Source organism: Solanum stenotomum, chromosome 4 (assembly GCF_019186545.1).
Source record: "Solanum stenotomum isolate F172 chromosome 4, ASM1918654v1, whole genome shotgun sequence".
NCBI classification, from domain to species: domain Eukaryota; kingdom Viridiplantae; phylum Streptophyta; class Magnoliopsida; order Solanales; family Solanaceae; genus Solanum; species Solanum stenotomum.
In genome coordinates this window covers 25,956,938-26,029,026 of record NC_064285.1, presented here as the reverse complement: position 1 = coordinate 26,029,026, position 72,089 = coordinate 25,956,938, and the positions used below count along the sequence as shown (strand labels likewise).

Below are 72,089 nucleotides of genomic sequence, written 5' to 3'. Positions count from 1 at the left end.
ATTGAAAATAGTACAACATTAATCACTTGTAGCCTACCAGCATAGGAGAGTTGCTTTGAGTAAGTTACAATGATTCTTTGAGTAAGCTTGTCAATTAGAGAATAATATGCCAGTTTTTGTCCATTTCTTTGGTGAAAGAGGTAGGCCAAGGTACTTGATTTTATACATTGTAACAACTCACAATCATGATCTATCATCCCAAGGGTGATTCTAAGTCTATTTTAGCATGCAATTTCATCAAATATCAACCCAAGGTCAAGACCCGATTCCTGACTTTCTATAATCAACAGTGAATTGGAATTCAAAGTGAAGGGAAAGTTAATTACCTTACAAGCAACGGAAATGGGGTGATAATGTGACGACTCTACGCTTCCACTACTACTAACTTGCCTTTTTGCATTGAACCCGGACACTGGACCTCTTGGGGAAATTGGGAATGAGTGGGTTTGGGAGAGAAAAAGTGATTGGGAATATGGGGGGAAGAATGTGGAGTGAGTTATGGGGAAGTTATGGTAAAATGGAGGGATTTTAGTGATTGAGGGTGTTTAGAAACGGTTAGGAGGGAAATGGGGGAAGTGGGAAGTGATTTGAACAAGAGGGCATTTATTTTAAATGAAGTCCGGGTCGGGTCGGGCAAGCTAGGGTTTGGACCCACGAGACAACATCCACGGTCTGTGGGTCGATCTATGATCCGTAGATGGGGACCGTAGATCACATTCAGACTTAGAAAGTTCAGAATCCTTACCTGGGATCTACAGACACCATTCACGGTATGTGGAATGAACCATGGACAATTGATGGGATCCATAGACCTTTGCACCAAACCTTTTTCTACAGATTTTGCCTTGCGCTCTTGCACATGTAGCAACCATTAGGCCTTTCTTTTTACATTTTCTGGACACTTTTTAGACACAGACCCTATGCTATATCTAGCCAACACTAAAACAAAAATAAAACACCTATCTAAATGAGTACAGAGAGGCAAATAAACAAAGAAAACTACTACATGGAAAACAAGAACCTTTTGTTGGCTAGATTGTACATCTTGGGTTGCCTCCCAAGCAGCGCTTGATTTAACGTCGCGGCACGATGCAGGCCTCTTGATTACTCAGACTTCATCAAGATAGTAGGCCTCAACAACTTCTTGCACACTTTCTGCGTTTCCCAGATAGATCTTGATCATTTGCCCGTTTACCATGAACATGTTCCTTCACTGTGTTCAAGCTCAACCGCTCCTTGGGGGAGTACTTTTGTGAGCAAAAATGGCCTGGTCCATTTGGACTTGAGTTTGCCTGGAAACAAGCACAACCTAAAGTTGAATAGGAGCACAAGATCACCCACAACAAATTCTTGCATTTCAATTCTTTGATCATGATACCTCTTCATCTTCTCTTTATACAAGGCTGAACTTTCATAAGCTTTTAGGCGAAACTCATCAAGCATATTCAAGTCATTCATTCTCTGATTAGATGTGGCGCCCCAATCCAAATTTAGCTTCTTCATCGCCCACATAGCCTTATGCTCTAACTCTACCGGTAAATGGCAAGACTTCCCATATACAAGTTGGTTAGGAGAAATACCTATGGGAGTCTTGTATGCAGTGCGATAGGCCCATAGAGCATCATCAAGCTTCCTTGACCAATCCGTTCTATTAGCATTCACAGTTCTCGCCAAAATCTGTTTGATCTCTCTGTTGGACACTTCAACTTGCCCACTAGTCTACGGATGGTAAGGAGTGGCTACATTATGGCAGTCACCATATTTCTCAAGTAGCGCCTTGAACAACTTATTACAAAGTGGAAACATCCTTCACTGATAATCTCCCTCGGTGTACCAAATCTAGAGAAGATATTCTTTTTCAAGAATGCGGTGACACTTTTACCTTCATTGTTGGGGAGTGCAACTGCTTCCACCCACTTTGACACATAATCAACCGCAACAAGAATATACTTCATCCCATGTGAACTCACAAATGGACTCATAAAATTAATGCCCCATACATCAAACAACTCTATCACCAATATAGGATTCATAGGAAGCTCTTGCCTTTCTGAAATCCCTCCTTCTCTTTGGCTACGGTCACAAGACTTGGCGAAATCATGAGCATTTTGGTGGATGGTAGGCCAGTAGTACCCACACTGCAAGATCTTATGCGTAGTCTGAATACCACTATGATGCCCACCAACAGGCGATGAATGGAACGCCTCGAGTACACTCAACATCTCAACCTCGGGCACACATCGACGAATAATCCCATCAGCACAACTCTGATACAAGTAAGGCTCATCCCAAAAGAATTTCTTCACATCATGCATAAGAATTTTCCTTTGGTGAAAAGACAAATCCGGGGGCACCAAATTGCTTGCCAAATAATTAGCAAAGTCTGTGAACCAAGGAATCAGATCATGAGAAGCAGCCAATACATGTTCATCTGGAAAAGCATCATTAATTTCAGCCCTATCACCAAGCTTTAGCATAGCCTCTTCCTCTAATCTGGACAAGTGATCGGCAACTTGATTTTCAGTCCCCTTTCTATCTTTCACCACAAAATCAAGCTCTTGCAGCAACAATACCTATCTAATCAACCTCGGTTTTGCATCCTTCTTCGCCATCAAATACCTCAATGCAGAATGGTTAGTATGCACTATGACCTTAGTACCAAGCAAGTAGGATCGAAATTTCTCGAATGTGAAAACCACCGCAAGAAGCTCTTGTTTAGTCACAGTATAATTTTTTTGGGCCACATTTAGAGCTTTGCTAGCATAGTAAATAGGATGGAGAATCTTCTCCCGCCTCTGTCCTAATACCACACCAAGCACCACTCTACTTGCATCACACATTACCTCAAACGGATGTCCCCAATCTGGTGAAATAATGATAGGTGCAGTAAATAACTTCTCCTTCAACTCTCCAAATTCTCTCAGCCAAGCATCATCAAAATCAAATTTATACTCTTTTTTGAGCAATTTGCACAATGGATGTGCAATTTTAGAGAAGTCTTTGATGAACCTCCTATAGAAACCTACATGCCCAAGAAAACTTCTAACACCTTTTATAGAGATAAGTGGTGGAAGATTTTCTATTACCTCAACTTTAGCTCTATCAACTTCAATTCCCTTCTCATAAATCCTATGAACCAGAACTATCCCTTATTTCACCATAAAGTGGTACTTCTCCCAATTTAGCACCAGATTGCAGTCTTCACACCTTTTAAGCGCCTCTGCCAAATGATCCAGACATCGATCAAAAGAGTCACCTACCACAGAAAAATCATCCATAAATACCTCAATAGTGTCCTCCACCATATCAGAGAATATCGACATCATACAATGCTGGAAGGTTGTTGGAGCATTGCACAACCCAAATGGCATCCGTTTAAAGGCGAAAGTCCCATAAGGGCAAGTGAAGGTGGTCTTCTGTTGATCTTTCAAAGCTATAGAAATCTGATTGTAGCCCGAATAACCATCAAGAAAACAAACCAACCCTTACCTTCAAGTCTATCCAACATCTGATCCATGAATGGTATAGGAAAATGGTCATTTTATGTCCAAGCATTTAACTTCTGGTAGTCCATGCAGACTCTCCATCCATTCACGGGCCGCATCGGAACAAGCTCGTTTCTATCATTAGGAACCACAATAATCCCACCTTTCTTGGGCACACACTAAACAGGACACACCCAACTTCTATCTACAATGGGATAAATAACTTTGGCATCCAACCACTTGATGATCTCATTTTTAACTACCTTTTTCATAGGTGGATTTAATCTTCTCTGGTGCTCAATACTAGGCTTATGATCTGGCATGAGTTGGATTTTATGAGAACAGATACTAGGAGGGATCCCAACAATGTCTGCAATAGTCCACCTAATAGCTCGCTTGAACCTCTTCAACACAGAAACCAAAGCCTCAACTTGTCGCCCATTCCTGCCGCAATGATCACCGTTAAAGTATCCTCTCTTCCCAAGAATACATACCTCAAATGTGATGGTAGAGCTTTAAACTCCAATTTTGGTGCCTCCTCAACAAACAGTTTTGCGGGTGGGGACTCACGATTTTTCATGTCTAACTCCAACTTCTTTAGTTTCGAAAGATATTCACACCTATCAAGTGTGGCGACCAACTCATCATAGTCTTCAATACCATCACTATCAAAGTTCATCATAACCGCTGCTAGTGTTTCAACACCCAATCTCTCTTCAATCTGCACCTCAGACCCACTCTCAACTCTATATGTTATCGTCGATACCATTTGGAGCTCACTACTATGCTTCATGGACCTACAGTTATTGAAAGTTGCCTCTTCATTATTCAGTCTGAACTTTATCTTCCCATTTTCCATATCAACCAAGGCACGCCCAATGGCAAGAAATGGTCTCCCAAGAATAATGGGAACCTCAAAATCAACCTCACAGTCAAGAATCACAAAATCCACCGGAAAGATGAACGACTCCACTTTCACTAATACATCATGGAGCACACCAATGGGCCTCTTCACAGTTATATCGGCAATAAGCAACCGCATCGCAGTCGGTTTTGGATCTCCTAGACCCAACATCTTATAAATAGACAATGGCATCAGATTAATGCTAGCACCAAGATCACACAACGCCTTAGCAAAATGCAACAACCCGGTGGTACATGAAATAGTGAAGGCACCAGGATCCTCTTTTTTTCTGCACAAGGGACCTTATAACAATAGCACTACAATATTGCAATCTATCATCATCTTCGAAGCTCACTAGCCTCTTCTTTGTCACCATGTCCTTCATAAGTTTTACATACCTAGGCATTTGCTCCAAAGCTTCTATCAACAGAACATTGATTGAAAGTTGTTTCAACATGCTAATAAACCTACGGTATTTGCCTTCTTCAGTCTTCTTCACTAACCTCTGTGGGAAGGGAGGTGGAGGTCTAGGTATGGGGACAACTTTCTGAGTTACCTCCGCTTCTTTCTCTATTGCATTCTCGAACTCTCCACTTACCTCGACCACATCATCATCTTTACTAGTCTCAATTTCCACCCTAGACGACATAGGTGGATCAATGGTTTGCTTACCCCCTCAAGTAGTGACTGACATACAATGTCCATCATTCTTTGGATATTAGATGGTATTGCTAGGAAGAGTGTCAAGTTGACGTGGGTTTACGGTAGTAGACAACTGAGTCATCTACTGCTCAAGATGCTTAATTGACACTGCATGGGCATCAACTTTTTGACTAATACCAGACAAGTCATTTCGCATCTTCTTCACATTCTCATCAGTTGCACCAAACCTCATCATCATCTTATGCATCATATCCTCAATATGTGACATATTACCTCCAGCTTCCCTAGTACCAGATTCTCGATTTTGAGGAAGAACATAAGGTCTAACCTGATTGTTTTTGTTGCCATAGTTGTTCCGATTGTAGTTGTTATTGCGATTGTAGTTCCCATCCCGAACATATTGACCCTCTCGATTGTAGTTGGCATAGTTCCGACCTTGGTTTCCTTGACCTTGGTGCCAATTATCCGTATTGGAACCTTGGGCGTTTAGTTGGAAACCCCATGTCTGATCATTCACCGCATAAGTATCTTCTTCATAGTAACACTCCTCAATCGGTGGTGGATCTTTAGTCAAATAATTCACAATATTTACCTTTTCCGCACCTTCGCTCACATGCTTCGATATCAACCCTAGTTCGGTCCTCATTTGAGCCATCTCCTCACAAATTTCATCTATCGGCTGGTTATTTGTAGCTTGAACGACAAACGTGTTCCTCCCAGTATCCGACTTTCTAGTGCTCCAAGCTTTATTGTTATGAGAGATCTTCTCTAGTTTCTCCACAATCTGCTCAAAAGTGTACTCACCATATGAACCTCCAGCGATAGTATCAAGCACTGCCTTACTATTGTCATCTTAACCTCGGTAGAAATACTCCTTTAGTAATTCATCATCAATACAGTGATTCGGAACACCTCTTATGAAAGCAGTGAACTTGTCCCAGGAACTACTCACAGACTCTCCAGGTAGTGCTACAAAATTATTGAGTTTATCTTTGTGGTTCAACTTCTTTGGCACTGGAAAGAATCTTGCTAGGAACACCTCAGTCAATTGGTCCCATGTATAGATTGAGTTATAAGGAAACTTAGTAAACCACACAGCAGCATCGCTGGTCAATAATAGAGGGAATACTCGCAATCCAATGACATGCATGTCCAAGTCCGGTCGACCCACAGAAATTTTGCAAACACTCCTTAGCTTGGCTACGTGAGAATGTGGATCCTCTGATACCAAACCCGCAAACAAACCCCTTGATGTAAGCATCTGCATAAAACTGTTAGTCACCACAAATGTATGACCCTGAGGTAGAGGAGGTAGGACAAGAGGTCCATCAGATTCAGCAGCATTAAAGTTGACCCTATAATTATCACGCAGTCTTGGCCCTGGTGGATTTGGTACCCTCACTGCATCTCTCATAGATTCTCAGCTTGAATCTGATTATTCTAGTTACCAACCCTCGGAGGTTGCAACCCAACACCAACACCATCACCTAACTCTCCTCCGATAGGATTAACTGGAACTCCTTGATTATTCATTCTCCGCAAAGTTCTGTTCAGTTCTGGATCGTAGGGAGTAAGGGGTTCTCCTTGACTCCGTATACTTGGCATACACTAGAGTGGAACCTAAGAGAGACAAAAACAAAAGAAAAAAGTAAAATTAGGAAATAATTGACTAAAGTTCAATAATGTAGTTAAACTTAATCTAAAAGCCTTATTCCCCGGCAGCAGCGCCAAAATTTGATACGCTCAAATTACACCTCCCTAAAGAAGCATAAGCGATTGTTATCAAGTAAAGAACCCAACTTGGAGGTTGGGGTCGATCCCACGAGGAATATGGCTTAGACTGAAACTTAACTGACGATTATATTCGTTTAGTCAATGTATTTCCAAAAACAAGTAATTAAAGGGGGGGAATTTATGAAACAATTTCAGAAAGTTATGTAAGTATTCAGTGAGAAAGATTCAAACTTTAGTTGTTATCAAGATGAGAAAGTAACTAGGGTGTACGTGTTCCCCATAAGCTCATAACACGGTAATCCTAGTAATAGCAATCCTTTCCTAGTGTATTACATGCAAAGTGATAAGTTAGGTATCTCTAATTCCTTGGTATGGCAACTAGAGAATTTCACCCCACACCTTGGTCCGGCTACGTGTGTATAATTTACTAACCCTTACCTTTACCTCATATTAGACATTACATCGATGTATGGCTTAGTTTTCACCCTCGCAACAATCAACATTAGACTATTAGATAGTATCACACTAAATCTATGCTGATAATTCTTTTCTTATTAACTACCTCCTTGGTCTGGCAAATAGCAACAAGGCGAGTTCTAATGTGTGCACTCGTTAAAAAGACTTCTAAACGAAAGAATTATCAATGCATGCAACAACACTATTCAAGAAATGCTTAGTTACTATTCATACTTTGTTAATCGATCATGGTTCCCACAACCCTAGTTGTGGATTTAGTTACCCATATTAGAAAGAACACAATTCATATTTTTAGAAGAAGAAATCATGAACTTACGTAATGAGAATGATAAACCCAAAATTTCAACTTGAACTTCCAAACCAAAAACTTCGAAAACAAACTTAGGAAATTAAGAATTGCTAAAGTTGCAAGTTAATCTCCCAAGTCAAGAACTAGAATAAAAGTAATTATGTCTAACCCCCAAAAATGAGGTTTACATGCCCTATATATAGAAAAACAAGTCCTAACTAAAAAGGAAACGAAATAAGGAAATAATGTTTCAGGACGCGGTTTCGTTCTACGACACTGACCTATGGACCGTGGATTGATCTACGGTCCGTAGGTCCCATCCGTGGCTCAGGACTTAGGCAATTTTCCAATCTTCAAAATCTCCACTTCTCTGAATCAATCGACGGATCCACAGTACGGACCATGGATTGATCTATGGTACGTATCCTCCTCCGTAGATCCATACTTAGAATCTTCAAAATTAGGTACTAGAACCCCTCTCTGAATGATTTGACGGAACAGCAGTATGGCCAGTAGGTCGATCTACGGTCCGTGGTTCCACACTTGGTCAAGAATTCCTTGATTTTCCTTCAACCCCTGCCTGCCCATCTACGGTCACCATCTACGGAGCGTGAATGGAACTACGGTCCATAGATCACCTCCATAGATGCCCTTTTTTTGTACATCCTTCAGTTGTGTCTCTCAGTTTCCACGTCTGAACATATTTCCCGCAAACATGATAAAAATGCATTAAAACCAATAAAAATAGCCCTAGACACACACAACTCTTTAAGTGAAATGTATTAAAAATATCGTAAACCTCACGGTATATCAAAGATCCGACATCTATAATTACCTTTGAAGGCTTGGGAGTTAAGGAGAATCTTTCTTATGAAGAAGTGCGGTTGGGATTTTTGACCGACAAGCCAAGAAGTTAAGAAACAAGGAAGTTACTTCCGTGAAAGTGTTGTGGAGGAATCAATTAGTTGAGGGTGCTACTTGGGAGGCCGAGCCCGATATGATGTCCCGACATCCTCATCTCTTTCCTTCTACTCCTACTCTAGCTTGAGGTAATGAGTTCCTCATGGTTTATTCCTTGTTTTGGAGTCATGTGTTTTAAATGTTTCCATGATTTCCTTATTTATGCATGTTCATGAAAAACTTAAGTTTTGAAAGAAAATGAGTTTACATGATTTATTTTTGTCATGTTGATGTGTGTTGAGTATAAGTTGCCTATGGACTTCATGAGATGATATGTTGAACATGTTTAGCTTGGAGTTGATGTTTCCTCCTCAAATATATGCATTTGAGTATGAGTTGCATATAGACTTTGTGATATGATTATGAGAGCACGCTTTAGCTTGGAGTCGAAATTTTCCTCCTCGGATATGTGCATTATGATATTTTCATTCATGTTGGGCTGTTAGTTCCTATCTTCCTTCTGATGTTTTAAATATGTCCTAGCTTGGAGTCGATATTCCTCCTTGGTTGTGTGCATTTTGATGAGGTTGCATGCATGATGGGTTGCTAGTTTAGAGTCAGTTTTCCTCTAAGTGATATCTAGAATCTCATTTGAGGACGAATGATCCCAAGGGGGAGATAATGTAACACCATGGATTCGAGAAGGGGCAAGATAACTATTTTCAGAAGTTATAGGTGCTAACCCACAGAGGCCACCCATTGCCCGTGGATGAGACCACGGACCGTAGGTATGGCCCGTGGTTGGTCACCACCAACCTTGACTAGAGGTCCAGAACCACGACCAGACCAATTGACCATTGATGGGACCACGATCCATGGTTGAGGGCCCGTGGTCCAGACCCCCAAGTTCAAGTTTCTGACCACAGTCAACGGTCGTGCAGGACGGGCCGTAGGTCAGTCCACAATCCGTCGATTGAGGGTCGTGGTCGACAGGTCGACAGTTAGTTCAAGGGTAGGTTGGTATTTTTATAATTATTTTATCCCTATACTACATCATTTTACCCTTCACTAAGACCCCAATATAAATGTTTTAAAACCCAAATTCCCCAATTGAAATTCTCAAATTTCTAAAAGAGGAATAAGTCTTCGTCCCAAAATATTTCTCTCTATAGAAAGCTTGAAGATGAAGGGTCCAAGCTAGGGTTTGGAAGTCAAGTCTTCTAATCCTCCATTAAAGTTAAGTGATTGGCATTGAGGTATGATAGTTTTTATCCATGGATTCCTTCCATTCATGGAGTTCTCAAATTCTCATATTTTCAAAGTTAGAAATTCCCAATTGAGTTAGGGTTTTCTTCAATTGTCATGGGTTCTCTTGATTATTGATTTAAATGGTTGAATTATGATCTCTTATGCATGAAATGATGAAATACTTTGATTTTATGATGATTCCCTTACGAACCCATAAAATCCCCATGTTTTTTCGAATTATGATCATATGATGTGGGATTTTGATTATGAAAGAAGAGTCTTATGAAAACAAGCATGTATTGGTAGAATTACATGAATTTATGATGAAATCCATCTCTAACCCATATTTTCTAAATGTTGATGGTTGAAAGTGGGTTGTGAACCTTGAAAGGTAAATTATGGAATTATGCATGTTCTTATGAAATCTATGTAAATGTTTTAAGGATGCTTTGAGAGTGAAGTATCAATGATTATTTTGTTGTTGTGTTGTTGGAAGGATTTTTCTCATAAACACATGAAAGCATGATTGTGAAAGGTTTTCTCACATAGTAAGTATTCTAAGGTTGAAAGGTCTTCTCACCTAATTGAACCAAAGATAAAGAACTATCCTAATAAAACCTAGCTTGGATTGGTTATTAAATGATACCTTTCCATGGATTGACTTATGACTTAGCTTGGATTGGCAAGATGGCGTCCCCTTCCATGGATAATAAGAAAAAGTGAGAAATGACTATTTCGTAGGATTTATGCTTTACACTAAGAGGATATTGAGGTGGAGGCTTTTCCGTTAGTAGAGGTCGGGTTTCTAGTAGCAATCTCCTTATCCCTTACCTTTGTGCCCCCATAGGATAATTGTCTAGATAGACATTAGCTAGTGGATCCACCTAATCTAGAATTTCATGGTCCTTACCTCCGCAAGTAGGACAAACCGGGGGATCATGTTAAAGCACACATGGTCTCTATGTCGGTTAAGGCTACATTCCACAATAATAATGAACTAAGGTTACTTCAAGAAGTATCTCATATGTGTTCAAAGGTTTTAAAGATGTTAGCTTGCATTGACCATGTTTTAGGACTCATGTTTTCTAACCTTCATATATCATGTTTTAGCTTGGTCAATTGCATGTCATGAAACATCCCATTTTAGCATGATTTAAATGTTTTATGCATGGTTATCATACTTGGTACATTGTTTGGTACTAACACATACTCTTTCCTACATTTCCCCAAATGTAGGGTCCGACAGTTAGGGTCCTCAGTTTCGTGGCTAGTGGTTGATTGCGAGATTTTCCAGCTTGGTGAGTCCTCATGCTTCGAGGATGGATTTTCATTGTTTTAGTTTCTTTCTTATATGCAGTTTTGAACATGATGAATGGGCTAGGCCCAATTTAATTTGATTTTACTAGATGGCTAATGAGAAAAGTGTTTTAGACTTCTGCTTGCTTTTATAAAACTTTTGGACTTGAAATGTTATTTTCACCTATTATGGTTTATTTCTTATTTTATGAATGCTAAGTGGCTTGTATGGACTCTCTGGAGGTCCTATACGCCATGTTACATCTAGGGTGTACCCTTGGGTCGTGACAATTTAAGGCTTTATATAGTAGGGGGTGTAGATCTCCTATAGGTTGGTTTGAGGTGGGTGAAGTTGCTTTGATAGGTCATGAGTTGGTGAATGAGGCTATGGAAAAAGTTTGGCCTATTAGGGAAAGGTTGTAAATGGCTCAAAGTCGGCAAAAGTCCTATGCCGAAGTTAGAAGAAGAGATCTTGGGTTTGAGGTAAATGATTGAGTCTACTTGAAAATTTCACCCATAAATGGTGTAATCAAATTTGGTAAGAAAGGGAAGCTTAGTCCCCATTATGTGGGCTCATATTATATTTTAAGGTGAATTGGTAAGGTCGCATATGAGCTTGAATTTTCCAATGAGTTGCCATTCGTTCATCCTCGTTTCCATGTCTCCTTGTTGAAGAAATGTGTTGCCGATCTGACATCTATAGTTCCTAAAGAAGGTTTGGGAGTTAAAGAGAATCTCTCTTATGAGGAGGTTCCGGTTGAGATTTTAGAACGAAAAGTTATGAAGTTGAGGAACAAAGAGATTGCTACTTATGAGGCCGAGGTTGATATGATGTCACGTTATCCTCATCTCTTTCCTTTTATCCCTACTCAATCTTGAGGTATTTAGTTCCTCATAGATTTCTCTTTGGTGTCATGTGTCTTAGATATTCCCATGATTTCCTCAATATGCATGATTCATGAAAAGCTTAGTTTTTGTGAAAATAAGTTAACTTGATTGATTTCCACATATTTATGTGCATTTGAGTATGAGTTGCATGTTGACTTAATGATATGATGTTTTGAGCAAAGCTTGGAGTTGAGGTTTTCTCCTCGGATATGTGCATTTATGTAATTGCATGTTGTTGGGCTGTTAGATTAAGTTCCTACCCTTTGTATGATGTCTTGAATCTCATTCGAGGATGAATGATCCCAAGGGGGAAATAATGTAACACCTCGAATTCAAAAAGAATAGAATAGCAGCATTCTCCATGATTAGGTGCCAATTTCGACGGAGCCACCTACGGCTCGTGGACTGACACACGAACCATAGGTCAGCACCATGGTTGGCCATCCCAAGATCGCAAAATGTCAAGTTTCAATACTTTTTTTATGGTTCACCAAGACGGTATGTTGTTTAGTGTAAGAGTCATAGGTAGGTTTAGTAGGCCAGTCCCAGACTTACAAAGATTTTTATATCAAAAGTCGTGACCCATGGCCGAGACCCACGGCTCATCAAGGGAACCACAGTCTATAAGTGGGTCCCGCTAGTCAAGGACCAAGGATCATGGTCTCTGACCCCAAATGACGGTCAACTCGTATGGTTTGTGGTTCGACCAACGAACCATAGGTCGTGCTATCTATGGGTATCAGCAGTTATTTCCTTAGGAGCTTTTGGGTCTTTTTCTAATTATTCTGGCCTAATACTATGTCATTTTACCCTCCATCTAATAAAGACTTATATAAGTATTTTTTTACCCCAAATTTCTTCAATTGAAATCATTTTCTCAAAATCCTAAAAGAAGAATAAGTCTTCCTCTCTAAAATATGTCTCTCTCTAGAAAGCTTGAAGAAGAAGGAGTCAAACTAGGGTTTCAAGGCAAGTCTCTTAATCCTCCATTGAAGGCAAGCTTTTTCCAATGAGGTATGATAGTTTTGATCTATCAAACCCTTTTCCTCCATAGAGTTCCTAAATTTTTCAACGTACATAGTTAGCAGTCTTAAATTGAGTTGGGGTTTCCTCCATGTGATGGGTTCCTTTCAATGTTGAATTGTTTGATTTTTTTTTTATGATCTATTATGCATGAATTGAGATAATTCTATGTTTTTAAGACTAATCCCCATGACCCCATGCATCCCCCATGTTTTTTAAGTCACGATGATATAGTGTGGGTTTTGAACTATGAAAGGAGAATTATAGAATTATGCATGTTCTTATGAAATTGAAGAATTATGATGTAAGTTACTTTGAGAATAAACCATATATGATGTTTTTGTTGTTGTGTTATGAAAGGATTTCTCATATACACAAAAAATCATGAATGTGAAAGGTTTTCTCTCATAAAGGATTCTAAGGTTGAAAAGTCTTCTCACCTAAAATGAATCAAAGTTAAAGGAGTTATTCTAATGAAACCTAGTGTGGATTGGTAGTCTTAATTGTACCTTTCCATGGATGACATATGACTTAGCTTGGATTCGCAATATGACGTGCCCTTCCATGGATGATAAAGGCAAGTTAAGAAAATGACTATTCTATGGGATTTACGCTTAGCACTGAGAGGATATTGAGATAGAAGATCTTCCATTAGTAGAGGTCGGGTTTCTAGTAACAATCTCCTTATCACATACATATGTTCCCCTATAGGATAATTGTCTTAGCTATTCATTAGCTAGTGGACCCAAAATAGCTAGTAGTTTATGGTCTTACCTTGACAAGTGAGACACCCTTTTTGGTGTGGGGTAGACACTAGATTCGTGTTGATAGCTCACTTGGTATTATATGTCGTTTAAAGGTAAATCTCTCACATTAATGGACTAGGGTTACTTCTAGAAGTATCTCACAAAGGTTTGAAGGATATTAGCTTGCAATGACCATGTTTTATGACTTATGCTTTCTAACTCTTTTACTCATGTTTTAGCTTGGTCATATCATGTCACGAAAATCTCTTTCAAGCATGATTTATTATTTTTTATGCATGGCTATAATACTTAGTGCATTTTTGTACTACCGCATACTCTTTCCTACATTTCTTATAAAAATGGAGGTTCTGACACTCCAGATTCACACTTCTGTGGCTAGGGATCTACTAGTAGAAGCTTGAATATTGGTGAGTCCTCATGTTCCGAGGACCAAGCCCTTTCTTTATTATGTCTTTTCATTTCAGTTTTGAAATCGATGTACAGGTTACATCCCGATTACTTCTCATGTACTAGATGTCTTTGAGATATTGTTAGATTTCTGCTTCACTTTATAAACTCCATGTTTGAAATTGTCTTTGAAATCTCTTGATTTCCATTAATCTTGTATGATGTATGCTAATGGTTGGTAGGAGGCCTCTCGGGATCTTATACACCATGTTACGCCTAGGGTCAACCTTGGGTCGTGATAAGTCAGGTATTTTAAATTGGCAGAAGGTTATTTGTTGTTAATCTTGTCACTTGTCTCTCTGTTAAAATTAAGGATAATTTTTTATCAAAGTATAATAAGAGAGGTATATTTCAATCGAAAGTATAATAAGAGGAGTATATTTAGATAAAAAGTATAACGAAGGTATATGTTAACTATATATATATTAGCACATGCATATATTTGGCATTTTCCCATTTTGAAAATTAACACTAAAATATATGCTAAAAGTAGAATATAATTTAAAAATTAAGGAGTCCTAAAGTATAACGACGGGTAAATATAAATCATTTTACTAGTACATAGGTATATTTGAATTTTCCATTAAATAAAGTTTAAGCCAACATATATTGTGTTTTAACCAAGGTGGTTTTGCTGGAGTGTGGAGGGTACATTACTCATTCAACTGCCAAATATTGTGGAGTTGTAAATACAGTGTCTCCCGAAATTCACCCTCTCTATTATTCTCCTCTGTTTACATTACGCCACCAACGATTCAACTCCAACGAACTGAATTTGCATTTTTTTACATCACCTTGATGAATCATGTACTTCAATTTGATGATTCCCTCTGTTCCTTTGTATATCTTTTAGGATTCAAATCATAATTTATTTTCTTATAAAGTTATATGTGGAGAAATTGATGTTGTGTTTTTATGCTGAACTTCTACTTTTGATATGTTTTTATTTTGTAATTTTATTCACTATTAGATGAGTTTAATTGATTTGATATGCTTTACTTAAGCTATAAGTGTGTCTTGGAACATGCTCTTCTACCTACACAATTTAGAGGTAAGGTTTATGTACACATTGGGTATGTTGTTATTGCTAGACGAGTTAAATTCTACTAATTGAACATTTTTCTATTACAATTCTAGTGCATAAGCATTTTTATGAGCCAAGGGTGTATCGGAAACAATCTAGTTAGGGGTTAAGGACGCAAATAACTTTTCATCATTTAGGTTATGGGTTCATCTGAATTATATCATTTTGCTCGATTCATCCGCTAAAATAACATAAATAATAAATTTTCAATTCGGTACATTGACTGTGTTCTGATATATTATCAAATTTAAATATCTCATTCAAATTTTGAATCAGCCTCTCCATTTTTTGATACACTAAAATAAATTTTATGTTTCAACTCTTCCCAGCATACTTTTTTTAAGCAGTTGTGTTTGTCAAAAATAGAACGTTTTTCTTATGGAGCATGGAGGATACATTAGTAGTTCAACAGTCAACACTTCATTCAAAATGCTTTTTGGAACGAAAGCATTTCTAATTCCAACTCTCATATTAAATGTTGTCTACTTAAATTCCCAGTTTCCATTTTTTCCATATATATATATATATATAGTGGCATATCCCATCTATTTGTTTACACCGTTGCCGATTCACAACAATGGCCTCTTTAACCTCCAATTTCCTATCTTTTAGGATTCAAATCATAATTTATGCTCTTCATAATCCTTAAAGAGTTTTATGTAGAGAATTATATTATAAATTACTATTAAATGAGTTTATTTTCTCTGACATGCTTTACTTGAAGCGAGGATGTGTTTGGAAACATCATCCTCTACCTACACAAGGTAGGGGTAAGGTTTTCACATGCACTGCCTACCCGGTCCTCCCCTAGGTACATTGTTGTTTTTATTAGACGAGTCTACCGCATTTAGCCTCTCTACCTCAAAGGTAATGGTAAGATCTGCAAACATCCTACCTCCTCCATGTCTCACTTTTGGGATTACACTAGTATGTTGTTGTTGCATTGTAGAGTGTGTTTGGCATGAAGGAAAATGTTTTCCTTGGAAAATATTTTCCTAGAAAATGTGTTTTTTGGAAAATAAATTTATTTCTAACTTATTTTCTCATGTCTGGATGAATTATTTTTTTGAGTTTGATTGGTGAATGAAAAAACATTTTCCAAAATATATCTTTTATTTTTGGCTAGAGAGTAGTTTTCTGAATCGGAAACCAATCTCGAAACTGATCTAAGACCCGACCCTAACATCTAATAACACTCAAATGTCCACTCTAAAATCAATTAAAAGGGACATCGGTTGTAGTCAATAGAAACCCAACGAAGAGTCGGTGTAAAATCACACAAAGAATTGTAAATCGTAGAGAATTTTTATCAAGAAATTTGGATTGTAAAATCACTCATTTGTAATAGTAAGAACAAATGGGTGGATGATTCCACCAATTTAACAAAAAAAATTGGTTAACAATTATCACAATTAAACTAGAATTAAGGAAATCTCAAAGGTTAACAAGCAATCTAGGGTGCGGGGGTTGAAAATCAATGTCACATAGGGGTAATTGTGCTGCTCTATAGTGATGAACATCCATGAATAGGCTAAGTCATCTTCAATGAAGCTAATCTTCTTTCGATCTCATAACATCCTTGCATGAAATCTCCTATCGGTCTCATCTATATCCCAATCTAAACAACCCAATACCTTGCTCTATTCTCTCTTTCGATGCAAAAATAGGCAAATAGATCTGACCCATAACCTCTATTTTCAAGCAAGTTACAGACATCAAACCTAAATTGCTAGTATTGGACTAATTATCAACTCCAATCAAGCTCTTCCGAGCATCGACTGGAGATTGGAAGTAGGAATTAAGTTTGCAAACTTTACCCATAAGCCAACCCCATGCTAATTAGCTCAAATTCATGTATGAACAATAGTAAAACAAAGCATCACACAATACCCACTACATTAAATCAACACCCAAATCCATAATTGAATCCCTAGTTCTTAGAATTTTATCCACCCATCACAAAAAAAAGTAAATAGATTATACCTTCCATGAATGCAGCCAAGGGTAACATGAAATTAAGCAATTACAGGTAAACCTACTTTGGATTGAACTTCAATTTGTCAAATTAATGAACAAAAGTTGAAAAAACCCCAAAAAACAGAAAGTGTTCTTCACTAGGTAAAGTTTCTCTCTCTTAGTTCAAACTCTCAGTACATATTTCTTGTATCTCAATATCATTCTCTCTTTTATTTCTTTATCCTTTCAGATATTTATAGTTTCCCAAAAACTCAATGCGCATCTCATTCAGCGACATTAGTCAGGCTCGTTGTGCTTATTCATCGAATTGTCTCTTATGTTTTAGCTCGCCTTCTCATTCACTTGGCTTAAGGTGTTTGAACCTTATTTAGTGAACTAATTTGAGTCAGTCTTTCACATTAGGTGAATTGTCGAGTACCATCTTGTTTTGCCTTTCGAGCATTCAATTTTTCTCCTTGCACTGTCAATTTCAACGGTTATCAACGTCTATTTTCTCATTTGGTGCATCGCCTTCTCTTTTGGAGTTCACTGGCCTATCTCGATAGACACAAGTGGTGTGCACTGTCATTGTGGGCGAGGCCATACTCACTAGGTGAACCGCCTTTCTCGTTTAGCAATCAACAATGTATAGTTTGCACTTGTATTTGCATTTTGGCCATTCATTCAAACATAAATCCTTGCATTGTCCATTATCCTTCATAGCTGCAAATCATCAACATATCATCAGAATAGGACAAATTTAGGCATTGAGGAAACTAATTATTGAGTTATATAGTCCTCCAATGAATGCAAATCTACAACTCATCAACACCCCCAACTTAAACTATTGTTTTCCTCAGGTAAATCAGGAACACAATTAGCTCAATAAGGGTGTCTACAACAGTTCTCAATGAGAGCTAACGTGCAAGTTCCATAACAAGACTACTCTGAAAAAATCATGCTACACTCAACCATGATCAAAAAGCTTCAAATGATAAGTAGCCGATCTCATCAGAAGCTCAAGCTCACCTTAGCTTCCTTTCTAATGCAAGACCATGTTTCAATAAATGCATTCAACTTTCATCACATCAAGAACGAATCCATGGTCTAACAAAGAAAATCAACAAAGAAATAATTAATCAATGCAACTCGCACTCTCTCAAAAGAGAAACACATGCAAGCTCGTCTCATAGGTTTGCCTATATTTTCCAATCATCACACAACCTAGTTCATGCAAGATCTCAAGGGTCTTTTAGGCTTGTAATGGGGCTGACGGTTAACGTATGGTCATTTTGGCTTGGTGACTTCAACTTTTCAAAGCATTGTTCCAATCATATTCACCTCGTCTCAAGTTCTTTTCGTTCCTTTTCATTTGAGAACTCACACTCTAGCTTTTCACTCAATTTTTGTTGGAATCCCCTTTATTTCATCACTTCTCTTTTCATTTTAATTTTTCCAAAGCATTTTCATCACAATGACTCTTTTTTTAATAAGGGGTTCCTTATTTTTGTAACAAACTCCAAAGTTGAGTCTCATTTCATCTTTGGCTTGCATTCCTCCTTCCTTTCCACATCCCAAACTTAGGCTTTTGGCCTAAGTTAGCTATTCAAACATAACAATGCTTCAAACAGGATTTCAAGTGAGAAGGTAAGGACGAATTAGTTCAAGCGGCTTTCTTTGGGTTTTACCAACAAATGGGTTAGGCTCAAATGGTACCAAAATGGATGCACACCCTCACAAGGTAGTCACAAAATATTATGGACATTTGGGTTCTCTCTTTGAATTATTCCCCAAGATCAGGCCTCAAATTCACCGAGATTTAAACAATTGGACTAACAAGGAAAGTTATTGGACTCCACACTCATGCTTTCAAGTAAGACCTCACCACACATAGAACTTTGAAATAGACTCATTTAGCAAATACCGAAAAGATCAAAAGGGTATGTGTGATATTTATTGCAAGACTTACATTGAAACGCAGCTAGTCAACAAAAGATTCAAAGGGATCACTCAAAAGTGCAACCACATTAATTTGATTCTTAAAACATCAACACTATACACCATGCTCATCATGAGTACTATTAAAGACATTGATATTGAACATAGTCGATTCTGGAATCATTATCAATGAAAACTTCAAGAATTTAACGATTTTCAAAAACTCATAGGGGGTTGCAAAATCAAGAGAGAACGAAAAAGAATTGCAAAACATAAGAGATATACTCTACCAAAATAAATACTATAATATAAGAAAAAGTACCAATACGATTATCCAAAACTAAAAGTAATAAAATACAAGCAAAAAGGGGAATATTGGCTCAAGGCCCTCACCCCACCAAAAAGAAACAAGTATTGTCCTCAATGCAATGATAAATAAAAGTACAAGAGGCTGATATAAAAGGGTTCCCTGAAAGACTAAGCTTTTGGAGCACTCTCATCTGGACTCTCGGGTGGGGAAGCATCAACCGGGCATCAATGCCCGGCAATGGGATCACTCGAGGTAGTAGTGTAGTCTCAACTAGGACATTAATGCATGTCATAACACTCAAAGGAATGGTGTAGTCTGAAGAGACCCCACTAGTACCAACCGTTGAAGTCTCCCAAAGGGATCTCTCCACCTGAACAATGACCTCCTCGATCTCCTACAGCTCCGTGAGAGTCTGGGTAATCCCATGCTCCTCACTCCACAACTTTTCCTTGTCCGTCTCCTTGGCCAAATCATCCTCTTCCCTCTCAACATCCATATCAACATCTATATTAACACTCACAGTTATCTCAGGCTGCACACTGGAAGTAGGCATACTGTTGGGCATCGATGGTGGCACAATGACATGTGCATCTCATAGGGGAACCTTACCCCAAGACATCAAGAGGTCGGTAGACTATAATTGAGTCACATCTGCTCGCAAGGTAGCAAGCTCACCCCTTATGGTGTCAAGTGCACCAGAGCTACCCTCAGTCATCTCTTGGGATTCCAGTCTCGTAGTGAGGTTATCCAACCTTACATCATGGGCATCCACTAACCCCTCAAACCTAGTCACCATATCTCTTAAAGGAGCCAAGGCCCTCTCAATAGGCTTATCAAAAATACTGGGCTTGTCCGTCACAACCCTCATGGCTCTAACATTCGTCGATCAGGCAAAACTATCGATGTGATAAATTAATGCCTTGGTTAATGGGGGATATATGATATGAGTGGAGGTAGGCATATAAGAATCAACATTAGAAGAAGTACTAGTAGGAGCAGTAGAAATTGTGTCACTCCCCGAACCTACACCCTGGGCGGGACTGGCACTCGAGAACCATTATTTGCCTAGCTTACTTACTCAACGAAAGAATTAACTCAACAAATATAACTCATATAAAACTTAGAATGTTATAAAGAAAACATTCAACTAGCCAATAAAGCAAACTGAAGTGTCAACATAAGATAATGAAATGAAAAGACTAAAGACCAATATCTGACTGCGTATGAAGCCTCTAAACAACTGAGATGGATGTCGGGACAAGACCCACGACATCCTAATGAACTAATAATAATAATAATGAAAACAATGAAAAGGGATTCTCTAGAAAGCAAGGAGGCTCACCACAAACTCTAAATGCTCAACTGGATCAACAATGCGCTCGATGCTGATCTTGGTTACATGTGTCTGCACCATAATAAGATCCAGGCCAAATGGAATCAGTACATTGAATGTACGAGTATGCAAGGAGAATTCTAAAGCAAGACATAAGCTTGAAAGAAACTGAAGAACTTACCTGGCACAACTCAACTCAACATAACTGAACTCATTTCAATATAAAGCAGTTTAAAACAAGTGCAATATAAAGAAATGCTTTTAAAATATGATGTCAACTCTAGGTGTATGCAAAGATACATATAACTCTAGATGTTTAGAAGTCATTTAGAGTACTTAGAATCAAGAGGAAGTGTTAGTACACTTTAGAAGGACTTGAACGGACTGAATGACAAAAAACTGGTGGAAAACGATGATTCGGGGGTATCCTTGGCGCGCCCCCCAAGTTACTGGGGATCATTTCTAGCGCCCTGCAGGCGCGCCGCCCCAGTCTTTCTGGCATAGATGGGTCACGCCGCTCCAGACCTTCCCCAGATGAGTCTGACGAATTTTTCAACTCGTTTTCTAATCCGAAATCACTTTTAATCGATTCCTTTTTTCATACCTTCTTAGATTCAGATACCCAAAACATGTACACTAGAATCTAACTCAAAACAACTGTTAACATCGCTAAAACGTCTCAATAAAACCCATCATTCACATATAAGTTCAAGAATGAAAACAATTCAAGAACATCAAATTCTAACTCTTTTAGGATGAAATCGTTGAATTAAACATGTTTGGCGCGTGGGTGAATAGATCCAATGCTATGTGATCTCACATACCTTGTAGGATCAAATCCTTGATGAAATCCACAATTATGAAGACGACGAATCTTGATTTTCTCTTCTCTTTTCTATTGCGTTCTTCTCTCTAGAACCCTAGCATAAATTTTCAATTGTGCAAACTGAACCAATTCAGTTTTGACCCTTAATTAATTCACTAAAAATGAATTAAAATAATAGGGTATGAAAAAGACCAAAACACCCTTTCAAAATTCGGATTGGACATTTCCTTATTTGAACAGCCCAACTTCAAATGGTCATATCTCACTCACAAACTCGGAATCACTCAAACTCGTCGGAGTTGGAAAGATTATTCCAAGAGCTTTCCTATGGTGTCTGGAAACACACCTAACTCATCCTGAGCTAGGATTTATGGTCGTTTGAAGTTGACCAAAAACCAAACTCAACATAACTTAACAAATTTTCCAGATTTTCATTCTTTCCTAATATGACTATTTCCAATTCTAACTCTTTCTAGTTCTTTCAATTAGCGAGATGTTACAATATCTCCCCCTTGGGAATATTCATCATCGAATAAGATTACTCTTACTAGGCTAAGGGTGTAACATCTAACATTCAGCTCAAACACCCAACAAGCAATGCAAATACAACATGCCAACTTATAAATTAAAGAGTACTAAGAATAGAATTAGTACCTTGGTCTGGAACTTCTCCAGTTTCAAAGAGATGTGGATATCTCTTCTTCATATCTTCCTCAGCTTCCCAAGTAGCTTCCTCAACAAAGTGGTTCCTCCAAAGGACTTTTACTAATGCTACTTCCTTATTCCTTAACTTGCGAACTTGGCAATCTAGAATCTGAAGCGGAATCTCTTCATAAGATAAGCTATCCTTGATCCCAATATTTTCAGTTGGTATGATCAATGAAGGATCTCCCATGCACTTTTTCAACATGGAGACGTGAAAAACCGGATGAACCGCGGCTAACTCTCGTGCTAGCTCCAACTCATAAGCTACATTTCCTACCCTTTTCGATATTCTGTAAGGGCCAATATATCGGGGACTAAGCTTCCCCTTCTTACCAAATCTCATAACACCCTTCATGGGTGAAACTTTCAAGTATACCCATTCATCTACTTCAAACTCTAAATCCCTTCTCCTAGCATCAGTGTAGGATTTCTGATGACTCTGTGCCGTTTTCAACCTCTCTTGAATTACTTTAACCTTCTCCATAGCTTGATGAACTAAATCTGGTCCTATCAACCCTGCTTCACCAACTTCAACCATCCAATAGGAGATCTGCATCTTCTCCCATAAAGAGCTTCATAAGGAGACATTTGGATGCTAGAGTGGTAACTATTGTTGTAAGCAAACTCAATAAGAGGTAGGTGATCATCCCAATTACCTTTGAAATCAATCACATAAGCCCTAAACATATCCTCTAAGGTCTAAATAGTGCGCTCTGCTTGACCATCTATCTTAGGATGAAAAGCAGTACTTAAGTTCACCTTTGAACCCAAGCCTTTCTGAAAAGATTTCCAGAACTGTGCAGTAAATTGTGCACCTCTATTTAAAATAATCGAAACTGGCACCCCATAAAGTCTAACTACCTCTTGAAAATACAAATTGGCATAGTCCTCTGTTGTATGGGTAGTCTTTACCGGCAAAAAGTGGGTTGATTTGGTCATTCTATCAACAATCACCCAAATAGAATCGTGTTGTCTGTGAGACCTTGGTAAACCTATGATGAAATCCATATTAATCATCTCCCACTTCCATTTCGAAAGTTCTATATTCTGAGCCATACCGCCTACCCATTGGTGCTCTACTTTAACTTGTTGGCAATTCGGACACTTGGCCACAAACTCTGCAATGCCCTTCTTCATACTACTCCACCAATAAACTTCTCTCAAATCGCGATACATCTTTGTGGAACCCGGATAGATGGAATATCTGGAGCTATGAGCTTTTTCCATGATCCTCTCTTGGAGTTCATCCACCGTTGGTACATACAATCTACCTTGATACCTCAATACACCATCTCCCCCTAGTTCGAAAGACATTACTTTTTGCTTATGAACATTTGCCTTCAATTCAAGCAAAATAGGATCTTGGTCTTGCTTTTCTTTCACTTCTGACACTAATGATGATTCAGCCTCATTCATCACCACTACCCCTCCTTCTGTGGAATCCATTAGTCGAACTCCCAAGCGTGCAAATCTATGCTCATTTTTTGCTAACTCTCTCTTTTCTTCCTCAACATGGGCGGTACTACCCATAGACAACCGGATCAAAGCATCAGCAACAACATTAGCCTTACCTGGGTGGTAAAGAATACTCATGTCATAATCCTTGAGTAATTCTAACCACCTCATTTGTCTGAGATTAAGCTCTTTCTGAGTAAACACATACAGAAGGCTCTTGTTATCAGTGAATACATCAACATGAACACCATGCAAATAATGACGCCATAAATTCAAAGCAAACACTCTAACAGCCAACTCTAGATCATGGGTTAGATAGTTCCTCTCATGAACCTTCAACTGTCTAGATGCATAAGCTATAACCTTGTCATTCTGCATTAACACACAACCCAAACCAACTCTAGACGCATCGCAATAGACAATAAAGCCTTGTGTACCTTCTGGTAATATAAACTTTTTCAATTCCTAAAAGTTTTTCTCACAATCTTCAGATCATTGAAATTTCACTGTCTTTTGAGTTAACTTGGTCAAAGGGGATGAAATAGATGAGAACCCCTCTACGAACCTTCTATAATAACCAGCCAAACCCAAGACACTCCTAACATCAGTTAGAGATGTGGGTCTAACCCAATTTTGCACTGCCTCAATTTTCTGAGTATCAACTTTAATTCCCTCTCCAGACACAATGTGGCCTAAGAATGCCACAGGCTCAAGCCAAAACTCAAATTTTGAGAACTTAGCATACAACTCTCTATCTTTTAGAGTCTAGAGAACTATTCTGAGATGACTAGCGTGATCTTCTTTATTCCTTGAATAGATTCATATGTCATCAATAAAGACGATAACAAACATATCTAAAAAAGGTTTGAATACTCTACTCATAAGGTCCATGAATGTTGCAGGCGCATTGGTCAAACCAAAGGACATGACCAAAAACTCATAATGACCATAACGGGTTCTGAAAGTTGTCTTTGGAATATCACATTCCCTTACTCTTAACTTATGGTAGCCAGATCTGAGGTCTATCTTAGGGAAACAGGTGGCACCCTAAAGTTGATCAAAAATATCATCAATTCTCAGAAGAGGATACTTATTCTTGATGGTAACCTTGTTCAATTAACGGTAATCTATACACATCCTAAGGGAACCATCCTTCTTTCTCAAAAACAAGACCGGAGTTGGGTAAGGCCTACTAAAGTTTCATAGGTAAGGAGCTTTATTGGTTTAGCTAGCTACTATTATCGGTTTGTCAAGGGATTCTCTTCCATTGCTTCCCAATTGACCAATTTGACCGAGCAGGAGTTCCATTTGTATGTTCAAATGAGTGTGAAGAGATTTTTTGTCACGCCCCAAGCCTACACCCTGGGCGGGACTATCACTCGAAGACCATTGCTGGCCTCAAGCGAACCCTTGGCCTGGCTTACTATCTCAGCGGAAGACTATATGCATATTTATAAAGATCAATAGCACACTACTCAACTTAACTAATGAAATAACTTAGAATGTTTAATAGTCAACATTTAACTTGGCCAAAATGGCAACTCAAGTCTTAACATATGAAATGAAAAGTAAAGACAACTGAATTCACTAACTGACTGTCTGTCTGACTATCTAACTATCTATGAAGCCTCTGAACAACTAATATGGATGTCAGGACAGGCCTGCGACATCCTAATGAACTAATACGAAAACTGTAAGCAATGTGAAGGAGTCCTCTGGAATGCAAAGAGGCTCACCAACAGACTCTGAACTGCTCACTAGATCAACGAATGTGCCGGATACCGATCCTCGTTACCTGTGTCTGCATCATAAGATGATGCAGGCCAACTGGTATCAGTACATTGAATTTACAAGTATGCGAGTTGGAATGCTAAATCACATAGGCTCGAAAGAGATTATGAAAGAAATACTTACCTTGGCTCTTCTCAACTCTTGAATACTTAAATAAACTCATTTCTTTATAAAGCAGTTTAAAACAAGTGAAATATAAAGAAAAACTATTGAAAACATGTTGTCAATTCATAATCATAATATCATAAAAAGACAAACCATACACCCTCTCAAAGTCTACTTGTGTAACGCATGAATGAAGTCCCATACCCCCATTCACACTAAGCAGAACCCCTTAAGGAACCATGCTACTACTGATGTGGGAGTGTCTCTAACCAACAACCATCACTTAAGAATTATAGTGATGATACAGCGCTTTACCTCACGCTGCCGAGGCCCATCCTATACCTTGCCATGATATAGGAAGCTAACTTACTAAGTGGATCCACTAGTCTATGCGAAAATTATTCATCTAAAAAGTATGATCATTTTCTACCCATGATGGCTACATGGTTTATGGAGACTTGAGTTAATATGAACTCGCATCCCCATATCGGTGCTCAGTACTACTCCCAAAAATACTTAGTTCTTTATGTTTGTAAAAACAAAACTCCTTCTTTGGTTTGAGATAATTACTCAAAACTTAGCTTAAAAGCTCTCTTGGAAATCATAGTTTCCTCTTTACTGAAAAAACTAGCTCAAAGGCTCTTTTGAAATCTCAGTTTCCTTTCTTGTTTAAATGTGAAAACATTTACTCTTTGGGAATACATAGTCCCGATATACTCTTTTGAAGAAATGAACTCAACTCTTTACTCTTTACTCTTTACTCTTTACTCAACTTGAATTGTAAGTCTTAAAACAAAGTTAAAAGCATTTGCAAAAGACTTCTTGGAAAGACTCGAAGAACTTCCTAAACTTGGCTCTTAACTTTCCTTGAATTTGAATTTACGGATTCAAGGTTATGATTCATGTTTTTGGATGATTTCTAGATGTTTAGAAGTCATTTAGAGTAGTTAGAATCAATAGGAAGTGTTACTACACTTTATAAGGACTTAAATAGGCTAAACGACGAAAACTGGTGAAAAACGACGATTTGGACGCATCCCGGGCGCGCCGCGCCAGCCCCAACCTATCTGGGGCTCTATTCTGGCACACTACTGGCGCGCCGCCCCAGCCTGCCTGGAGCTATGGGGGCGCGTCGCGCTAGCCTTCCCACAGACACCAACTGACGAATTTTTGACCTCATTTTCTGATCCTAAATCGTTTCAATCCAATTTTTTTTCTCAAATTCACTTTAGGTTTATGTACCCAAATCATATACACAAGGATCTAACTCAAGAACTAACAACTTAATCATCAAGAACTCCTAAAACTCAACTCATGTTCAAGAACGAAAGTAATTCAAGAACCACATTCAACAATATTCCAAATCCAATCTTTTGAGATAAAATCGCTGAATCAAACATGTTTGGCACGTGGGTGAATGAACACAACATTGAGATAGACTCACATACCTTGGACTTTACCTATTCCAATAGCCNCCCCCCCCCCGACGAAATCCACAAGCAAAACTCCAAGAAATCGACGAATCCTTAACGTTCTTGCTTCCTCTTCTCCTTTCTCCTCTTCTTTTCTTTTCTCTCCAAACCCTAACTCTTTTGGTAAAAGTGAAAACTGATCTAATTCAGCTTAGACCCTAATTAATTACCCAAAAACGAATTAAAGAAAGGGTTAAGGAAAAGTCCAAACTACCCTTTAAAAATCCGGATTGGACTTTACCTATTCCAATAGCCCAACTTCCAAAAGGTATAACTCACTCATACGAACTCGGATTTGCGCAAACTCGGCGGCGTTGGAAAGATCCTTCCAAGAGATTTGCAACCATATCTGGAAGTACACTTTACTCATCCTGAGCTAGGAATTATTGCCATTTGAAGTTGACCAAAACTCAACTTTTCCTAACTTAAACAAATTTCCAGATTTTAATTTTTTTCCAAAAATGACTATTTCCAATTATAAGCTTCTTCCTAGTTATTTCAATTTGCGAGATGTTACAGTTTTGTGAAACTCAAGACCTTGTTTACTATTGCACTAATTCTTGCCTTGCATGTGGAAGGTAAGAATTTCATTGTTTATGGTGATGCATCTTATTTCGGTTAAGGTGATGTGCTAATGGAGGAGAGGAATGTAATTGCCTATGCTTCAAGGCAATGAAAGTGCATGAACGTAACTATCTGACCCACGATTTAGTGTTGGTTGTGGTTGTATTTGCATTGAAGCATTAGAGACATTATCTTTACGGGGTCAAGTGTGAAGTCTATTCAAATCATCGTAGTTTATACTATGTGTTCACTCAGAAAGAGTTGAGTTTGAGATAGAGGAGGTGGATGAAGCTATAGAAATACTATGATGTTACTATTCTTTATCACCCAGGAAAATCTAATGTTGTGATTGGTGCCCTGATAGAAAAACAGGGAGCATGGGGAGTTTAGCCCATTTACAAGTTTTTAGACGCCCATTGGCTAAAGAGGTTCAAACTCTGGCTAATGTCTTTATAAGGCTGAAATCAACTGAGAAAGGAAGACTATTGGCCTGTGTGGCGACAAGATCTTCTTTTCTTGAAAAGATTAAAGAAAAGCAATTTGATGATAAGAAGCTGAGTCGAATTCGTGATATGGTATTGCGAGGAGAGGCTAAGGAGGCTATGATTGATGAGAAAGGAGTCTTGAGGATTAAAGGGATGGTACGTGTGCCCCGTATTGATGTTTTGACTCAAACTATTCTTGTAGAGGCTCATAGTTCGAGGTATTCTATAAATCCTAGTGCAACCAAGATGTCCAACCTCATAAAGTCAGGGTATTCTATATATCATGATAAGGACAAACTACCACCACTCCTGTAGAACTTACATTTAAGTTTAAGTGGTGCTTTCATATCACATAAGACTTCTGAAGCAAGCCTCCATTTCATCTATATTGTCCCAATGCGATGCCGGACATCTTTATCGATATTTCCACTATCTTGGATTACAGATCCAAGATGCTTAAAACTTCTATTTTGGGAATAGTTTGTTTGGCAACCCTCACTTCCACACTTGTTTCATCCGACGTGATACTAAATTTGCACTCCAAATATTTCATTTTGATCCTACTCAACCAAAACCCTTTGGACTCCAAATTTTTTATCCAAACCTCCAACCTAGCATTAGCTTTGTTCCATTTCTTATCAACCAGTACTATATCGTCGGCAAATAACATACATCATGGAACCTCATCTTCAATAGATTGCATCAACTCATCCATCACCAAGGAAAATAGAAAAATACTAAGAAGTGATCCTTGGTGCAGCCTCATCTCAACTAAAAAGTGCTTCAAGTCTACTCCCACCATTCTAGTCTGAGTCTTAACTCCATCATACATGTCATTTATCTCTCCAATATACACCATTATGACACATCTATAGATTAAGCACCTCTAAAGGAAATCACTTAGGACTTTATCATAGGCCTTTTCAAGGTCAATGAACTCTATATAAAGGTCCCTCTTTGTTTCTCTATACTTTTCCACCAGTCTTCACATAAGATAGATACTTAAGTAGTCGATCATTCCATCATGAATCCAAATTGATTTTTAGAAAATAGACATCCCTCTCCTCACCCTCATATCCACCACTCTCTCCCATACCTTCATAGTGTGGCTTAGCAATTTGATATCCAAGTAATTATTCCACTTTTGAATATCACTCTTGTTCTTATACAATCGAACCATTTTAGTCCACCATCATTCATTGGGCCATTTTTGTCATCTAAAAATAGTATTATTTAATTCAGTTCTACTTCATACCTATCTTGTTTGTGCTAATCTAAAATTCTATCAAAATCTCATAAAGTCTAGTTGTTCTTCCCTTGCTCATCCTACTAATTGCACGTACAACCTCATCAAACCTGAAACACCTATAATATCTTATGTCTTGAAGTCTTTCACAGTGCACCAAATCACCCAACACAATGTTTCTTTCTCCTTCTTTGTTTAAGAGTTTGTGGATGTAAGTTTACCCTCTTTGCATAATGGAGTTCTGTTCTACCAACACCTTGCCTTCCTCGTCCTTGTTGAACTTTAATTGATTCAAATTGGGAGCCTTTATCTCTATCGGTTTTGTGAGCCTCTAAAATTTACTATCCCCTCTTATGGCCCCTAGATCGACATACAACCATTTGACAGTTGTCGTCTTAGCCACTATAACCCACTTGAGGCACACAAGCACTAATATCGTTCAAAGTAAGCCCATTACTAACTAGATTAATCATGTGCCTTGGAACCTACCCATCTGGTCTCCTAAACAAAAGCTATATTTATCTTCGTCTTCTTGAAAATCTTCACTAGCTCTATGGACTTTTTTGTCAACGACCTATGTTCCAATACCCTTATCTCAACTTAAGAGAACCCGTATCCACTAACCCTTACTTCTTACTGCCCCGGCCTTAACTGAAGATATTATCCTAGTCCACCATCATCCAATAAAACTACTAAAATAAGAGGAGAGTCAAGGACCACTTAACTATACTAAAAATAGAAGAAAAAGAGAAATACCAAAAGCAACTAGCTCAGTGAAGTGGAACTATAGACAAAAATAAATAAGTGACATTTAAAGACAATAGATAAAGGCAGAAAAATAGTGCAGAAGATTACACAAACAATAAGCAACACTGAATGATTAAATCTAGATCGTAGAGTCCTTCTATATGATCACATAATAATAGAGCTAAAAATAACATAAAGAGATAATTTTGACCGAAAGAAAGAGGGAATAAAAACTACGTAACAATCATGACAAGAGGCAATATTGAACTATAAAACTGGAAGATTGTACGAACACTAGAAGCGATCCGAAAGAAAGTAAGAACAAGTTCTAAAAGGTAGAGGAAAAATCAGAATGAAACTAAAGGCAGTATGGACAAGAACTATCACATATAGACAAGGTTGAATAAGAACTACAAAACAATGGGTAAATCGGAAGAACCTGGACCAAGGTGTCAGCAGTTAAGAAAACTTCTTCAAGAAAGCAATGTTGACCGACGGAGGAGAACCTTTGAAAGTGTGTCACCGTTTTGATTTTTGAAGATCTTATGCTAGACGGGAATGGTCAATCTCGACCCCAAATAACCAAATCTAGTATAATCTCAACCCAATTTTAGAAAAATCCCGATCCCAAGTTTAGAGAAAGGCGGTGATTTCACTGAAGATGGACAAACAATAGTTGTCCAATGCAAGATTTTGGATCATTGACGTAGATGCATCATAAACCATAGCCGATGAAAGAGGTAGAATTTGTGGTTGCGGTAGTGCTCTGGAAGAGGGAGGATTTATCAATGGGGAGAGAGAAGATGGGTTACGGGGGCGAAAGAAGAGGGGTACTTAATAGGGAGAGAAAAAAAAATTGTTGTCCTTTATTTTCCCAATACTTTTAGTTGATATTAGAATTATTTATTTCTAATAACTGATTGTAAAACGTAAATAATTTAAGATGAAATCATATTAATTATTCAAGATCGTGGAATGATATGATTTTCACAAAACTTACAGTAACAACAAGATTTAGTCAAGAAAAAACATACTTGAATTGGTAAAAATTAATTATTTTAACTATAAATCTTGACTTGAGAGCGGAAAACTAATCAAGAGCATGGATTGGTGTGGAAAATTAATTTGCTTGTTCACAAAATAATTTAAATTTAGTATTCACCAAATATTCAGTCATGCACTTGGCCAATTATTTCCAAACATGCATCTACAAAGAAGGTAACATTGATTTGTTAATTTTAAGCAGAAGCATCTTAACAAATATCATCACACATAACAGAAACACAAACTCCAAAAGAATTTAAAAAATTGTTAATTCCAAATTTCAAGTAATAGCTCATTAGGTATGAAACGCGTGAACAAAGAATTACAATTTTGTTAGATATAGTTTAAATAGGTCTGATAAGTCAAATATATATATATATATATATATATATATATATAGAAGGTAATCAAATTTTAGATTACTTAGCTGATCATGCCATGAAAATTAAAGGTTGTTACAGCACAATTACTTTATGTTATGTAACACCTCAGAAATTGGAAAATTGAATTGAAAAAGAAAGATTACAGTTTTAGCACTAATGCATGTTCTACAAGCCAACCTACCAATTGTAGGAGGTTCTACGGGCTGTAGGAAGGAAGTCATAGGAATTGAGTTGAATTTTTGGAAAATGTCAAGTCTCTGATGATGATCTACGGATGGACGAGATGAACCATACATAGGAATTGTTACGGGCCATAGAAAGGCTTCAATGGAAAGTGATTGAACTCGGTGAGATTATGGAGTTGAACTTGGGTTCTACAGACTAGCTCTATGAGACATAGAAAGGAAAATGATCCGTAGAAGAGTCCCGTAGAAATTTTTCAATATTTTGATCCCCAGTATTTGACTCTACGGTTGACTATGACGATCCATAGAAATTCTTACGAACCGTAGGTCAAAACGGTAGAAGTCATCCGACAGTTTTAAGTCAGAGTTAATTGGGTCTTTTCCTATCCTTTTAATACCTCGAATATGTCATTTCTAGACTACTCCAATGACCTATAACTGATGTTCTACTCCCACATCTAACCATTCCCTCGCATTTACTCAAAACCTCAAATTCCCTCCAAGTTCATCCTCTCTAATTATCTATCAAGTTCCAAGGTGAAGAACTAAGGTTTCAAATGCTTCAAGGATTTTATCTCTTTATTTTAGGACTTTGATCATCAAGGTATGTGGTAATTCACTAATGGATCCCTTTCATCCATTTGGTTCCAAAGAATCTCAATTCTCCAATTGATTTTCACCTAATTCTCCTAGGGTTTTATGTATTCTCCATGGGTCCAATTGATTATGATTCAATTACCCAAATTCAATCTTATTATACATAATTTGACTTAATTACACGATTTTCAATCGATTTCATATGGACCTGTGTCTATGCCTACTTTATGAATATAAACTATGATTATGAACTTATAAATTATGATTTGGATATGTGCATGTTTTATGAAATTGATGATTTATGACTAAATGATACTTTTAAGATAAAGAGTGAATGATTTGTGAAAGGTCTTCTCACATTTGAATGAAATCATGATTTAGATGTTTAGGAAGGTAAGTGTATTAGTATGAAATAATGGTTTTGAAAAGAACTACTCTAATATGAACTTATGATTGACTTGGTAGTCTAGAGTTATTGCCTTTCCCAGTATTTTGATATGATATGATTATGATTATGTCTTTTACTTGGCATCGAGAGGACTTTGGAATGGAGGTCTTACCATTATAAGAGATTTGGTCTTTAGTAGCAATTCTCTTGTCCCAAATTATGTGCACCCGTAAGATTTTTTTAAATAACCTAGCTAGAGGAACCACTTTAGCAATAATGAATGATACGGAGTTCTTACATTGGCAAGTAGACTCTCTCTTTTTGGTGTGAGGGCTACACAAGATTCCATGTTATAGCTCACATTATCTTTATTGTCAGTTAATGGTAAATATCTAACAAATGAACTATATTTTCTTCAAAAGTCTTATCAAAGTTTTTTTATGGTTTTCAATATGCATTGACCTTGTTTATGACTATGATTTCTCTTTAAGGGCTTTTTACTTGGTCAACCATATCATGTTTAACCTCACCATTTTATCTTGCTTACATTTTATGCATTTCCCCATATTTAGTACATTCAAAGTACTGATGCTATTGTGACTACATAGTTTCATAATATAGGGTCTGACGCTTCTCCTCCTGAACGTGAATAGATCGGGATTGCTCAGCTATTGACTACTTGGATTTGTGAGTCCTCATGATTCCAGGGCAAGGTTATGGACTATTTTATTGCTTTTGATGTCTCTGTAGTTTCCAGATTATGTTCATGGCTTAGGGGCTTGTTCTAGTCACATTTATGAAGAGAAGGATTATGTTAGCTTAGTAGTACTCTGTGTATTCTCTTATGTACTATGTTGGTATCATTTATTTCATCTTAAGGGTTGAGACTTATTACTTATACTCTTTCATATTGTATTTCTTCTACATATTTCTTATGTCAAGTGTTTTGTTGTCACGATCCAACTTCCTGAGTCATGATGGCACCTACTATAACCCACCAGTAGGTAAGTCAATTCGTAACCCAAAACGACAAGTAATGGGTACAAGGGTAGAACTAAACAGGAAATAACACTAATAACAAGGAAAGACAAATACAGGAACAAACCAAAATTATAAACAATGGAAACCCTCTAGAACCTTAAAGTCACGAGTACAAAGCTTTCTAATATAAACAAGTACAAGTCCCAAAAGTAGACCACAACAAGCCGTCGCAAAGGCAAAAGACTAGCTAACATATATTTAGAAGAAGACAGGCTGATCAGGATGCTAAGTTCTCACCCTCGTCTCTGATATCCACAAGCTGCAAAATATGGCATGAATGATCACCACTGGTAGCTGGTACTAGGATCTGTATCACGAAAAAGATGCAAAATGTAGCATTAGTACCACAAAAGGTACTCAGTAGGCACCATAGGCTGATTGAGCAAGAAAGGTAAATACAATCAGAAAAGATAAAATCTAGACACAAACAGAGGTCAAAGTTGATATGAAAAGAAAGAGGGCACACGAGCAAACTGAAAGTTAAACTAATTACAACTAAACTAAACCTAAATGGACCTCATAACCCTAGAAGGTACACTCGTGTGCACGTTTAAATAAAAACCTGAGCATACCCCATAAGCATGGTACTACCCTCGAAATAGTATCGATAAATCCTAAAACAGGGTTTCTCAAAAGAAAAGTAGGAATAACAAACTACCCACAACCAATTCACACTAATCATCACTAATTTACACATTTATGCTCAATCTGAAAGAAAGAAACAAACAAAGGAAGTCGTAACCTACATATAGGTCGATCCCGTGCGCTCCAAATCACAAGGTCGGAGCTTTTCCTTTCCGAACAACCTGTGAACACGTCCACGCTATCAAAAATAGGATCATAACGTAATTACAGTTGTTTAGACACTAAAGCACATACAATGGAAAAAGATCAACTTTATAGTCAAATGGAAATTGTGGGACCCGCATTGGAATTTATAGAATAGGCTCCATCAAGATGTCCTAAACTACGCTCGAACTTGTGTTCCAAAAATTTAACACAATCCAAGGCTCGGAAGTAGTAATAACAACAACATGCAATTTCAACAATAAATTAAACCAAGGTATCCTAAAGACAAACCAATTCACCTCAAACAGAGGTTTTTCAACAACTTCTAATCATAAACCTAAGTAGCCAAGCTCCAAAAGATCACACATGACTTTGAATCACTCAAATCAAAGCTCGGATGAGGGATAAATCGCCTTTAGAAAATAAGAAATGAAGCTGTAAATTCACTATATAAATAGCCAAGATCGGGTTGCTAAAAGTCTATTTCTGGTCACTAAAAGTCTGATTCCTCGTCACTAAAGACTGTACCAGATATCAGCACTTTAGTTGGTTTGCTTAAACTCTGAATTCTCCAACGGGGTGCTCAGGATTCATTTGGAACCTCGTGCACACAAATGAGATATGCGACTCTACCAAATTAAATATTTTGGATTCAATAAAGTAGAAAAAAAGTTCCATACTAGATCATCTTGTCAAAAGGTGGGTCCCACCCTCAAACTCTATTTTCAGCCAAAATCCATAAGGAGGCTCGGAATTAACCCAGAAACCTCGGGATCCAAACGAAGGGTAACACTCGCACTTTCAGAATGTCTTAGTTAACCTGCACCTTCATTGTAGGAGTGATTAATAAATTAATAATGATTTGGTATGCCATATTTTAAGTGTTCAAGGGACATATCTCATGTTTTAAATTTAAGCGAGTTGTGAAATAGAAGTTGGCGAAAGTTATTCTAAGTTTATTTTAAAGTTTTCTCTAAAATTTGGGTCATATTTCTTGATGATTTTCTCCCAATATATTAAGATTTATGGGGCCCATAATCTATCAAATCAAAGGCCTATGAGTCTAGTTTCCAAAGCATCAAACTGTTCATTAATACAACTTCAAAATAGAGAGATATTTGCATTTTTGTAAGATAATGCAAGAAGGCACGTGAGGTGGGCTAAGGTCGGTGGAAACTTTATTTAATCAACCGAATTCATTTTCCTTTTTCATTTTGTTCCAGTTGCCCAAAATAAAGAGAAATTCTCCCAAAATCCATAAAATACTCTTTAGGTTTGAGTGATTTCATCTTGCAAGCTTCAAGAAATTTGCTCTACGTTGCGACCTCATTATTTTGTTATAGTTTTCTCTGTGGATTATGTAGTGTACCTCTGTGGTGTTTTTAGTAGCAAGGGTTTTACTGTGTTTGGAGGTCTTGAGCTTTATTGTAAGCTTAAGTTCAAGGTAATACCCTCTTTTTGTTGATTCTAGCCTTGGTAAGCCGCAAATAGTGAGTTGTGACGGCAATCTATTGTCACGCCCCGAGCCTACACCCTAGGCGGGACCGGCACCCGGAGACCATTGTTGGCCCCAGGCGAACCCTTGGCCTGGCTTTCTTAACTCAGCGGAAACTTAACTCAACAGTACAACTCAATGCAATGAAAGGTTATAAAACAACCAACTGATGCATAACATGCCAAAAGGCAGCTCGAGTCTCAAAATAGAATATTTACATATATACATAAATAAGAGACTCAATACTAACTGACTGACTGTCTATGAAGCCTCTAAAATACTGAGATGGATGTTGGGACAGACCCCGCAACATCCTAATAGAACAAAACTAAGTACACAAAATAATTGAGTCCTCCGAAAAGCAAGGAGGCTCACCACTGACACTGGAGTGCTCAGCTGGTTCAACGACGTGCAGGATGCTGATCTGGGGTACCTGAATCTGCATCGTCATAAGATGCAGGCCAACTGACATCAGTATATTGAATGTATGAGTATGCGAGCTAGAAAGCTAAACCACGACTTAAGCTTGAAAAGAGTACAAGAGAACACTTACCTTGGCTCTGTTCAACTCATGAATAACTGAACACAATATATAAAGCAATAAGACACATGCAATATATAAAGCTTGTAAAACTCTTAAAACATGACGTAAAAATCATATTTATAATATCATGAAAATATCATGTTTCCTCTCAAGGTCTACTTGTGCAATGTATGAATGAAGTCCTATACCCCTATCCATACTAAGCAGAACCCTCGAGGAACCATGCTCTTTCTACTGTGGGAGCTTCTCTAACCGACAAACCACCACTATGAATATGAGTGGTGATACAACATTTTACCTCACGTTGCCCGAGGACCATCATATACCTTGTCGTGATATAGGAAGCTAATGATACAACGTTTTACCTCACGTTACCTGAGGACCATCCTATACCTGGTCTTGATATAGGAAGCTAACTTTACTAAGTGGATCCACTAGCTTAACTTTACGGATTCATCTAAAAAGTATGGCCCGTTAACTCTCACGTTGGCTACATGGTTCTTATGGAGAGTTGAGTTTAATATGAACTCGCGTCCCCAAATCGTTGCTCGATACTACTCCCAAAATGCTTTTAGTTCATAAGTATTTCAAACACATCTTTCTTTAAATGAGATAATTACTCGAAATCTAGCCCAAAGGCTCACTTGGAAACGATGTTCCTTTTCTTGAAAACTAGCCCTAAGGCTCTTTTGGAATCATAGTTCCTTTCTTACTCAAATGTAAAAACATTTAGAAACTTCTTTGGGAATACATAGTTCCCTAATAGCTTTTGAGAAATGAACTCAACTTACACTCTTGACTTAACTTGAGTCTTGAGACTCCTTACTTAGCTTGAAACTCTAAGCTCTTTACTTGACTTGAAACTTGAGTCTAAAAAAATGAAGTTAAAACGTTCAATGAAAACTCTTGAAAAGCTTGGAGGACTTGCTTGAACTTACTTCTTAACATGGCTTGACTTGACTCTAACTTCTCTTTAACTTGATACTAACTTGCCTTGAATTGAACTATGGATTCAAGGTATATGATCACACATATTTGGATGAGTTCAGGATGTTTAGAAACACTTTGGGGTGTTGGAAACAACTAGGGAACGTAGGTATAACACCTAGGAACATGCATGAGAAAGCATGGAAAGAAAGAGGGAACATGGCGTCCTTGGCGCTCTGCAAGGCGCGGAGCGCCAGCCCTCGAAGGTCAGAGGTCACCTGCTGGCGCTCTGAGAGGCACGGCGCCCCAAGGGGAAAACCTCAGAGCCCCTTTTGGGGCGCGCTGGTAGGCGCGACGCGCCGACCCCTTACCCAGAAAACTCACATTTTCTCCCTCTTTTCTTCAACTCTAAACCACTCTTACTTCAAGGGCGTCAACCCCAAACACTAAGGATCATCATATCCCTCAACATACCATGGATTACAACTCAAAACACAACCCAATCATGTCCCACAACCAACAATAACTTCAACAACACAACTAACAACATCAACAACTAACAACTTCAACAACAATTCCAATCTTTCCTCAAATCATAAAATGAGCTTGGTGTGTGGGGGAAAGGATCAAACCACACAAAGAAATCACACACCTTGAAAGGTATCACCCCCGACGAAAATCCACATTGATCTTTGACGGAAACTTGTTGATCTCCTCTTTCTCCTCTTTCTCCTTTTCTTCTTCTCCTTCTTCTCTTCTTCTTCTCTTCTTCTTCTCAAGCCCTAGCTTTCTCTCTTTTTAAAATGGGATAAAATGATCCAAGGATCATCCCTATACAACAATATAATCCCAAAAGAATTGGCTAGGGAAAAGACTAAAATGCCCTTAAATTTCCGGACGGATTCCTTGTCACCTGCCCAACTTTCAAAGGGCATATCTCACTCATACGAACTCGGAATCGAGCAAACTCAGTGGCGTTGGAAAGTTCATTCCATAAGATTCACAACCATAACTGTAAATACTCCTAAATCATCCTGAGCTGGAAGTTATGACTGCTCAAATTTGGCCAAAAACTCGCTGATTTCCACACCCAAATTTCCAGATTTTTAAATCCTTTCCAAAAATGAAAATTTTCAAATTCCAAGCCTCTTCTTAGCTATTTCAAATTTTTGGATGTTACATCTATATCTTTTGTTGGATTATCATAGTACTTTTCATTCTTTAGTGTTGATTGTGGTGCTTCCTTATTGTAATATAGAGGAGGGTTTCAAGTAAAAGTTTCTAGGCCACTGGAATTCATCGAAAAAAGTATGTTAAGACTATTCCCTTTGTTGGTCATGTTTTCTTAAAGCTTAGGAGCGATATAATAGAGTTGTTATCATTGGTGAATGTGTAAACATAATTGTTAGTGCTTGGCAGATTGAGTGGTTGTTATCTTTCCTTGTTGGGACTCGTAATCTGTTAATAACGACCCTATGTAGGGAACGACTTAGAGACTCTTTGTATAGATTATTTATAGTTGAATTACTTGCCTTTAGCCTATAGAAAATGTTTGTTATTTCCCTTTGGGATATTGTGGTTAGTTGCAGAGTTATGAACTGCCTGAGAGGCACATGTTGTTGCCAAAAAAGGTTATGTGTTGCTTACAGGGATTTATTGATTCCAAAGAGAGCTATGTGCTGCCTACCGGGCTATACAGATGCCTAAAAGGGATATGCACTGCCTACGGAGCTAAATTGTTGCCTAAGAGGTCTATGTGACTTCCTATGCGTACAAGGGGCTACCTATAAGGGTATATAGATTGATTAGGCACCTTCTGGGCTTATGGGGCCTAGGTAGGTGGTCTTGTTTGCTCCTTGTACCTGCCGAGCTTATGGGGGCTTGGTTGGGTTGTTGTTTGAGTATTTTTGTATGTTTAGATTCAGTAGCAGGTTAGTATGCTAATCTTATTTTTGATTCCCTTACCTGATTAACTTTAGTATATTATGATACCTACTTATTTAGTCTATTGCCTTTCATACTCGGCACATTATTTTGTACTGACGCCTCTTGCTTGGGGGAGCTGCATTCATGCCTGCAAGACTTGTCAATCGACTCGATAGACCTCCCCAGCAGCACAGTTGAGCTCCACTAGGTTTTATAGCCCCTTCTTTCGGAGCTGCCAAAGTTAAGAGGTTTGTTGGCTTTTGTTGTATATAGTTTTTGGATAAGTCGGGGCCCTGTCCCGACCAAGCTTTACTGCTCTTAAAGGCTTTCAGACTAGTGTGTTGGGTTGTACACCCGCGTTATCGATAATGTTTGACTTATTTATTGGTTGACCAAGGTTTGATGGTACTTTGGTGCATTAAATTGATATATAGCGTTTACATTTTTCTAGATATCATGGTGGCCTGAAAAACACAAACAGAACTTATCTACCTGTTGGCTACTTCTTTATATGAATTGTTGGGTGTAGTTGTTTCCTTTATATAGTTGTTAATAGGGGCCTTACCGGCCGAGGGATTAATTTTAAGATGAGATACACTCATTTTTTTCTTAAATATCTGAGGCTACTATATGCTATTAGCAAATGGTTCAGCAGAGTCGGCGAAGACCTAAGTTTTGGCATTAGGTGCCAATTGCACCCCTTGAGTTTAGGGCGTCACAAACTTGGTATCAGAGGAACATCGTATCCTAGGGAGTCTTCAAGATGTGTCTTATAGAGTCTTGCTTATAAATGTGTTGTGTACCACATTCTATAAGCAGGAAGTTACATTGCATGTTAGATTGGTTATCCTTCTTTTGCTCACCTCGTGCTATAGAGTTGGGTCTTAAGGAATTACTTTCCTGACTTATATTTGATTTTTATTTACAGAGAGATGGCTCACACCAGACACACCTCATCTATCCAGGGGCTAGATACAGTTGTAGGTGAGAGTACCCATAAGGCTCCACTTGAGATAACTCATTGTGAGACCCATGAGGAGACATCTTCTCAGCCCCATATAGTTTCTCCACTAACTCAAGAGCCTCTGAGGGCTACAGGACCCCCGACACAACTAGAATTACCACCTCCAGCTCCTCCTATTCAATATGGTCATGACTTCAAGAGTGCAATGTGTATGTTAGCACAGTTATCTGTTGCACTGCGCTAGCCAGTTGCCAGGAGTTGTCGAACCTTTCGAAGGGCCGGGAAGTTTGAGAGTTCATGACTTTCTAGCCTTGAGTCCTCCAGAGTTTACAGGGAAACATCATAGGGAGGACCCTCAGCATTTTGTCGATCAGTTTCACAGGATCTTAAGGGTCATGCATGACTCAGCGACTGAGCCAGTTGAGGTAGCAGCCTTTCGATTGTGTGATGTTGCAGTGTTGTGGTAAAAGAGTTTGGAGAGATCCAGGGGGAAAGATGCACCTCCATCCTCTTGGGATAGCTGTACCAAAGCTTTCATATATCACTATATGCCTCGGGAGATTTGGGATGTCCGAGTAGATCAGTTCCTAAACGTTCGATAGGGGAGCATGAGTGTTCGGAAGTATGGGCTGATATTTGATTCATTGGCTAGGTATGCACCAGCATTTGTTGATATGATGCATGATAGGGTTCAAGGATTTGTAGGAGGGATTGATTCAAACAATATTGATGTTTGCACTATCGCTGCACTAAATGATAATATGGATATCTCTCAAATTCAGGAATTTGCACAAAGCATAGAAGAGTGTTGACATCAGTAGTATCAGAGGGAGAGGGTTAGGCCCGCTAGTTCACATTGACTACTTTCAGAGTGGTCCCAGGCCTCGATATTCTAGTAAGCCACCTAACCCTCCACTACAGAAGTTCCAAGGTATTAGACTTGATCGTTATGGACAATCAGGTCCAGGTAAGGGTTCACGAGCATCAGGCTCTCAACAACAAAGGAGTTCAGGCTAGGCTAGGTTAGCCCTTTCGTGTCATGCTACATACGGTAGGATGCATTTCGGGAGATGTAGGTAGGGTTCCACATATTATTATTGTTTTGGGCAGGAGGGTCATGTGTGGAAGAACTGCCCAACCATAAGTCAGGGTGGTATGGCTCAACCGACTAGGTCAGGAGTAGGTTCTTCCTCATCAACACATTCTACAAGGCGTGGACCTTAGAATTCACCAGGTAGAGGGAGAGATAGAGGGGGAGCATCTAGTTCTTGTAGTTGCCAGAACAGTGCATATGCACTTGCTGACCGACAAGACTAAGAGTCATCACCCCGATGTTATGATAGGCACATTGATTGTTTGTTCTTATTGTGTTTATGCTTTGAAAGATCCAGCTCTACCATATCCTATGTTACTCTATTTGTTGAGGGGGAAGTTGAGTATAGCTGTAGAATCATTATATCGACCCTTTATTATGTCTACACCAATTGGTGAGTTTATTATTGCAAAGAGAGTCTATCTAGGTTGCACAAAATAAATTATTGATTGTCAAACCTCTTTAGACCATAGACATGGTAGAGTTAGAGATGGTCTATGTCGACGTCATTAAGGGTATGGATTGGCTAGCATCCTGTTATGCTAATGTTGAGTGTTGGACAAAGATTTTTAGATTTCATTTTCAAAGAGAGGCACTGCGAGAATGGAAAGGTAATATAGCAGCACCGAAAGGTAGGTTTATTTCCTATCTTAAAGCAAGGAGGATAGTTACTAAGGGTTGTATTTATCATCTTGTCCAAGTTCAAGGTATGGATGCAAAACCACCAATTCTCCAATCTATTCCAGTGGTTAATGAGTTTCCGTATGTATTTCCAAATGAGCTTCATGGTATTCCACCAGAATGGGAAATTGATTTTGCTATCGATATGCTACCAATTACACAACCCATATTTGTCCCTCCTTATAGAATGGCACTTGTTGAGCTAAGGGAGTTGAAGGATTATATGAAAGATTTGTTGGATAAAGGATTTATCAAGCCTAGTGCTTCACCATGGGGTGCACCAGTATTATTTGTGAGAAAGAAAGATGGCTCTCTTAGGAAGTGTATCGATTATCGACAGCTCAACAAGGCGACTATAAATAATAAGTATCCGTATCCAAGGATCAATGACTTGTTTGATTAGCTACAAGGTGCTAAGTACTTCTCAAAGATTGATTTGAGATCAGGGTACCATTAGGTAAGAGTTTGGGAGAAAAATGTTTCAAACATAGCTTATAGAACTAGATATGGACATTTTAAGTTTTTGGACATGTATTTTGGATTGACCAATGCCCCTGCAATGTTTATAGTCCTGATGAATAGCATATTCAGATCGTATCTAGACATGTTTGTGATTGTATTTATTGATGATATCTTTGTGTATTCACGTTCAAAAGTTGAGCATGCAGATTATTTGTGAGCAATCCTTCAGGTTCTTCGAGATCAGGAACTTTACGCAAAGTTCTCTAAGTGTGAGTTCTGATTGAGCTTTGGCTTTCTTAGGGCATATTGTATCAGATGCGGGTATTATGGCTAATACACAAAAGATTAAGGTCGTGAAGACTGAGCCTAGACCCACAATTCTGACAGAGGTTCGTAGTTTCCTAGGATTAGATGGGTACTACAGAAGGCCTGTAGAGGAGTTTTCTTCACTTTCAGCACCACTGACAAAGCTGACTCAGAAAATAGTTAAGCTTTGGTGGACTGAGGCTTGCGAGCATAGTTTCCAGGAGCTAAAGGACAAGTTGACATCAGGAGCAGTCCTAGCCTTGCCAGAGGGTTCAGAGGGCTATGGGGTGTACTGCGATGCTTTGGGTGTTGGGTTAGGATGTGTTTTGATGCAACATGGTAAGGTGATCACGTATCACATCAAAAAAAGGGTCGATTCGCGGGAGTTAAAATTACAAATAGTGGGGGTTTAGAACCCCCAAAATTTGTTGTTACAGGGGTTTCAAAAACTCCCACTGTTAGGTCTGTGGCTATTAAGTTGTGGAAGTTTTTAAATAACCCCAGGAATCATTTGCTGCAGATGGGGGTTTTAACCTTTGTAACTTTTTTTCAGCAAATAATTTTATTTCATTTCCTGGGGGTTTATAACCTTCACAAATAAATTTTAGTACTTCACTTTTTTGGGACTATAACCTCCGCAATACTTTTGATGAACCTTTAATATTCAATACTTTAGCATGTCTAAATAGGAGGGAATAAAGAGCAAATTATTATCAACTTTAAGCACAATGAACACATATTTTAAGAATGAAATCAAAAGTCAATATCCAAAAGATAAATGATAGAACCCCATATACTTCTTCATTGGTCTCTGAATGTTCAATGTCTTCAGCAGACATACATACAGTGGTGATGTACTCAATATGACCCCCAAACTTTGATAAGCCAATGTCAACATTGTATGTTCAAAATTCAAGGTTCTATTTAGTAATTCCAGAACAACTTCCGTCTCTAAAACATACAACAATATAAATGTCAACTTCATTTTGCATCTTCAGTTGCATCACTTCTGTTTAAACAAGTCTATGTTGACGCAAGTGGGGTTTTGAATCCACTCATCCATTGCTACACAAGTGTCTGCAGTCACACTGAAACGTTAAACAAAGAACGATTAGGGATGTCCAAATGCATGATATCAAAATGACTCATTAATCAACTACTTGATTGTTCTTAATCTTCTATAACAAAGACCCTATTAAACCATCACTATTTTACATCATGTTGTCCTCCCTATTAGTTTTTCTACAAGGTTCGACACGACAGTATCTCAGGAGACAATATAAGTAGTTACAACACGCCCCTGAGACTGTTGAACAAGAATAACACACAAATTCTATATAGAGGACAATATTCGAATCTTCGTGTATGTTAATCACTTCTAGGATGAGGCCGTTAGTTTAGGTTTAACGTTGATCAGAAATCAGCACAATTTGAAAGGCTCTTACGCAGCATTTTAGCAATACTGATACCAAAAGAAGGCATGAGGAAGCACCGGTTAACTCTGTTTTTTCCTGTTTCCAGGAGAAGCTGAATGCATTAGACAAAGATTTGCCTAATCTGAGAAGTGATGTCATGAACTCTCAATAGATTAGTGAAATAGCAATGGAAACATTCTTACAGAATGAAGTACGTGGGAAATGAATTAATGGAAAGACAAGAGACATTAGCAGGGATCAAAATTTGATCCACCGCGAGCTGTTTGGCAACTGCTAGATAAACAGACACATTCATGAGAGTATCAGATGTGGCATTTACCTAATGCACCACATAATCCAAAGTGTTTAGTGTACTGCTGTGGAACTTCTCTTGGCCTTTGTACAATATGACACATCCAATGCTGCACATCGAAAATTAAATTTGAACCAAACTCCAAAAGAGAAAGCACATAAATGAGAAATTAATTCATTTAGCTATCCAAAAGAGAGAGAAAAAACGCTCTGCATCTTCCGAGGATATTAAGGTTGTGGACAAAGGAAAGTCATCCATTTCCGCTATGGAGAAACCCGTAAGTCTCCAAAACTAGTAACGATTGAAATACTACAATAACTAAAGTGAAAAAAACTACACTATCAGATCACTTATATGTATCATATATATCCAAAAGGAAGTCAACTCAAAATTAATAAACTTGATAGCACATGCTCTGTAAGTACCTGAGTTGAAGCAGAGAGAGTATATATGGAAAGAGATTGAAGAGCACTCTTAATTAGAACAATTTGTAAGTACCTGAGATGATTTGCCGAATCATGTGACCATCTGCCGTTTTCCTAACTTGTAGCATATGTGTCCGACCATGGAATTTACGTGTACTATTGTTTACTGATCAAGTGAGATTTATTACAATATTTATGTTTGACAAAAGTGGATCAAAAAGTCATTCAAAAGTGTGACCTAGTGGTCAATGAAATGGGTTGAGAACCATGAGGTCCAACAATGGCCTTATGTGGCTGCAGCTTATGCCCACTATACTCCTCTACCTGCATAAATCATAAATGTATGTATATATATAACAATATTATTATATTCATAATTAAATTTAACAAGTAAAGTATATATACATACCATGTTGCTTGTGGTGAATATATGTTTTGTATTAATCCCAGTATAGAGACCACCTAGTACTTCCTCTCCACGACGTTTTATGGCCATTACTATCTATATATGTATAGTAGTGCAAATTTATAAGCAACGAACTTTGGAAATTCAGCTTAAGATCTTACCGCTGTGGTCCTTTAATGGAGCAGTCCTACCAATAGCAAAACTGAGACCACTGCGACGAGGAGAAGAATTATTTTCAGAAGATGGTGTTCCCTGCTTGTCCTTGACCATAAGATCAGGTTGTAATATGTGATCCATATACTTGCAAAAGCTTGTAATCTGGGAATGCACATTTTCTTGGACCTGCTTCTGTTGATCAGCTAGGGAGGCCTTGCCAGCCATGTCAATGATCTCCTCTGCATCAGTTTCAACGGCATCCTTCCCCAGACGATTGTAACTGAAAGGTGAAGTTAATCATGCAAAGTTAAAACTATAAGTTGTGAAACTTAAAGCACAAAAGACATGCAATTTCACCATAGGTTTCATAATAGCAATTCATCAGAAAAGAAATTAGTTACAGGCAAGATCCATAGAGGACTATAATTTATTGCTACCCCTTCCCCCTCTAGATTGGTATATATTGCAACTAGTGTTAAAGACTTAAAGCTACAGTTCTCTTAAGAAGAAACAAAAATGAAAATGTGGAATAAGGATTGTTGGGTGATGATTCAAGTAAAATCCTAGCTCTTGAAAGAATCGAAAGAAGCACAACATTCATTAGTACTTCAACCAGTCCCATACATGTCTTTCAACACGGAGAAAAGACCTTACTCAACTCAAAAATAATTAAAACTTCCATCATCAAACAAAAATATGACCTAACCAGGAAAAAAGTACAATATCCTAATAAAACCTCTTACCTTTCATAAATAATAAGGTAAACTTTCATAACTTCATCTATTTACAATGGAAACCTATTTATGTAACCCCTTACCCTTTGTCTTTCACTTGTTAAAACAAATCTTATAAGGTTGCATATTTATATTTTAAATGAAGAACTGAATAGCCTGCAGAATTGTATTTACATGAAGGAGCCCATCTTGGTTGGTCAAATACTCATACAGAAAGCTGAATCAAACGGGGCTTTACGAGGAATAGTACAAATAATGCAGCCAAACAACTTGGTTCTGCCAATTCTTGGTACAAGCATCAATGATAAAGCTATGTTCTTGGAATAAATTTCAAAGAGTACAGATAAAACCTAGAGTTGATTGACTTATTTATATCTAAAACACAATTAAGTTGTAGTTGTCTCACCAATCTATTTACAGGAAACACCAGCATCTTAGAGAACAACATAACTTTTTTTTAACATAATACTAAGCAAATCTTAAGACTGAATTCGAGCGGCTCACCACAAAGAAGATCTGAGCAGAGAACATCATTTTAGTTAATCTAAACATGGAGCCGAAGCAACAAGTATCTTAAGACTAATCTAGGAATAGAAGAGGAGAATTTAAGAATTAAAATCAGTTATACACCAATAGAGTACACAGATGGTCTCATAACTTATCTAATGGAAACTAAAATCTTTAACCGTGACCATCACAAGTATACACTCAACAGTAGGTATTACTACCCATAATCATAGTATAATGAAGAGTTTCAAGAGCAGAGGGATAGGAAAGGAGGATGGAGAGGCAATGCAGGAAAGAATCAGTTAATGAAGTGGAATAAGGTGGGGGTAATCTCTTCCAATCAATTTGAAGCCCTTGGTGACAAAGAAACTGGAGGAGAAGCAACACGAGACGAATCAACTAGCAAACAGCCACCACCAGTCATCCAAAGCATAGGTAGAGGAATTTTTTGGTAAAAACATGCCAAAAGAGAACAAAGGGGAGATGAGTCAACTGGAGTCCAGCAACATGAAAGGGGCAGCAGCAAGTAATGAGAAAGGTAGTAACATGAAAACGCCAGACCAATCGCGTGGAAAAGAGAATACACAGATTGTAGAGCGATGAAAAGAGAAGAGAATTAGAAAATACTCCCATTGAGGTGAATAGTGTGGAATCAGCTCAGAGGGCTTATCACAGTATCTCGACAAGAGTTGATGGAGATCAAGAGTTTATTACAACTCCAAAAGAGAGTAATGAGACGAGCGCCAAATCTGATAGAGGAGTCAGAGGAACAAATTCAAAATAGAAGAAATGCAGAGGAGGATGAGGATTTGGAGGAATACATACAACAAATAAGTATAGCTGGAGAATCTCCCAGATACACCAGTAGCTTGAAGAGCAGGGCCATGAAAAAAAGATCTATACTTCCTCCACAAGTTCAAATAAGGAGAAGTAAAGATAAATCTACAAGTTGTGATCAATGAATACAAAAATGTTGTTTTGGAATATTAGATCCGTTAATTCTCAAAATTCATTTGAGCGGTTAATGGAACTTAATAGAAGACGTTGTTATTCATGCATAGCTTTTATGGATCCAGTAGAGTTAGACTAAATTGCGCAGACTCTTCACTTTGATGCCGCACCCGTATCGGATTCTCCAAAAATACACTACTTTTGGAGAATCCGACACGCACCCGTTGACATTTGTGAAGAGTCCGAGCAACATACGAGTTAGATCAATACAAAGGCAGGTTAGGAATGAGCAATGCTTTGACAAACTGTTCGAACAAAATATGAATTTTTTGGACGGATATATGGGAAGGACAGATGATTATTGATTCGTATCAACTAATCACAATGAAATTCAGCAATGACAATAAATTGTTACTCATTACAGCAGTGTATGCAAGGTGCAATGCATTGGAGAGGTTGGAACTATGGGAACAACTGGAAGAATTAACTCAAGGAAATCTTTTACCTTGGGTAATAGAAGGGGAATTTAATGTGATCCTCAATAAAGAAGAGAAGCTAGGTGGTTTGGGTTTCACTCAACACGGGCAATAGATTTTGCTAGTTGCATCAGTAATTGTGCTCTTTCAGAATTAAAAACTACAGGAAACAAGTTTACCCGGTGGAATGGTAGAATAGAAGAAGTGTGTATTTTCAAAAGATTGGACAGGGTGTTAGTCAATCAGGAATTCATCAATAATTTTCCTTCATCAGAAGTACAACATCTCATCAGACAGGGATCTGATCATGCGCCTCTTCATATGAATTGTGAATCTGAGGAGGAACCTATCATAAAGCCTTTCAGGTTTCATAATTTTTGGGGTAAACATCCTCAATTCAAGGAGCTTATAAGACAAAACTGGAACATAGACTTTGTGGGAAGTCCTTTGTTAAATTCCAGGCAAAATTAAAAAAGATCAAGAAAACACTGGTAACATGGAGCAAAGAAGTGTTTGGGAACATATTTCATCAAATAGCCACCCTGGAGGATGTCACAAGGGTGAAAGAAATAGAGATGGAGATTCAGCCCACATGTTCAAACAGAGCAGAATTAAATAGGACAGAAGCGGAATTAAAGAAATTCTTTAAAATTGAGGAAGCATACTGGAAACAGAAGGCAGGAATGCGGTGGTTTACTGATGGGGACAGAAACACTAGATTCTTTCACTCCTATGTAAAAGGAAGAAGAGTGAAGCCGCATATAGAAAAAATCACTACAGAGCAAAGGGTGATACTTGAATCAAATCGGCAAATTGGAAAGGAGGCAGTTGAATTTTTTGCAGAACAGTTTAGACAACTGGATCAGGACCATGATCTGGCTATACTAAACCTTATCCCCCAAAATGATATCAGATTATCAGAATAAAGAAATGACTAATTTACCTAGTCATGATGAAGTTAAGAAGGTGGTTTTCATACTAAATGGGGATAGTGCTTGTGGACCTGATGGATTTTCTGGTTTATTATTTCAAAGCTGCTGGGAAATAATAGGAGAGGACATCACCAAATTGGTAAGGGCATTTTTTTTGTGGTCAGGAGCTGCCAAAATTTGTAACACATACCAATCTTGTCCTGCTGCTTAAGAAGGAAATGGTGAAAACTTTCACTGACTGGAGACCAATAAGTCTAAGTACTTTCATTAACAAGGTAATCTCTAGAGTGTTGCATGAGAGAATAACTGTTGTACTACCAAACATTATCTCAGAGAATCAGGCAGGTTTTGTGAAGGGAAGAAGTATTACTGAGAATATTCTACTAGCACAAGAGATTATAAGAGACATAAATCTGAGGAACAAGAATGTTAATGTATTAGTTAAATTAGACATGGCCAAAGCATATGATAGAGTATCATGGATTTTTCTGACCAAGGTATTAAGAAGGTTTGGATTTTCAAAAGTAATTATTGATATGGTTTGGAGGCTGGTCTCAAACAATTGGCACTCCGTACTAATTAACGGACAATCGCATGGTTTCTTCCAATCCTCAAGAGGAGTCAAGCAGGGTGTTCCTCTTTCACCAACATTATTCATCATTGCTGCTGAAGTTTTGTTTAGGGACTTAACAACCTTCATGGAGATGATAGATTTTTGGGTTATGAAATGACTAAATGGAGTCCAGAAATCAATCACCTGTCTTATGCTGATGACACAATTTTATTTTGTTCAGGTGATAGAAATTCCATGATCAAAATGATGAAAGTGTTAAAGAATGACAAAAGTCTCGCATTGGTGGTTAATGAGATGGGTGGACTCTTTATAAGGCTTGGGCAATCCTCCTCCCTTTGAGTTAGCTTTTGGGGTGTGAGTTAGACCTAAGACCTAATTTAACATGGTATCAGAGCAGGACCCACCTCACCCAATGTTGGGGGCCCTAAAATCAAAAATGCCCACGCACCATATGCTAAGCATTGGGCGTGAGGTAGGGTGTTAAAGAATGACAAAAATCTCACATTGGTGGTTAATGAGATGGGTGGACTCCTTATAAGGCTTGGGCAAATCCTCCTCCCTTTGAGCTAGCTTTTGGGGTGTGAGTTAGGCCTAAGACCTAATTTAACAGAAAGTATTGAAGGAGTATGAACCTGATAAACAAAACAAAAAATTCCTTCTTTCTGCATGATCGAACCCCTTTAATTGTAGCAATCAGATAGCGAAGGTTAACAGGTATCAAGCAAGGAAATTTCCCATTCATATATTTGGGATGTCCAGTTTTTTATGGAAGAAAGAACAAATTTCACTTTGAAGACCTGGTAAGGAAGATAGCCAGAAGGGTCCTCTCGTGGCAAAATAGATTTTTATCCTTTGGAGGAAAGTACACCCTCATAAACTATGTTCTGTCAGCATACAGAGAACTCAGGTCTACGGAGGAGCAGCATGCAGGATGGCCCTGGAGGATGATCTGGAGAACAGAAATTCCCTACAAGGTGAATTACTTCACATGGCTCTTGGCAAAGCAGGCAGTCTTGACACATGAGAACTTAAACAAGAGGAAACCCAATCTACGCTCTAGTTGCTCTCTATGTGAAGAACAGGTGGAGACAGTCAACCATCTCTTTTTACACTGCAAATGGACTGATCAATTGTGGCAGATGTTTATCCAAAAGAGGAAGATTAAGTGGACAAAGCCTGGGAGTATTATAGAAGTCCTACAATGCTGGAACAGGGATGGAAATGCAGGAAAAAATGAGAAGAGATGGAGGATTGTCCTAGCTTGCATTTGGTGGACAATTTGGAAGGAAAGGAATCAAAGATGCTTTGAAGGAAAACAGAATAATATCTAGAAGATAAAGACTAATTGCCTAGGGCTTTATTAGTTTTGGTGTAAGCAAGTAGTGATAGAAGATGCTGAAAATGAGTTTAATATTATTGACTGGTTGTAACTAGAAGATCCTAGGAATGATGTAAGTAAAATTTTTTGGAGAGGGACTACACTTTGAAGTAGTATACCTGTGGATATATAGAAGTAATGTTACCTTTCCCAAAAAAAAAACTATGTTCTGCAATCAATACCTATATACCTTTTATCGACAATGAATCTCCCTAAGAAGATCATTGAGCGAATTCATCAGATTTTTGCAAAAATTTTCTGGGGCAATAATAATTATTGTCTATTATACTATTTTCGAATGCCCTACAATACTTGTCCATTTTATGAAATCAATGGATAGTTTACCTCTTATCATTAATTATAGTCATTTTTTAATTATATTTTTTAATATATTATATTTATTATATTTAAAGAATGATATAGTAATATTACTCTTTTATTTATAATTTCTTAAAAAATGTATAAAGTGAATACTAGAGAAATATTATTGGAGAGAGAATAGTTGATATCGGTCACCAAAGCAATACAACTAAGTAGTAATAAGTGAGGCCCATGTTTTCAGAAAGTTGTGCGAATTATTTGTAGTTTTAAGGGGACAAATTAGTCCAATAGATACAAAAAATGAAATGCACCTGCACTACTCCTTTAACTAACCAATTGAATTACATTTTTCATGTGAAATTACAAAAGTAACATCTGAGGATTTTTTTTGTCAATTCCCATAAACGGGAAGCTCCTCACATTTACTCTTATTAATAGTAGTAATATAATAATTTTCAAAGTTAAATTAGATTGTATTAATTTGATATTTTAAACAAAAAAATTAAATATGCAAAATCTATACAAAAAGTAGTATAAATTGTAATTTTTTGCATATGAATATGATGAAAAAACACATTGTAAAATATTAGTTAAAATTCTTATAGTTTGACTCTAAAAAGGAAATCATAACAATTAAAAGTGTATAGAGAGAGTAATAAATAGGTAATTAAATTTCAAGAAGTTTAAAATAAAAGGTTGAAAAAAAGAATAAGATAGACAACATATATTGAAAATTGAAAAATATATAAATAATAAATGGGCCCAAATTAACACTTGTCATGTGCTAAGTAGTAGATATTTCCACTTATTATATATAGTAATACTTTGATGGTATCAAAGAAGAAAAAGTCACTTCAGTGAAAATATTACTCTTTGATACAATCAAAGTATCAAAGAGTGATTCAGTGAAAATGCTACCCAGTTACTCCAAGTATATATATGCTTGTGTGATTAGAACACGCGATCACTGGCTAACTCATTCAAAGTGTTTGAAACCCATTAAAAATGTCTAAAATCACTAGGCTACAACAATCTACTGTGTCAAAGGTGTCCAAAATATATTATTTAATCACTTTGTGTATCATTTTATTTGTATATGCGATATTTTTTTGAGACGAAGGGTGTCCCCTAATTTGCATGTGCCTACGCCCCTGCCAGAGTGTATATACTCATTGTTATAAATTCAATTTTGGTTACTCCAACAAGTAAAATACATTTTAACAATGTAAAATTAATTTAAATTGTACTGAAATAGTTGAAATTCACACATAGTACTTATAATACATCTGTATTAAAAATATTTTAGTTATATATTCACCACGCACATTGAAACATGCCTATAATATGTATTATATATTGAATCTAAAATGTATTATAATTATTTTTATCTTTTTTCTCTTATTAACAATGTTAAAATGTATTAGTATTGTATCAAAAATATATTAATTATATATTTACCATGTGCATGAAAAATGCCTATATATATAAGGTATTAAATTGAAAATGTATTACAAGTATAATTTACATTTTTATTTTTTTTTAATAAAAATGAAGAATAAGATAATAATAGAATAATATTGAAAAGAGAAGAGCTCTCCACCTAAAAAAAAAAAAAAAGAAATCGCTCGACTACCTACTAACATTCTCTCCTAATCTAGGGTCATGACCCTCGATGAGCAGAAGATGTGTCATGTTCTCTCTAATCACCTCTCTTCAATTCTTCTTCGATCGAAAAGAGTGATTATTCATCTATGAAAGCACAGCCATTACATCAGATGCCCTTAATGTGATATAATCAGAGCCATCAGCTCCTTTTAAGTCATTGCCAGCATATTTGGAATACAAAACTGTATTTCCAGGGGATACTGAAAGTAATGTCCTGTTTCCTTCCTCATCAAGAGGACCGGGACCAACGGCTACTACCATGCCAATCGAAGGTTTCTCCTTTGAGGACTCACTCAAAAACAATCCTCCAGCAGTTTTTTCCTCAGCCTCGGCCACCTTGATTAGAACTCTGTCGTTCAAGGGCTGCAGGTCTTTGATGTCTTCTGTTTCGAGAATACCAATAATGTGATCTTCTTTCAAGATCAGGTGCTTTGATCCATCAAACTGCACTTCGGTTCCCACATATTTTGAGTACAACACTTGGGTACCAGTCTTCACACTAATTTTCACTTTACTCTTCCCAATTAAACGACCCTCTCCGACAGCAACAATCTCACCTCCTTGTGGATTGACTGTGCCGTTGCTGGAAGTAGGATACCACCAACAGTCTTCTCCTCTACAGTCTTAATCTTCACCAGAACTCTATCACTCAAAGGTTTAACTGAAGTGTACTTAGGAGCAACAACAGTTGCAGCCTTGACAACAAGTCCATGAAAAAACCTCATATTCTGCTTCAAATGACCAAAAGATGCAATCTTTACATTACTAGTAGACCTAAGTCCTTCAAATGAAACAAACCCTTTAGCAGATATGGATGATGCTGCCATCTGAGTTGTTACCATTTCTTCTGAGCTTTATTTGGGAAAATTGGTTTTGAGTGAGTAAATAAGTATAATTTACATTTGTTTACTTTATTAATGATTAAAAAATCTTCATATTTTAATATCTTCAAAATAAACAAATTTTAGTCTTCGCCAAATATCCCTAAATATTAACATATAAATTTCATTTTTTAAAATTATTTATAATAATATCAATTCAAAATCAAAGTCTCAAATCAAAATAATTAATTATTATTTTTTTAATAAAAGAGGGTGAAAGAGGAAGAGAAAGAGAGGGAGACGGAAAAAAAAAAGAGAAGAAGGGAGGGAGAGAGAAAGTCGGACGGAAAAAAAAGAATGGAGAGCGAGAGTGAGAGACTATTAAATATGTATTTAGTTATTTCTGCTAACAAGAATAGAGTGGGAGACTATTATACATGTATTTAGTTATTTCTAGTAAGAAGAATAAAGCAAATTTGTGTAAGAGTAAAATATGTGCTATAATTCGTAGATAAGGATATGTAATTCACTATCTATGTAAATTGACCTTATTTTAATGTTATGGATATTTGGTATAGTTTTCTCTATATACTATTATTATCTATACTTTTAAAATATTATGTATTTTTTCATTGATTAAGAGTTTTCTATCATATATTGAGAAAGAAACACTTAGATACATGTATTTTTGCCACGAAATACACTAAAATAGGGAGAGAGGTGAGCGTGATTTAATTTGTTATGTATCACAAATCCACCCAAATCACACTACATACATGTATATGTATGTAACTAGTTGTGATTAACGTGTATTTGTGATATTAGATATATAGGAGAATGACGAGCAAAATGGGAGAGAGACAAGAAGGCAATCGAGATTTGTTATGCATTACAGATACATGCAAATCCACTAGGATACAATGTATCTAAAACAAACTTGACCATATGTATCTTGAGATACATGTAATTCAACGTATATTCGAACGCACCAAAATCTAATAAGATACGTAATATTGCAAATTAGATTGTATCTAAGTAATTAGCTTCTAAAATGTAGATCTACATAAGTTTCCTATGATTAAATGGTACTAGCCCATGCTACTACGGCCCAATAGTTTTGTTATTTTTTGTCAAATTTTTAAGAAGACTTCGTGGGGAGTGGGGTGGGGTGGGGGGAGCTAGATGTTTATTTATTCTGCTTTGAATTATTTGTTTATTGTTATGCAATTTAGCCATGAAACTTTTATTCTATTGGTTTTTTACTAAATATTTATTGTGTTTTAGAATTAAATAGTTTATTTTTTATTACAGTTTTTTGTCTATTCTTCAAGTATTAAATATTACACTCTTTTTCCTAATTTATGTGACCTCTTTTTATAGTCCGTCTAAAAAAATAATGTTACTTTTTATGATTCGAAACAATTCAACTTTAAAATTACTTTTTTACTCTGTTAATGATTTGTAACCACCATAAATATCTGAGATTTATTTTATACCACGAGTTTTAAAATATATTTTTTCTTAAACTTTATGCCAAGTCAAAATAATATCACAAAAATTGAGACGAAACGAGTAAATACTAATAACTGGTTTATTGCTGCAAATCATGTAGCAAACTATCACGACCTAAACTATCGTGAGAGACAACCCTCAGTGGGAGAACCGTTCACTATGCCAATACGTAACTAATAAACCGCTAAAAAGCAACAATTCATAAGTTAGAGTTAAAATTCAGTCAACACGTTTCATTTGCGGAAATATTCCCCGTAGAATTTGAAAGTTGTGTACCAAACATCTAAGATAGTCTAGAATACGGGGATGCAATCCCAAAACAAAATAAAGCTAAGTCTACACAATGGACTAAAGAGAATAGATAAATCCATGAAAGCCCAGAAGAAGCGGCTCACCCTTACACTCAGGCTATGTGCCAATTTTACTATGTATTGATATCGATACGGTAGCTACTAAGAAGTTTGATATTGAGAAGATGTGGGATGAGTCACGACTTGAAATGTAGGTGCAAAATCTGGTAGTACAAGTATTTGGGCAATTACTCAGTTTGGGGCTGAGAAAGGGAGCTCCTCACGATGTCCACAAGCACCGCCACCGACTTAGACACAATCTACATCATATGTTTCGGGAGCTGTAACACCTCAGAACATAGCAGCCTAGGCAAGGGTCCAAGGGAGAGGTTACAAACTAAGGATTTAGCCTTAACACCCTCCATGAAGTTCACATGAGTCGTGAAGGCACCACGAGTCGTGGTGGGGTCGATAGACCTTAGGCAGTAGACAACCAATCTGCCTTCACCTTCCATGACCACCATGACGCCTCATGGTGGCATTCGTGGAGGACTAGGCAATAGCTAGTCAAGGCTGCCCAAAACAAGGGACACTCCCACGAGCCACTTTACGGCTCGTGAAGGCCTTGATGGCCATGGGAGGGGTCGTGGTGAAGAGTTGGTTTTAAGGGGAAGAGGGGTGGCAAACTTAGCTACTGGTCAAGGGCCACAAACATCACAATAGTCCGTGAAGGATTTTCCTTAGACTTAGAAAAGTTGCATCTGCAATTTCACGATCCACACTGTCCAAAGTATACATTTTTGTGTATTTAATGTATTTTGATGTTTAATATTGTCTTTATAAGTTGTTTCAAAATTCTAATACATTATTGATAAATTGATGTTCTCGTATTTCTATGTATCACGATTTAAATGTACTAGGTTGATACATAAAATATTATGAATCACCAGGACATTGATTTTTTGAAGAATCAATACGAATTGATTGGTTATCACTGAATACACTACATAATGTATCAAGTTCTATAATGTATCTTTCAATCTTATTCAAATTTAAAAGGTTATATAGACAGTACCAAATCAATTGTGTGTTATGTATATGCACTCTTTAATGTTTATAGTTATTCTTAATGTATCAAGTTATAAATGTATTGTAATATGATGAATTATCTATCACTCTCAACTTATGATATATAATGTGTTGTAATCTGATGCTTTAAGTATCAATCCTTACAATATCGTTCATAACTCAGATTATGTACTTGATACTACTTATGAGATTCACAAATTAAAAAACGCTTGTCCAACAATTATTTTATCACTATTATATCGTTCATAACTCAGATCGCCCACCAAAATTTCTGAATATCTCAACAAAAATTGATATATTCATCATGTATTTTGAATCTGTTATAATTTGGGATAGATGGAGGAGAAGAAAAATTCAATTTTGAATTCTCTAAATCTATTACGGATTGGAATAAATTGATATCAATCAGTTTTGCGTGATTCATGGGATTGATAATTAATTTTATATTTAGATTCCTTTTTAAGTGCAACAGTTAAGTTATTTAATGTATCAGAATTTATGTATCCGGATGAATATATTGTATCCGGATGTTACAATTTTTAAGGGATTTTTGTAAAATAGAAAATAGTAGGGATAAGATGTAATTTAGGTTTTACACTATGTGATTTATGTAAGTTATACTATATAATATACAAATCAATGGACAATTCAAATAAAAGTGAAATCATTAATGAAATATAATTACATAAATACTCAACTTTCAAGACTATTATGGTGCTCTCATAAATGCTCTATTAATGCATTACAGAGTTCAAAATAAGCATTTTTGTTCTTAATTTTTTTATATCTAGCTAAAAATTATTCAAATCGAGAATTTTCATGCAACAAGAACAACTACGAATAATTGAAAAAAGAAATTAGCAATCACAACTGCAATCACAACCACAACAATTCTCTGGATCATACACTAATTTTTTTTCCAAATATTGTTAAATATGGAGACGACCTACCGAATTGCTAAATTATTATTGTGATAAAATTATTATGTTATATATTGTATTGTTATCTTGTATTTCAATATCATGTAATGTATTGTAATTTTAAATAAAAAATTTCATCTTAGTTTTGTGCATTCTTCATAGTGAAAACTAATAATAATATCAAATTATATTAAAGTGACAAAAATTAAAAAAAAAATCAAATATTATTAATTCAGGATGAAAGTAGTATATATTAAATAGAGTAACATATTTTTTAAAATGTTATATTACATTTAACAAGCATTACTAATATTAGAAATTTAATTAATGACTATATATGAAAAATAATATGTTAATTACAAAATAATATAAATAATAATAAAATAATGAAAAAGTGAAATAAAGAGTGTGAATAATAATTTTCCAAATTTGGAGAACTACGATTCACCTCTCTATAAATAGAGAATAGAGAGTCATGTAAAGAATGGTTGTAAGTCTATTCTTTATTTCATTCTTCAAATATAGAGAATGAAGAGTAAAACAGAGACAAGTCAGAGATAGTCTTACCTAGGGGTGTCAAAAGAATATGAAGAACTGATCGAACCTAATCGAATCGAACCAATTTATGCTATTGTTTCAATAAAATTGTGGACTTTTATTTAAGTGTATAACCGTCTCGAACAACTGGAATGGTCTTTTTAATTTATGAAAAGAACCGAAAAAGTCTCGACCCGAACCGAATAACCTTACATGTATGTAAACATATTTTATATATTAATAATATGTTCATTTTAATATATAAATATATTTTAAAATATTTTTCAAATATAAATATAACTTAGGTCCTATGCCTCTGGTGACTAGACGACTTTGGGTTTTTACTATTTAATTTGTCTTTATTTAATTAGGTTGAAATTAAAACATACTGTAATAGATATTCTATCAAACAATACAACAAAACCTATCCAAACACTCCTATAAAATATTTAAGATCAAACAATGCGATAATAAAGTTTTATATTCTTATCTTTTTGGGGAAGAATTAAAATGCTTCTTCAAGAACATATTTGTGAAAGAAATATATTAATAGTGGTATATGTTGAGGTGATATTTTAAAAGAAAAATAAACCAAAAGTTAATTGTACTGATATTTAAGAGAAATCGATATGATTGAAATGATTTTAAAAAAAAATCTAATTTTGGTTATATAGAATAAAATACCCAAAACTGAAATTGTATAATTTTTAAAAAATAACCAATTGAACCTATTTTTATCTTACCATACTTGGGCACTAAGAAATAGGCCAATGGTGTCATTGCGGTTGTCAATCGGCTGACAAGTCAAAGACGCAAAGAGAAAGGAGTACTTCATATCATCACATTTGTCGGTTCCGTTAATTCTAGTTACGAGGATTGTGTTGTGCAGGGGTCCAATATTTATTTACAAATTTGTTTCAAGTGTTATTAAATAAATGATATTAAATTATTTCATTCAGTGTAAAATAAATACTTGATAAATATTAATAATATTAATAAATTATAAGTTGTATTGATAAGTGATTTACACCCGAAAATAAATTATACGTAATATATTAATATGGTAGTAGATCATCTTTTTGTTGGCGCAAATTTAATGTGAAGAGGTCCATAATTAAATTTCGGCATTGACCGTTGATTTTTTGCTCAAAGTGGTTACAAGATATAAACAAATATTACCGACATTCAAAATATTAAAATTATAACTAAAAAGTATGAATTTGAACCAAAAAGTCATAGCTAAAATGGATCCCATAATTTCAAAAAAGTTATACACTAATTAAATTAAAGTAGAACAAAAGAAATATATAGTTTTTATTATTTTTTCGAAACATGGTGAAGCAGACACGTTGACAGAGACGGATCCCATAATTTCAAAACAAATATATTCCCTAATTAAATTATAGTAGAACAAAATAAATAAAATCTTTTAATTTTTTTTGTCAAAACACGTCGTGAAGTCTCTTGTATATATAATCTATCTATATATAATAGGAGAAGAAAAAAGGACACATGTCAGCACCACAAAATTCAAATAAATAATTAAATATTATATAACAAATTAAATATTCTAAATTCAAAATTTGAAATAAAAACACAAGTGTCAAAATCAATTGGTTATAAAACTCCACTTCAAATCAGCTAAAATATTCAAAATTCAATTTAAAAAAATTATATCTAGGGCAGATTTAATATTTTTTTAAAAAACTAATTTATACCTTTTTTTAAAAAAAAAAATGCATTTATATAAACACGGACAAAATGTCATCTATTTTTATATAAAAACGCTGACAAATGTCATCACAAAAAAAAGTCTATTTTATTTTTATTATCATATAAAAAAATTGCTTTTTAATATCGTATAAAGCGGTTTTTTAAATAACTTTTAAATCTGCTTTCTTTTTTTTTTTGGATGCTGCTTTTTTTTTTTTAAAAAAAAAAGTAGCATTGAAAAAAAAAACTGAATTTGTTTAGCAGATTTCTAAAAAGTGCATAAACGGTTTAAACTCACAAAAAGAGTTTTAAAAATAAATTTTAAATTTCAAAAGAATTCAAACACACGGTTTGCAAATCTCTCTAATTAATGAGTTACAAAAAACGGTTACAGAATTGAAACTATTTATATATATTGGCAAAACTTTCTTTTCTTTCTATCGGTTTTTGTTCTTCTTTTATCTTTGTCTTATTTATATGTATATATGTATATATTCATTGTTCTTCATTTTTGCTAAAATTGTTCAATCTAAATGTTAAATTTTGATATTTTTTTAGTGCGTTTGTGTGTCACTTCAAAATGTGACAGTTTAATATTTGGAAGATTCTTGGGGTATAAAATCAACACTAGAGGTAAGTATTTATAATTTTTTATTTTAGAATTTAACAAGTTTGTTCACCGTATTAATTCATGTCTCTTTTTTTAATATAGATTTTTAATCTTAGCGAAAGAAAAATTTATCATGATCATAAATTTAATACAAAATTTTAACATATGTTTTAATTTGATTGTATAAACAATCATGAAATGATCTCAATATTTTGTTGAAGTTATCTAAGATTCTATACTACTTTATTAGTATATTTTGAGTTTGTTGGTTTGATGCTTAAGTTTTAATTAGTCGAATAATTAGTGTGTTGATTTTGTTTTTTTGTGATACTTTCTAACAATGAAGAAAGAAACTATTTAAAAATTATAAAAATTATTTTTTAAAAGAGTTACATAATATTTTTAATTATTTGTAATTTGTAATCATATTAAATTCTAAAATTAAGTTTTATTAAAGAATTACTTAAATTTATCGTGATATAACCATTTAAAAAAACATATAAAATTTATATTAACATAACGATTAAAAAATTTAAAATTTAAACGATTCGCTTTAAAATTTTAAAAAATATTTAAATAAAATGTGAATATAAAACTGAATTACTAACTAAATATTATCATTTTTTTTTCTAATATTAAACTTTTATTTACAATTTACAATTAGAATTTAAATAGTCGATTTTACAACTTTCCATTACATTTCTACCTATACACGAACTCTTTAAAACTGATTAACAAAAAATTAATAAAATAAAAAATTAGATTTTGTTAAGAATAAAAATAAATTTATTTATTTGCAAATTCACTAAATATGCTTACTAGAAAAGTGTAAATCATGATTTTTTTTTACCCCTTTTGAATAGCAACTACAAGGCAAGTTTTTGTCTCCTGTGATGATTAAAATTAATTAATTTATCTCCAATTATTATTGCAGTTATTTTTTTTAATTATTAAGCACAATTTTAAATTTTCGTATGGTAATTTTATGAAGGAATCCTTCAAAAAAGGTAACTGATTAAGAACTTCTTCACCTAATTATTTTGGATCATACTTTTATCATGAATTTTTTTTTCAAAGTAAATTTTTAAAGTATTTATTATTAACAATAGATAATCAAAAAATTTCACTTGCTTAACTTATCCATATTAAAAATTACAATTTTTTTTCAGATAACTTATCCAAAAAAACATGCTCCTAAATCATAGGTGCACAATAAATCATTTATTTCCAACCCAAAATAGCATACATGCAATAGAAAAAAAAATAACAAGCATGAAAATTAAATCTCTTTTTTCAAACTTAAATAATTATAAAAATAAATATGGATAGTTTTTTTAAAAAATAATTATAAAAATAAAGATAGATATGTTTTTCTTCAAAAAGTAAAGGCAAAAGAAAATAAGACATGCAGCATATATGTTGAGTTATTCAATTATGAATATGAACAGTACGTATTAGTAAATATATTAATATTAATTTTTAAAAGAATTAATTTAAAAATAAAATTTATTTATTTTTTAAAAATGGATAACTACCGTTATATAAACTGCATACAAATAATTAAATAACCTCATTAATTTTTAGCATAATAAAGCACTACAAAAAATATTATGTTGATAAAAATAATAACCGTATCTTTTTTTATAAATAACAGAAATATTAATGGGTAGAAAATAATAAGTTATAGTTAAATATTTTCTTTTAAAATAAATAAATTATAGAACGAAGTGATGAAATCATATTATATGTTATTTATTTGAAAAGTAATTTTTTAAAACTATTAGTATACTTAAGATAAATGAACTGTCTTTAACTTTTAGAATATAGAAATCTATCCATAGATTCTTAAAGAAAATTGTACAAAAAGGAATTATTATTTTTCAATTCTAATCTTATACTAATTTAAGGATGTAAAAAATATTTTGAACCTTTTTTATTCAAAGAAAACAATATGCAAAAAAGGTCATTTAATAACATTTCATGTGAAAAGTTTGAACTAATAAATTGTTAATATGAAAAAAATAATAATTTATTAATACAACATAAAAATAATACATGACAAACGTGTAAAAGTATTTGAACTATTTTATATTTTTTGAAATTAAATAATCAAAAACTAATATATCCGCGCAACGCGCGGGTACGTATACTAGTTTATAATAATATACAAAGATAAGATTAGAGAAAATATATATCCAAGTCAAATTTAGACAATTATTTTTTGTTAAATCTATTCGAGCCAAATTAAGCTAATTTAAATGTGGGGTCCATTAGTACATATGACACCAACACCATGTCATGAATCTTGATGGACAAGTAGTAATTTTCCTTTGTCCTCAAGGAATAAAGAATTGTATGGTATGGTTGACTAAACCAAAACCTCAAGAATTTATATGACATGTTCAACATTAGATGTTAGTTATGAAAGAAAATGGAAGAGGAAAACAGAGTTACTCTTCATGGAATGTGGGCTAGCCCTTACGTGAAGAGAGTAGAACTAGCTCTAAAAGTAAAAGGAATACCTTATGAGTATGTGGAAGAAGATTTGATGAACAAAAGTGCATTGCTGCTCAAATACAATCCCATTCACAAGAAAGTACCAATACTTGTTCATAATGGAAACCCAATATCTGAGTCCTCTGTAATTCTCGAATACATTGATGAGACATGGAAGAATGAGTCACCACTGTTTCCACAAGATCCTTATCAAAGAGCTAAAATTCGATTCTGGGCTTCATACATCCACCAGGTATTATCAGTAAATTCAACATTTCTTTTCTTCTTTCCTCTCAAATACACATTAAACAATGAGATTTTACCCAAATATTAGAAAAAAATTATTATTTGGAAATTTTGGATAATTGCCAAAAATATTTGCTAAATAATGACAAATTGTATGGACAAATACTATTTGCCAAATTTCCCCCCAAATATTACTTGGGAAATCTATGGCCAAACGGTTACTTATATCTTGGTGATTACAATGAACCAACATTACTATTGATACATCCATCTTTTGTATTCCCCTTTCTATTTTTATGCAATCATTATTGAATATTCTAAAGTAACGGTAAAACCTTTTGCATTATGTAAAATCTATTGTTATGTATTTATAAAAAAATAAATTTATTTTTTGGTGTAATCTTTAAATTTCAAGTACGGCAACAAATCAATATTATTTTAATATCATTATATCAACATATTAAATTCAACGCAACTATTCAATATCCTTATATAAACTTTTTAAATTTTTGAGACAACTTTTTTTATTCTAAACATTCTCTTATTTTTTTCATTATTTACCTTCTTACTTTCTAAGATTTGCGTACAATCTATTTTCTCGAGACTTCACTCGTAGGATTACTTTGAGTATGTTATATCTATGAAGTTTGACTTTAGGCCCCTAAACTTATTGAGACAACCCTGATAGATGTAATAACTTTATATAACAAAACATAATGTACATTATATAAAAAAATATTATTCGAAATAGTCTAATTCACCTCATGGTCTCCAATACAAGTTTTTGTTTAAGCACAATTAAGAGTAGTAACTTTTAGATGGAGGACAAACTGTCTTATTTTGCATAGTTGGAAGGAAAAATTGAACCATTTTTTATTTTATTTTGGAGCAACTCATGTTAGAGAGAAGGCAATACAAATATTGTTTAGGGAAGAGGTTATCTTGGTTATGTTCTATGTTCAAACATGTCCTTACTATTACATTTTTGTTTCAAAAATGCCTTTAAGTAGCAAAATAGATAAGAAATAGTGCATTAAAATATGATAAACACATCTCATATATTTTTCGATTGTCTAATTATTTGAGATGTGGTAATATGTGCGCGCAGGTGTATGATTGCATGCTGAAGGTGTTCAGAGGAGAAGAACAAGACAAAGCATTAGAGGAATTTTACGCGAAATTGAGTGTGCTGGAAGATGGAATTAACAACACCTCACTGGGGATAACAACTAATATGAACAACATAGGTATGCTGGATATTATGATTGTTATTACATTAGGGGCATACAAAGTACAAGAGGAAGTATTTGGTTTCAAGTTATTGCATGCAGAGAAGACGCCATTGTTATGCTCATGGGTCACTACTCTAATTGAGTTGCCTATAGTTAAAGGAATCACTCCCCCTCATGACAAGGTGGTTTCATTTCTTCAATATCTCAAAAATAAGGTCTTCAAAGCTACCCCTCATGCCAATTAAGCTTTGTGTTTGTTTATGTCCATCTCAATTCTCTTGTCATGTATTTTGCTCTCTATAATAAGCCCTATGGCCATTGGATTCCCAAAGTTTCTCACATTTTTCATGACCAAGTTATTTTTTTGATGTTTTATCAAATAGTTGGAGAAAAATGACTTTCCTCATTTATAGGCAAAAAATAGTTTTCTTATAATATAGACTTTTGACTTTATATTATTGTTTGCAACATCTTTTTGATTCTGCTCCCTTAAGATTTCTTCATGATTCGAGGGTTTTTAGTGGTGTATTTCTCCATTAAAGGATGTGTGATCTTTTTTAAGTATTTGACTATCAAGAACAGTCCGGCATATCTTGATCTCTTAATGGATATCTCAAGAATTTACGGGATATTTGAAATGTCTTTTCAAGGAAATATAATAGGAAAACTACATAATTACACATACTTCACTTTCGTACATACTATTATTATCTATACTTTCAATTATATGGTCGACCTGAATTATTTCAAGTCCCTAAAGATCAACTAGACTACTTATTACCTCATAATATCCCTGCAAAGTTACACAAGTATAGTTTATCTCTTATCTATTAATTAGAGACAAGAATCCGGGGATACGCTGAGTTGTACTCACAAGTTTGATTAAAATATAATTTTTCTTTATATTTGTTTCGTGATTGCAGTTATTAATTTTTGAACTGATAAATTTGTCTAATTCTTGTAAATTGGCCCCTAAATATCCAAAATGGACTCTGAAAATTGTGAAACTGTACATATTGCTACCCCAACTTCCTACGAGGGTTCCTTAAAAGTTTCACAAAGAAATCATTTTGAGCCATATCACCAAAATATTCATTTTTGAGATTTAAAATGTACCAAGTCTTACAATGGTATTCCTACGCAACTCTTTTCTTAGGATGGACTCAAAGTGGTAGAACCTAGATGTCTTTGTATATTGCTCAAACTCAACAGAAAGGTCATGTAAGCCACTGACTCTTGATCAATAAAGTGCCGAGGACTTGATTTGACAACCATCATAGGATTATAGCTCAAATATCTTTTGCAGAAACCTGAAAGGTGATCTGCACCAATCTCAATGATCTTCCTCTTGGGGCAGAGCAGCACTAGGGACTTCAACATAGTTGCTCACCCCTTTTGGTCTCCCCGAGGGCTTTCATCGTTGCTTTTGACCTCTTTGGAGAACCTACAATGCCAGAATAAGGATCAGTATCGGCCAATCAACCACCAGACTGAGTTGGACAAATCCTTGCAGGACTTTACTGGGTCGAGTAGACCAGTCAAATAAGCAGCAAGAACACAACAAACTACCTGCAGCTTTGTAATCTGCTCTCAATGATATTTGGAGTCACAATTGCCTTTTCTTCTCTAAAATATGCTTTATTTCATCCAAACAAAGACATCTATGTCCAGTTCCGATCCGGATAGAAAAGTCAAATTGAATCATATAAGTGAAATCTCCCTTAGTCTGATCTTCTACTCTTTTTCTTGTTTGGTTCTAAAGAAACTGAGAAGAAAAGGGTTTGACATAAAATTTCGACAATCTAAAAAGAAGTATATCCCTCTCCCTAACTATCTTTCCACTTCCCTCATTCGGGAAAAGAAATTTCGCCTCGCTCTTTGCATGTTGGTCCTCCTCACTAACCAATAAGCTTTTGCTACAAAGACTACCTATTGCAGAGAACATCTCTTGACTCACAAGATGGATGTAAGTGATAAGGGATCTTAACCTAAAGACCTCAAAAGTCACAAGGATCTATTAAGCAAGCTCCAGAAAAATGCACACAATTACCATGAAACATGGCTCTTTGATGAGTTACAGCAGCCACAGCAGAAAGTAGTGGATTCCCTGAGTGTCCCTTCTTAGCAGACAATACCTACAATAAAACATAAAATATCAAATATAATTGTTCGTAGCATTTGCAAATGTTCTATATGAAAATTTTCAACTCTGAAGTTTGATGTTCTAGCAGTCAAACAACAACAACATACCTAGTGAAATCCTATAAGTAGGGTCTGGGAGGGTAGCATGTACGTAGAGCTTACCATTACCTCGTGGAGGTAGAAAGGTTGTTTCCAAAAGACCCTCGGCTCAAATGCAGCAATTCTAGATACAAAGAAGAAAATATAGCCAGTTACAAGCAACTGCAACAACAACAACAAAATAGTGCAATAAGCGAAACACAATAAACAACATACTAGGATAGATTATTGAAAACAATAATAAATAATGATGGATATAAAATATAAGAACTACAGTACCAACCACCCTAGACAAGACAACACTACACTACATATAAGCCTTCTACCCTAATACATGTCATCAACACCTTCCTATCTAAGGTCATGAATAATCTGATCTAGCAGTCAAACATATAAATTTTAGCCAATGGATAATATGCAGCAGAAACCCAGATTTTAGCTTCTAATTCTGCAAGAATAAGAAATTATTCGAGAAAGACTAGTTCAAAAGCTTCACAATTGTGTTGTCCATTTAACATCTATGTCGATCTTAGGCCAGCAGGTATCACAGAACTAGCTGTTGAGCCTTCTATTAAACAAGAATTATGAAGGTGCAAAGTAGGAAAGATCTAGGTTCATTTTCCCCCCTGCTATAACATCTTTCAAAACCAATAGGAGGTGGACCAGTCTAGGTGGGGAGTACAGCAATAACTATATCATCATTCCACCCCCCTCAGCTGATTCATTTGTTTTGAAAGTATTAGAAGAGTACTCCTATAAAGAAATTAGTGCTCTAAACCTATTAACGAATTTTTATACATAATCTAATGCAGAGGGGCATAAAAAAAAAGGCATTAACAGATGCATCGTACAAACAGAAAAAACAAAGAATTAGCATCAAAACGAAGCACGACTTTTGGACAAACTTCAAAAGAAAATGGAGAAGGAAAACCAAGATGCAAAATGATAGCTATGCTTGATTTCGAAGAGAAGCATACAGAAACCGATTAGGATATTGCATTTAAGAATTTCACAAACTACAACAATGATACATCATTATAGATCAGCTTATGTTAATCTTCAGGCACTGACAAACTGGGTAACTTACCCTTGACAAGACAAGATGAAGGGGTGGATTCATAACTGCAGTCATATTGTTCATGAGTCATAAAACAAGAATCAAATATGTCAAACCAGAAGAAAGGACAAGAATTTCCAACTCTGGTCTTCATATTATGGTAAAAGATAAAAGAAAGTGAAAATGCACTTGCTTTGTCTTTAAATTCTTTTTCATAAAATAGTACCTATGGACGGTCCCTCAACTTTGGTTTTTATTGTTCCTCTCCTATTGCACAGTACAGTGTCATTCAATTCCTCAATACGAATGGAAGGAACATTAACAGCAGTGACCTTGGGCTTACAAACAAGAACATTTTGCAGAGCAGAAGATTATAACCCATGACACACTTTTGTTGTAATCCTCTTTTCCTGACACTATGCAGTTTAAAGAAGAAACATTTATTTCTTTCAGTCATAAAATGAACAGCTTACCAATCTATTACTATCCACAATGCTGTAAGGTTAATTTGTCGGCCTCACACTATTTTCATTTGCATCTGCTTCCTAATTAAAAAGACTAGCATGTTAAAATACCTTGAACAACATTCCCAGAGGCTCTGGAAGTGAACAGACCTTCTGTATCAAGCAAAAGTCAAATTTATGTTTGCAATATTGTTCAGGGCGATTATGCTTTAGTTATTAAATAAGCAGAGTCCTCATATCACAGACCTGAAGATCTGTAAGGAGCTTGATGCAGTTGCCTTTTCCAAGTCTATTAGTTGACAGACATGTTTGACTACTTCTTTTCCATTTTCTTTCATTTTGATGGCAAGCATGGAGGATTCCATGTCATCCAAAATGTGGGTCTTCTGTTTGCAGTCAACATGTTTATCCTGAAAATGAGAGCATTGCCAATTTGATTGGACCATAAATCATCCCTCACCAATAATCTCTGCAAGAGCAAGAACCTTCTTTAAAAGAATGAAACCTGCTTCTGTCTCTAACCACAATCTCTAATCCGTAGACTTTAGATATCAACTTCATAAAACTATGACAATCTTTGCACACCCTCAGATTCTTTACAATTCGTATGGTGCTTCCCTTACATAACCTTGCCATACCAAAAGCAACAGCAAGTTTCTCGCTGTGCTTAGACACGGTATCTTCCTTTTCTTCCTCTTCTATATCATGCAAAACACTGCCTACCTCTGGAATATAACCACCTTTTACTTTAAGTTTTAACATTATCTCACTTAACTTATTATAAGCCTCTTCAGTAATCTCATTTCGTTTATCACCTGCTACAAAACTGTACATGACCTTGTCTATTTCAATCATGCTCCAACCTGGTATTTTCTTCATATTTTTCTCAGCCATTGATCTCCTCACCATGGCAACATCCTTCCATTTCCCAGCAAATGCATAAATGTTGGACAGCAAAACATGGTCACCACAATTGTCTGGATCCAGCTCAGAGAGTCTTTTATTAACTTGCTCAGCCATTTCAATGTCGCCAAAAAAACTGCAAGCCCCAAGAAGTGTTCGCCAGATAACGGCATTGGGTGGTACTGGCATTTGAACCACAAAATTATATGCCTTACGAAGCTGACCAGCCCTACCATACAAATCAACCATACAACCATAATGCTCAATAGTTGGTTCAATGTCATAAGTTTCTGTCATTTTACTGAATAGCTCATGACCTTGTTCAACTAAACCAGCATGACTACATGCATAAAGTACCGAAATAAAAGTGACCCCATCAGGTCTGGTCCCAGATTCTTCCATCTCATGAAAATATTTTATCACCTCTTCACCATATCCTTGCATTGCAAACCCTGCAATCATAGAAGTCCAAGAAACAATGGTTTTCTTCCCAAGCATTCTCTCAAAGACAAGACGAGCCATCAACACATTTCCACACTTGGAGTAAGTATCCAAAAGTGCATTGTTCACAGAAGTTATCCAAACCAACCCCACTTTCTCTATAAATGCATGCAATACCATCCCAAATTTAAACGCCCCAGCTTGAGCACACGCAGATAAAGCACCCGTCAAGCTCACTTCATTGGGCTTACATCCACTCCCAACCAACTCCCTGAAAACCCGAAGCGCCTCATCAAAGCAACCATTATGAGAAAATCCAACAATCATAGTACTCCAAGAAACATCATCTCTACTTGGCATCTTCAAGAACAACCCCTCTGCACGCTCAAGTTCCCCGGCTGTAGTATACCCAGCCAGCATTACATTCCAAGTAGTCAAATTCCTAAACGGCATTAAACCAAACACTTTATCTGCACCACTTACATCACTCCCTTGAAAATATGCTGTAAGTATTGCATTCCACGCCACAACATTTGGTTGAGGTATTTGAACAAACACCTTCCAAGCAAACTCAACAAACCCACATTCCGCGTACATACTAATCATTGTAGTTCCAACAAAGAGATGGGTATCAAGCCCACGAGTCATAGCTTGACAATGCAGCTGAAACCCAGTTGTTAAACACCGTAAATTAGCCGCCGCTTTGAGTACAAAAGCAAAGGAGAAACTATCAGGAGGAGAATATGATTGTCGCAGCATGTAAATGAATGAGTTCACTGAATTCTTAGGTGAGTCTGACTGAGATTCACCTCGGATGAGGGTGTTGTACATGAACACATCTGGGTTTGGATTGTGTATGAGCAGACGGCGAGCGTAATCAATAGCATCAGAAATTTGAAGGGCACCAAGAATTACAAGTTTTCCGGCGATTAGTGGGTTGGTCTCAAGGCCGGATTTGTAAACAAAGGCGTGGATTTGGTTGAGGTTTCCAAGTGTTTTGCAGTAGCTTAACAGGGAAAGACACACCTTTTCTGCCCTGCTCATTTTTTCAACATTTCAAAACTTGAGCCAAAAGAAGGCTACCAAAAGAGTTTTTCTGTTTAATATTATGATTTCTTATTTTTTTAAAAAAATTAGATAAAATATGTGTCTGGTTGTAAAACTTAAGAATAAAAACAATATAAAGAAGAAAGACAAGAAAAATATAAGATAAGAGGAACAATATAAGATAACTTTCTTTTTTTCAAGTGTTTACCAAATTTTCAACTCACACAATATGAACTTTTATGCCTCTATTTATAGTATAACATAGATGCATACAAAATGTTAGTTATAAAAATGACATTAACATGAATATAATTGAGGAGGTTATGAAGGTGAAAGGTTAAAAGAATAATAGTCATAAAGAGGAGGTTATCTTCATAATGGATTAAAGTAATGGAGATAATTAGTCATAGTAACTTCTTGGTGTAGTGGACATCCATATCATAATAAAGGTGGAGGTTATCTCCATAATGGAGGAAAGTAATGAAGATAATTAGTCATAACAATTTCTTGGTGTAGTGGACATCCATACCATAATATTTCATAACACTCCCCCTTGGATGTCTATAGATAATATGCCTCATTAAAACCTTACAAGGAAAAAACCCAGTGGAAAAAAATCCTAGTGAAGAAAAAAGAGTACACATATCTTTTAGTATTGAGCACCGATATGGAGATGAGTTCAGACAACTCACATTCCTCATAAACCATGTATGCATGGGTATAAAATCATACTTTTTAGATGAATCCTAAGTGTCTTTGGGCAGAGCTTATGGATCCACTTAGTTGAGGTGTTCTATACCCCGACAAAGTATAGGACAGCTCGGACAGTGTGAGCGAGACGTTGTACCATCACGTAGATCATAGTGATGGTTGTCGGTTAGAGAATCTCCCAAATAGAGTTAAAAGTGTATTTTTATTATATCACTTAATATGTTGAGTTCCGAGATGAGTAAGTATTTTTGTAAAGTTTTAATGATTTCACTTTTTATTTCTTTACATTCAGTTGAGTATATATCCATATCTACAATAGTCCTTTCATTCAGTTATTTGTTATTCAGCTATATTACATATTCGTACATTCAATGTACTGATGTCATTCAACCTACATCTTTCAATGATGCAAATACAGGTTCTTAGGTACCTCAACAAAAGTTTGTTGAGAACACTTCATCCGCTCGTCAACTTTCGAGTGAGGTCTCCTTGCTTTCGGAGGACTCCAGTTTTATAAGTTGCTAGTAGTAGTTCTTTTGAGGA

The 72,089-nt window shown here is 35.9% G+C and overlaps 2 protein-coding genes, 1 long non-coding RNA gene and 1 pseudogene across 5 annotated transcripts; 1 reads left to right on the top strand and 3 right to left on the bottom strand.

The window, feature by feature from the left end:
* Positions 1-43,834: 43,834 nt before the first annotated feature.
* LOC125861906 (uncharacterized) lies at positions 43,835-46,001 on the bottom strand. Its single transcript, XR_007446006.1, has 5 exons — positions 45,684-46,001; positions 45,526-45,618; positions 45,190-45,440; positions 44,719-44,800; positions 43,835-44,051 (listed from the first exon to the last, which is right to left on the bottom strand). It is a non-coding gene; the product is annotated as an uncharacterized LOC125861906 (long non-coding RNA).
* Positions 46,002-53,096: 7,095 nt separating this feature from the next.
* On the bottom strand, positions 53,097-54,085 carry LOC125861885 (20 kDa chaperonin, chloroplastic-like; annotated as a pseudogene).
* Positions 54,086-63,133: 9,048 nt separating this feature from the next.
* LOC125861887 (glutathione S-transferase U9-like) lies at positions 63,134-65,164 on the top strand. The gene is made up of 2 exons (XM_049541797.1): positions 63,134-63,457; positions 64,559-65,164. Exons 1-2 carry the CDS (start codon positions 63,140-63,142, stop codon positions 64,925-64,927), a joined length of 687 nt encoding a protein of 228 aa, XP_049397754.1. The 5' UTR covers positions 63,134-63,139; the 3' UTR covers positions 64,928-65,164.
* A 1,293-nt stretch (positions 65,165-66,457) lies between these two features.
* On the bottom strand, positions 66,458-70,847 carry LOC125861873 (pentatricopeptide repeat-containing protein At1g74630-like). 3 transcript variants are annotated; one of them, XM_049541778.1, is made up of 4 exons: positions 68,691-70,847; positions 68,454-68,597; positions 66,933-67,085; positions 66,458-66,817 (listed from the first exon to the last, which is right to left on the bottom strand). In XM_049541778.1, exon 1 carries the CDS (start codon positions 70,830-70,832, stop codon positions 68,901-68,903), a length of 1,932 nt encoding a protein of 643 aa, XP_049397735.1. In that variant the 5' UTR covers positions 70,833-70,847; the 3' UTR covers positions 66,458-66,817; positions 66,933-67,085; positions 68,454-68,597; positions 68,691-68,900. The 3 variants fall into 3 exon arrangements, with proteins under 3 accessions (XP_049397735.1, XP_049397736.1, XP_049397737.1); XM_049541779.1 differs by lacking the exon at positions 68,454-68,597 and having other exon boundaries at positions 66,459-66,817; XM_049541780.1 differs by lacking the exon at positions 68,454-68,597 and having other exon boundaries at positions 66,459-66,817; positions 66,933-67,047.
* Positions 70,848-72,089: the final 1,242 nt, after the last annotated feature.

Bases quoted from the DNA above. Each gene is read 5' to 3' on its own strand.
- LOC125861887 (XM_049541797.1), top strand. From the start codon at position 63,140: ATGGAAGAGGAAAACAGAGTTACTCTTCATGGAATGTGGGCTAGCCCT. The intron at 63,458-64,558 runs GTATTATCAGTA...ATGTGCGCGCAG, and splicing joins GGGCTTCATACATCCACCAG to GTGTATGATTGCATGCTGAA.
- LOC125861873 (XM_049541778.1), bottom strand. From the start codon at position 70,832: ATGAGCAGGGCAGAAAAGGTGTGTCTTTCCCTGTTAAGCTACTGCAAA.